The sequence below is a fragment of the Coptis chinensis genome, chromosome 9 (genome assembly GCF_015680905.1).
Source record: "Coptis chinensis isolate HL-2020 chromosome 9, ASM1568090v1, whole genome shotgun sequence".
NCBI classification, from domain to species: domain Eukaryota; kingdom Viridiplantae; phylum Streptophyta; class Magnoliopsida; order Ranunculales; family Ranunculaceae; genus Coptis; species Coptis chinensis.
This window is the reverse complement of record NC_141464.1, coordinates 82384037-82446272: the sequence shown is the minus strand read 5'-3', so window position 1 is coordinate 82446272 and position 62236 is coordinate 82384037. Positions and strand designations below refer to the sequence as shown.

The 62236-nt window shown below is 38.4% G+C and overlaps 2 protein-coding genes, 1 long non-coding RNA gene and 1 pseudogene across 4 annotated transcripts; 2 read left to right on the top strand and 2 right to left on the bottom strand.

The window, feature by feature from the left end:
- Positions 1-2011: 2011 nt before the first annotated feature.
- Positions 2012-3490, bottom strand: LOC147478743 (uncharacterized; annotated as a pseudogene). The gene has a single exon (XR_015207677.1). The product of XR_015207677.1 is annotated as an uncharacterized LOC147478743 (transcript).
- A 3477-nt stretch (positions 3491-6967) lies between these two features.
- On the top strand, positions 6968-23885 carry LOC147478742 (uncharacterized). Its single transcript, XR_015207890.1, has 2 exons — positions 6968-7089; positions 20316-23885. It is a non-coding gene; the product is annotated as an uncharacterized LOC147478742 (long non-coding RNA).
- Positions 23886-24616: 731 nt separating this feature from the next.
- LOC147478741 (Reticulon family protein) lies at positions 24617-26775 on the bottom strand. The gene is made up of 6 exons (XM_086584888.1): positions 26633-26775; positions 26338-26543; positions 26072-26252; positions 25852-25993; positions 25582-25651; positions 24617-24934 (listed from the first exon to the last, which is right to left on the bottom strand). Exons 2-6 carry the CDS (start codon positions 26525-26527, stop codon positions 24765-24767), a joined length of 753 nt encoding a protein of 250 aa, XP_086441014.1. The 5' UTR covers positions 26528-26543; positions 26633-26775; the 3' UTR covers positions 24617-24764.
- A 19032-nt stretch (positions 26776-45807) lies between these two features.
- Positions 45808-57625, top strand: LOC147478740 (SIT4 phosphatase-associated family protein). Its single transcript, XM_086581918.1, has 19 exons — positions 45808-46080; positions 46640-46743; positions 47726-47812; positions 47909-47984; positions 48081-48155; positions 48306-48359; positions 49441-49500; positions 50014-50130; positions 50676-50770; positions 50866-51068; positions 51972-52069; positions 52586-52689; positions 52773-52938; positions 53113-53235; positions 53832-53914; positions 54523-54664; positions 54864-54893; positions 55908-55978; positions 56491-57625. Exons 1-19 carry the CDS (start codon positions 46042-46044, stop codon positions 57140-57142), a joined length of 2379 nt encoding a protein of 792 aa, XP_086438044.1. The 5' UTR covers positions 45808-46041; the 3' UTR covers positions 57143-57625.
- The last annotated feature ends 4611 nt before the right edge of the window (positions 57626-62236 follow it).

The window sequence follows — 62236 nt, the reverse complement described above, 5'->3', positions numbered from 1 at the left end:
GATATTGCCTATCATTTTCGGTAAGCATGATTAAGCAAGCTCTGAATAATACAACAAAAGCCCAGTCGTAAATCCAACAGGAAAAACACAATTCGAAAACACACTAACGGAACCAGATTAAAGTTTGGACATTGCATTCAAGTGGACAGAAGAAAAGAAGACAAACCAAAACACTATATGAAGAAGACAAGGTAGTAATGTGTAATTTAATGGTACGTGGAATCTCTTCAGAACTAAAAGGCCCCCACCAACACGTTATTTCCCTGGTATTTCACCAGTGCCACCAGTACTTTACTGTGCACCAACACATTACACTCCACAGACACCGACAAAGATTATTTGATAACAATTCTTACAATCTTACTGCATCTCGATTTCCAGATGTTTATATTGTTTGGTGAACCATACCATGTCTTTATCTGGCTTAGGTGGATTGGGATGGAGAAGAATCACAAGAGATTCAGTCAAGAAAACAACAGGATGTCATTTATCTGATTGAACGACAAAGAAACAAAGAAACAAAAAAAGAAGCCTTAAAGATTCTGTACGTATAATTTCATTTCAGTAATTCAATCATAGTCATCAATTTCGAAATTTCCAAAATATTGACAAGTTCAAATTGCTAAAATTTTGATATTTTCATGGGTGCATTGTGCGTGTGCGTGTGTGTGCATATATAATATGTATCACCAACTTTCCATTTCCACAATCTATAGACCACAATGTATATAGATTGTGGCTTCATTGTGTACGGAAGGTGATTGCATCTTTTGTGTCGAATACTTGGAAAACATATATTTTTGTGAAGATTCAATATTAGTATATTACTGAGGTGTTGTAGCTAGAATTTTTTTTTTTTTTTTGGCCAGTCTTGTAGCTGTTGTTCAGAAAATGATTATTTTGTTAAATATACGAGTCTTCCAAGTACTCGCATTTCTTGGCTTGTACGTCCTTAGATTGTACTCACTTGGATTACCCAGGCCTCAGGCACACTCTATACTCCAAGAGTCCAGAGTGGCCTGGAGACCAGATTAAAAGAAGGTAAATAAGTAAATTGGCAAAGATTATCCACCAGCCACTCAGTATTTAGGGAATCCATGAGTTAACTTAGCTATAGCACATGGTGCAGCATCTTATGGCAGGTATTCTCAAGCAGGTGGGTGGAAACTGACAAACAAAGTAAAGTTGTTGTAAATTTACTCCAAGTACATAATCTTGCTTATCTCTGATGAAGCCACTCCTTTCATCCCCTTGGCATCACTTTCCAAATATGCTTGACCTATCGTCCTATCTATCCAATTTCCCAATACTCAATGCCTGGACAGTCTGGTATGGAAAGTACTTGGAAATGTGGTTACAAAATTCTCTGCCTCGGGAAGAAAAAAAATCCAGTCCTCCAAGTATCCAGTACATCACATGTCACAACTCTTTTTCTCCACAGCTTATAGATATGCTACAATCCATTACCATTTTTGGTAACTGCACGTTTTGAATTCTTCAAAATAACCAAAACTAAAACACAATTTTCATTTCTCGTAACAACCTCGCGTGTAATTTCTGTTTTACAGACTACTCACTAGTGGGTGCATAAGCCAACTGAACTTCAATATGTACAACAGTACAAGCTCGGTTAATCAATAAGTTTTAGTTAGTGTGCCTGATCCCCCGTCAAGCCAATGGCACAAGAAGAGCCCATACAACATTTGTCTACTCGGGCCAATCTAGCTTAGTATGTCCATGAATCATGATCCTTCTCTTTTTTTTCACGTTCAGATTTCTATATTCACCTAAAAAAAATCTGAATTCTGCTCATAGTTTGGTTAGTTAATTACTGTGAGATAGTACCCCCAGCAATTAAGAGCAATTTTTGGTGTAGTACTTGAATCATTGAATGAGAATCGGGACCAATATGGAGTCAAGTGAAATTGAAATTGAGTTGCTAGGGAAATGCCAAGTATCAAACCATAAGCAGAGAAGTAAATGCAAATAGCAGTAGCAGAGTAGCAGCAACTAAACAAAACTCTGGGGTATGCATTTCTTGTCATTTCCAAAATCCTTACTAGTCAAAATAGAAGAAAAATTACATGACAAAATAAAAGTTAATCCAATAAAAGAGAAAAACCTATTGCCCCAACAACATTAGCAGAATTAAGCCCAACCCCGCAAAAATATATACACAGTACATCTTATCTCTTCATTTTTTGATCTCTAAAAGTTAACACCACTAATACTTAACAAACACAACACCAGTAAACTAGAATTCTTAAATTGTTACCAAGATCAAGAACTAGGCTTTTGTTTGCTAACTTGACCACTGCGCATTTTATCTGATAAATCTGCACTAGTTCCTCCACCACCACCTTTTTTATGGGAAGGGAAAAGTTGCCCCAACCCAAACTTGGACGAACCACGAAGTGAACCAACAGGAACATTCAAGTTCAAAACAGGAGTAACACTAACATTAGCAGAATAAGATCTCCTCTCCATTCCTTTATACTTAATTCTTGGTCCACCATTAAAAGTACTTGGACTACTTGAACTTCTTTCCAAACTTTGAAACACTACTTTCCCAGATGAATTCATTCTTGGACTATCCATTGATACTCCCATTGCACTTGCTGATGCAGAAATTGTAGACGTAGTAGTAGTAGTAGTAGCAGTAGTACTGTTATTACAGTTGTTTGAATCTTGAGCTCTACGCGCTAGTCTGACCTTTGGTGGATGATTATGCTGTCGTTTAACACTGGGGCGTGATTTCTGTGAATCTAAAGAAACTCTAGGCAATTCAACGCGATCAGAATCTGTTTCTTCTAACAAAGGAAGGCCTAATGATGGGTCAGATTTTGGGTTTCTATATCTAAAATGTTTCAAAGATTGATTCTTTGATGATGTTTTCGATACGGATTCAAGTTTTGAGCTTTGTTGTTGTAACTTCTTTAATCCTAATAACTCTCTCCATCCACTAGCACACCTAGGTGCTTTTGGAGAGAACAGGTATGGATCCCCCATACCGGTTAAAATCTTCGATTTCTCATATGAAATCGAAGATTTTAACCATGTTCTTCATCATAAGATGAAGAACTAACTACATTCAAACGATTTGAAATCGTTTGAATGTTTAACAACGGCATGAGTTTCCCATCGGAAAATAACTCATCTGCTGGTAACATTTTCACAGAATCTTCGAGTTGGAACTCGAAATCTTCAGAAGATTTGTTTTCTGCTCCATCAATCTTTGAAGAGGATCTCGGATTGAACCAATCATGTGATGGGGAATCAAAGAAATTTCCAAGACTAGTGTTGTTAACGCAAGCTGAAGCCATTTTTTTGTTTTGAGATCATTCACTGGTGAGAGAGAGAGAGAAAAAAATCACTATTTAGGACAGAGAAGAAAAGAGGCTTATGCTAGGCTGGGGGGTAGGGTTTGGTAATGTAGGACTGCGTGGGGAGTGAGGAAATGGAGGCGTTTTGTTCGGTGAGAGAGTAGATCATGTGAGCTGTGGGACTATATAGTTTATATAATTTTTTAACAGCCTTTTTTTGTATATTTGGAAATTATATTAAATATATGAAAAGATTTCATAATCTGATTTTGTTGGTGGAAAAGGAAGAAATATCTTAGATTCTATATTGTTACAAATTTGAAAATTATACCAAAATTATATTTCGGTTTTCATAAATGCATCACTTATTTTACCAAAGGCTATCTATACCCAAAACAAAACCAAACGGATCTTAAGACTTAATGAGCACCACTTAAGATTTTTATGTTTTTATCTTACGTTTTATTGAATCAATATATTTTTAATGTTGACAAAATCAATATTTTAATCATTTTCTATAAAATTGAACAAGTGGGTATATTCAAATGCGCGATTGAATAATTTTAGTAAAAGTTTTACTTTGATTTCAACTATAATAATGTGGAGAAAATATTATAGATTTGATTCACTTATATGTTTTCATGTTTTTCTCCAAACTTTGATAAATTTTATAATTCAATCAACATATATATATATATATATATATATATATATATATATATATATATATATAGTCAATGAGTATCCTCAATTAAAAATAAATTTTATAAATATTTTTTGTTTAATTTTGAATATTAAAAAATTTTGTAAAAAAATAATTGTGTTTTTATTAATAAATAAATTGTCTTTAAAAAATTATTCTTTTTTAGTCCTAATTCTATAAACCGTTTTGTTTTGTTGTTAGTGGATGGTGTCTTTGGTAAAATCAATAGTGTCTATATGAAAACCCTTATATTTAGTCTCAAACTCTTCAATAAAGTGTGTTGAAGTGTAACTTGTGTTAGTTTATAAAGACTTGTTGTCATTTAAAATAACTACTACATAAAATCAAAGTCATAGGGAAACACAATTCAGTGATGTCATTATTTACATAATTTTTATCACGTAATTTTTATCAGTGATGTCAAAATGCACCACGCCATTACGCTTTCAAAGTTCGAATCTCTCCGCGATATCTAGTGCTTGAGGTTCATGTCCTGCCTTGTACTGCCGAAAAATAGTGTCATTTTGGCAGAAGAGCATGAACAATTGAAAAAAAAAACACTTATGGTATTTAATATTACCAAGATAAAAAATAAAAATAAAAAATAAAGTAAAATAGAAACAAACAAATATTGAAAGACAAATATTAATAACAAATAAACAGTACGGCATTTGTACATTTGGGTCTTGGGAGGATTGGAAAATAGGAACATGATGGGGTTGTTAACACTGTAATCTAACGTGTAAGGGATAGGAGCACAGGGAGAGTGCCTAAATTCAGGGGGGGCCCAACATATGATGATCCGTATGTACTTAACAGAATGGAGCCTACCACTTGATTTGACTTGATACGACATTTTTATAGAAAAAAAGTAAGCAGATACGACACTCATATAGTTGGTCCCACTATGTTATCTCCACGTGGCATCTCTAAATGAAGCCCAGTTTACTTCCTCCAAACTTTACTGCCATAATACAGCTGCACTTTTGGACCCAGCCGAATAACTATCTGAAAAAATAAATTTGTTTGTTGACTCATCTTTTCACCCTCTTGTTATTACTTTCAACAATACAACCTGGACTAGTTAGGTAAAAATTGCAGTGGGCCTATAAAGCCCAATCCATTGGGTTTTCTCCTCAGATACAAGTTGTTAGTGCATCTCTAATGAGGGGTGTAAAATTACACCTCCACATAGATGCTATTTAGATGCTATTAGGATTTTACTATTCCAATTGTAAATTATTGTAGAGTCTATAAATATTCACTCTTTATTGTTTCCAATGGAAAAGTGTAAAAAAGTTCAATTTTAAACTCGAACGTCTCTCTTTAAATTAAAGTGGGACGTCACTTCCGAGTTTACAAATTTTAAATTGTGACTTTAGAAATAGATAGGGACGACACTCCAAGTGACGTCCGAATTTGTTTTTACTCAGACGTCTGATTAAGTGTCGCCGGGACTTTTTATTAACTGATAGCGAGAGGAGAAATTCCCTACACAAAGGTGAAAATGGTTAGTAGGTCATGAAGAAAAGTTCAGAGTACACTCTCCGTTCCAAAGTTACATTTAAGACATGTGTGTATACCACAGTGTTGTATTGTTCCATTTGTGTCAAGAAAAATGTAGGATTCATCAAGTTCTGAAGCTATACATTTAATAAAATTTGCCTTAAACTCTATGATTTCTCAAAAAAGAGGAAAAATTAAACTAGATAATAAAACTCTCTACATAAAATTTATAAACCTCAACCATCTATTTTTGTCTATTTTTCTCCAATTAAATGTAGTCCTACAGGCTACAGTCCTATCATTCGTGCATTCCACTCGATTTGAACTTTCGAACTAATCAGAACAATAAGCCCAAGCCCAAGCCCATTACAAAACCCAGTTCAAATCCACGCAAAACATCAGCTAAACTTGGCGCGAAACATTCCTTGGCGCCTTAATTGCCCACCACATTTTCAAATTCTTCTCAATCACCATGGTCATTTCACTAAAACCAGCAAAGTTCTATGGAAGTAGTTTACCAAGGCCACAAATCTACATAGACATTAAATTTATTCTAGACCCATTGGTAGATTGGGCTAAAGAGTTTTATTGGTCAATGGGTGTGTGTGCAAGTAGTTGTAGGCTAAATTTTTTGAATAAGTTCCAGCAGAACCTGAATCAATGATAACCGATAAGCGATAACTAACTAAGCTAATGATCTTGACATCAAGAAATGAATTTGATTCATTCTCTCTTATGTGCATGCACTATTAACTACACTTCAAAACAAGTAAAGTAATTTTTTTAGTACTTAACTGTGCATGTCTGTATATATGATTGTTTTGTGCTACAAAGCTTCACCCATGGAGTAATAAGAGAATGAACTTACTCACTGAAGGGGAAGATATGATTGCTGACACCAATTATAAGAGAAACAAGAGTTGTCCTAGTATTACAGATTCAGAAACCTCAACTGTCTTTGAAAGTCCCATTGCCATCAAATCAAATGTCCACCAAAACTTCACAGTTTCTGTTCCTAATCTCATGAAAAAACTAGATTGTGAGATTTACGGGAGTGTTACCAAAGATATTGAAGAACTTTGCGCACGGAGGAATGAAATGCTTCAGACACTTTCTGAACGCTGTAAAAAGGTTTCGGAATCTGTGGATGAGGAAACCAGTCGCTTGGCATCTAAAGATAGTTATGATTTGCACTTTTGGGGATATTCAGTTGGACTACATGTTTTGTTGTGTCAATTCTTGGTAGTGACAAGAAGAATGAATTAAGTATTGCATTAAGCATTAAGCATTAAGCATTACTACAATTTCTAACACTCCTTCAACCCTTCACTAGAAAGTTGCATTAAGCATTACTACAATTCTCAACAGCCCATTGTTGTTTCCACTTCAAAGGTAAGTCTGAAAGTATAAATATTCTCTCACAACATTATTTTTACTGGGTTTTTGACAAGTTTCTTACATTTTTCTGTAGGAAGGGAATGAGGGATCAATGGTGAAAGAAGGAGCTTTCAGTCTAACTCCAGAGTAGAAGGAAGTTTGATCAAGTCAGCCCTACTGGTATGTTTCATAAGGCTGATATGATCGAATTATAGAGGTTAATATGCTGAATCATTTATTTTTTGGAACAAATGTGAACCCCCATGTTGAAAAACTTAATAACGTTACATAATAAGTTGACTTAAGTTGAGTTTTTAAGATGATGATATATGATGGGATGGGTTTTTGAGTATAGAGTAAGAGATTGTTGTGCAAGACCCATTTTTGTTTCTCTAGCAAAAGAGAAGGCTCTGTTACATGTTTGTTGAGATAACAAGCAGGTTATCTAGAGTCTAGACTATATCGTCTCACCAACTCGATTTCGTGTGTGGGTGTGTTCGTATGCGTGTGTGTGCAAGTAGCTGTGGGCTAAAAATTTTTGAATAATTTGTAGCAGAACCTGAATCAATGATAACTGAGCAAATGATCATGACTTCAAGAAATGAATTTGATTCATACTGTCTTATGTGCATGTACGGCTAATTGCTAACCACACTTAAAAATAAGAAAGTAATTTTCTTAGTACTTATATGTGCATGTCTGTAATTCTGTATATGATTGTTTTGTGTCACAGAGCTTCATCCATGGAGTAATAAGAGATTGAAATTACTAAGTGAGATATGTGTAAAGGTGCGATGTGATATTCCCTTACACACAGTCTTTAGGGGACTGATATGGATGGATGGGTGAGACCGAGTTGGCTTTTTGGTTTTAAGCGCCCACGTGATCTTACTCGGTTTCGGGTCGAGTAGAATCAGTCCGCGTAGTTCATAGGAGTGGTATTTATAGAGATTGAAAGTGTATCCTCACCCTCCACGCGTGTAAAGGATGTCACCAACGTGGGGTGTGGATCATGGGAGCACGGAGAAATATCTACATAGGTCTGCTTTGTGATGATGAGGAGTGGTGATGCGGTGAGTAGCTTGGCTGGCCGTGACCGATGATCGACAGATTAGGATGAGTGCAAAGTACACCTTTGGTCATGATTGCTTATGGATAGGGGTCGTGGTCATCCTTTGGGCGAAGTTCGCATGATGTTCGCGACCGTCCGTGGCGCGATGTTGGCTAATGGATGCGACACGGGACCATAGGTCGGTGCATTAGTTCCACCATGTTAAGCGTCTTTGGATAGAGAATATCACTCCCCTACACAGCCCCCTCTCAGTAGGTTGTGGTAACGACCTGCTGAGAGAGAACGGTGGCACGCGCAGCGTACTGTGTGATATTTGGGAAGCGGCCACGATCGATGTAGAAGAAACGGTGGTGTTAACCGCGGCGCTAGTTAGTATGATCGCAGGACGACGCGGTGCAAAGACGTGGAGGATCCGAAAGCAAATTCTGCAGAGAAGAAAACGGCCCGTTTTTGGGAAAAAAGACAAAGACGATTACTTTGGAAGTCGCGGGATGGCTAGGGCTAGGGTGTAATCATAATGCCTTTGAAACCGGAGGCGGTTGTTCAAAAATCCTACTTGGCGTGGACCGAGACTTCATTTTGTCGCCGGTTGGTAGAGAGAACTTCATTAGCGATCAATCTTCGGGTTAGTGCTCGCCATTTTGAACCCGTTTCCCTTTGTTTGGTGCTGCTTCCGCGGCTAGAGTTGTTAGGGTACTGTTAGATACTAGTAGCTAGATTTGATAAGTTTAGAGGAGAAAGATGTCGGATTCGATGACACTTTCGTTGAACGAGATCCGTGGAAGTTTCCCTTGGTTGGGAGGATGAGGAGGAGACGGATGAAGATCGGTTGGTATGCGGGGTGAGGGTGATGAGGTGCGGAGTGAGGAAGGCGATGCTCGATGCATTCGTGGTTGCCGACGTTAGCACTTCGTGACGCGTGAGAGGTCGCCTTCGAGCGAAGCCGCCAATTGGGTGGATAAGCACGCTTTGAGGGCGTTTCCACATCCGAGGAAAAGATATGGTATAACCAGACGGTCCGGAGATCCACGAGCCCGATCAAGCGCATTGGTGTTTAGCGATAGGTACGCCCCCAGCGCCCGCGGGGTGATCGTCATGAGGGCAGGTGAGGGCGATATATGACGATACCATTTTCGAAGTTGGTTTGTCAATTTTGAACCATTCGCGGCAAAGCGCGTCGCGATTCGTTGGTAACACGCGGGCGGTTGTTGAAGGTGTTCGACTGTTGAATGCCAGCCGTGAATATCGGATCGAAGTCGCCGATATTATTGAGCACTTCACCTTGAAGCGATCTAGGGCATTTAACTTTAGCTTGCAAACCCGAAAGCTACTCTGTCACCGCTCGGATGGAGTGAGTAACGAAGTCTTGGGATAAAAGACCGTTCCGTTAGTGGGTAACTATTTTGGGCGAGTGGGTTCGGTGTTGACAAGAAAACGCGTGTGATTTCGACCGGTGGGTACCAAGACGTTTTCTTAGGTTTTATCGTCGATAACGATTGATCCTGTATTGATCTAATATTCGTTATGTTGTCTTTTGTATCTGATAACCGCCCCGCATTGTGAGACTAACCGAAAGCGTGATCGAGAGCTTCGCTAGGTTGATTTCGGGGACGAAAATTGCGGGTTGCCGAGGTCGCCGAATTCTTTAAGGAGCGTGGAGGGCCCGCTGCGTCGGAAGAGAGGGAAGCTCGAGAAAAGTAGGGCTCGGGTAAGGGGCGTCCAAAAGCACGTGTTATGGAGAAGCGTGATCTGATCCGTGACGAGAGAGGATAGAAACCGGGGTCGATCGGGGTGAAGCGACCCTTCTGGGTCTTTGGGGCCTCCGGTCCGGGTCGGGATGGGTCGGGAGGATGCTCGATTCGGCGTGGAGGACGCACCCTCCGACGCTCGAGTACCGACCGCTAAGATCGAGGGAGGGTGGCCCGTACGCATTGGGTGGTGAGGTGCGCGAATGGGTGGGAACTCGAACCCGAGGTCGAGGCCGATGCCCGACTTCAGCGTTCGGGTTGAGGACGGCCCGGAGGTTGTCCCGGAGGTCATCCGACCGAGGTGGTTAGGGATGGCGCAGCAAGATGAAGCGGGAAGGTTGGCTCTCGAGATACCGGTGGGGGCCGTCCGTGATCGGGCAAAGGACGAAATGGAGCGCTTGACGATGTATGTGGAAGAAGTAACTGGGAAGAAGCGCTATGTGAAGAGGTCGGACTGCAGCTACAAGTCCGCACCCATAGCCGCTTGCTTGTTGGAAGGGATGACGCTTGATGGTGATAGGAAGGACCTTGACTCCAAGGAACTAGAGTCGAATCTGAGAGCGGTGGATAAGGCGATTTGCCTGGTAAGTGGTAGTGTTATTACTGATTGTGTTATCCCTTATTGTACACTATTGCTTATCGTTTGTTTGTGGTACTATGTGCGAGCTGCTGCAGATGGTTGCCGGGTATCAGAAACTGAAGACAACTGCCTTGTTTGTTGAGATGGAGAAGTCGGAGGTTGAGTCCTTGAGGCTCGAGATCTCCGATCTCCGAGCGATATCTCAATCGGAGAAGGTGGAGCTGGATCTGTTGAAAGGCTTATTTGGATTCTGTTACGCTCTCTCGGAGAGGACGTCGGTGTGAACGAGGCGGGCGGGCCGGTACATGAGGTCGATGAGTCGAAGAAGAAGATCGTTGTTGCTAATACGCCACGACGTTGTAAAGCTACCGCAATGGAGGCGGGGCGCGCCTATCTTGCCATCCGTCTTTGAAATAGAAGAACCGAGGCGCAGGTATGGCGACTGCAGAGGAGCCAGCTCGAGGACCTGTCATAGATCCTGCTGGTTCGCGGTCGTTCTTGCTCCTGTTGGTGAGGTGGTTGCGGATCAACCTCCCGTCGTTGGCGGTCTGGGTGGGACGTTAACTGAAGCAGTAGTCGCGTCTCTGGTGATCCGAGCTGTTCCCAAGTGTTGGACGTCCCTCTTGTGGAAGGCTTCGATGGTGTTATTTGAGAGGTCGTTGTCTGGTTTTTGTGTTTGTAAGCGGCCTCTCGCCTAAAACAATAGAGCTGTTTTCAGGGGTTACACGGGTTCGTCTTTCCTTTGTCTGTCTTTATGATAATCGATGTTTTAGTTCATGGATTTCGGTAGACAGGTAGACCCAATGACTTTTATCCGGGCGACCGGTATCGGATCGGTGGTCTTCGGTTGCTAAACCGTTTTATATTAACGCTTATGTTGTTATCCGTTGTTTTTTCTTCCTCGCATCTTGTATATACTGTTTGATTTGTATGCCCTTGGGTTGGCCGACTTGTGTCGATCTTTGAACTGTTTTTTGCGTGTAGGCGGTGTTAGCGTCCTCTACTTACTCGATATTGGTACGATCGAGCGTCCCCGCGGAGCAATGGTCACTTCCATGATCGTGCTTGGCACGCGTGTCCGGATATGAACGGTTTGGCGAAATATGAAATGATGGTTGCCGGATTGGATTGGCGTTTGGCGTCTCGATGCCTTAATGAGTCGCCCGGGGAAGAGACGTTTCTTTTGCATAAATAGAACCCGTTCGGAGGAAGCGATGGCATTTGGACTTCATTCTTTGCTTTGCCTTTTGGGCGTGCTTGCTTTTGTTGGTCATCTTCTCAAGGTATGGTTGTTCTTCGTTCTTCCGATTGTAAAGGTGTTATCTCTCCCTCATTGCCTCGTTTTTGTTCTTTTTTTGCTTTAGCTTTTCTTATGGCTCGTTACTCTACTTTTGGTGTGGGAGAAGGCAGCCTTCACGAGAAAGCTCTACCGATGGAGGAAATGAAGTTCCATCCGATTGCACGATGACCGTGGCAAGAGGAAGGTGGTGGCATCGGGTCGAAAAAGCTAAACGGCCCCGGAGGTCGCGGGCCCTCTTGGAGGTGTGGTGATCGTCGCCCCATCGGGAGGATACGCGTGACTGGCTGCCGAACGGATGGACGACACTGGGGTCGGGGCGACGTCGCTAGTGGGAGTTAGCTTACTGGCGTTGGGGGACAAGTTCTTCTACGTCGGGAGGTCGGGAAGAAGCGTCTTTGTAAAAGCGTTGATTTGCAGCTTTCCACTCTGCGCTATAGCGACGAAGTCTTCGAGGAGGGGTATTCTTTGGGGGCCGGGGACAAAGGCGAGGTCGAGGACGAACGACATGGATACTCTTGGGGACCATGGACATGGCGAAATGTTCGCGAAAGTACTGGTTGTTTGCTAATTTCTCGGTTGTCCTCGTGATTGACTTTCATCGTGCTTCCGTGACTTGTAGTTTTTGGTCGGCTATGACAAAAGTGAAGAGGGTTGTCAACGTTCGAGCATCGATATCGATGCCCGAAGTGGGAAATGGATGTCCGCGAGCCGCCGGGTAGCCGATAAGAGAATTTTTTGGAGACTATGTCGGCTAGATGTCGTGGCCGTTGCCGATGAGAATGCGAAACTTGTCGCTGCCTATGGCGATCTCGCAAGTGGAGATCGCGGAAGTCACCGAAAGTACGCCGGGCAATGCCGGAAGGGTTGCCCATAAAGGCTCGGGACGCTTACTCAGAGTGAGTACGCCAAGCCGGACGAAATATTGTCGGTGAAGAAGCGGATGGTGCTCAAGAGGCCGATATCGTGTTGTTCATGAGTCGCCGGACATGTTCCTCAACCAAAGATCATTCTCGAGGATAAACATGTGGTCGCTTCTCGATCCGATTCGCTCTCTTGGTGAGGGTATGTTTTTGTTTTGTTTGATCTAACCGTGGCGTTTTTGCCCCTATGAGGGTTAAACATTAGAGCTGCATTTTCGGGCTTGCCCGAACAGTTCGCTTCTATTGATTTGGAGAACTGGTTTCCACGAAAGTGGCAGTTCGTTCCCTTTGGTATTTGTAACTTGGTAACCGACTGGATTTTACGGGTAGACCAGTCGGTTCTCGAGATGATTTCACCGGGTCCGATATGTGCTTCTTTTTTGGTGAACGCTTTGATTACCGCCGATATGTTTTTGGTCTGATTTGTTCATGGCTTTGATCCTGTGTATGAACTTTGCTTCTGAAATGTAATCTTGTTACATGTTACGCTGTTATGATAATGCATATGAACACGCTATGTAAGTGTTTGATCTTTTAGGACGAGAAGGGGCTTTGCCCCTGCGGGCTCGTAGGTTATGGTGCTCAATGAGAGTGCTCTTCGTTAGTTAACCCCAAGAGTATCGGTCCTTGTCTAGTGAGGATGAAAGAGGCTATGAGCCTGTAAGCTCTCAAGATCGTCCTGTTCGGATGAGGGTTTGCTTTAATCGCTGAGGGTGTAATGCTCCTCAGAGCGTTCTCGCTTAGTTGATTCGAAAAGTGTATGCCCCCAACTTAGCGAGACTTGGAGAGGCGTTGAGCCTGTAAGCTCCTCGGGGCGCCTTTGCGCCAGATGAGCGTGTTTAGCCCCCGGGGCGTTACGCTCTCGAGAGCGTTCTCGCTTAGTTGATCCTAGAAGTATAGGTCCTCAACTTAGCGAGACTTCGGAGAGGCGTTGAGCCCGTAAGCTCCCCGGGAGCGCCCCGCTATGGATGAGCGTGTTTAGCCCCCGAGGGCGTTCGCTCTGAAGCGTTCCGCTCGCTTAGTTGATCCTAGAAGTATAGGTCCTCAACTTAGCGAAACTCGGAGAGGCGTTTAGCCTGTAAGCTCCTGAGAGCGTCCTGCGCGTATGAGCGTGTTTAGCCCCCTCGTTTTTCCTCGCGTTCACCTTTAGTTGATCCTAGAAGTATAGGTCCTCAACTTAGCGAGACTCGGAAAGGCGTTTAGCCTGTAAGCTCCTGAGAGCGTCCTGCGCGTATGAGCGCGTGTTTAGGTATGGAGCTTGCTCTGTGGGAGGTGTGGTTTGGAGATGTGAGTAGGTCCGCCATTTATGATACCATCTTGAGTTTCTTTCATTTGAACTTTGTTGTGCCGGGGAACAGGAATTACAATGCGTACTACACCTATTGGTAAAATTGCTTTAGCAAGTATGTGTTCCATGGTCGTGGCAGCATCCTTCCTTCTTGGGTTTTAATCCAATACGCGCCGTTGCCAACGACGCGTTCCACGATGTAAGGGCCTTCCCATGTTGGTGCTAGCTTAGCCTCGTCTTGAGTTTTCTTCAATACGAGATCCCCCGGTTGGAAAGATCGTGGAAGTACTCGTTTGTTGTAAGATCTTTTGAGGACCTGTTGGTAGGCTGCCACTCGGACGGCTGCTAGGTCGCGCCGTTCCTCGAGGAGGTCGATCTCTCGAAGCTAGAACCGAAGTCATTAAAGGCCCTGTTTCGACAAGTTCAGATCGGGTTGTCGTGATTGTCATTTCGGTGGGTATGGCGAACTTCGTGCCATAGCATAGGAGAATGGTGACTCGGCCGGTGCTTGAGCGAATTGTCAGTGCGATGAGCCCCAGTATGTTCTCGGTGATTGATGGGGCCACCGGCTTTTGTTCTTTTCAATTTTCTTTTCAAATTCTCCGAATGGCCTTATTGCTGGCCTCTGCTTGTCCATTGCTTTGAGCGTACTGTGGTGTAGAGAATGCATGAACGATCTTCCATTTGGCCAGAAACTCTTTGATTGTTTTGCCCTTGAACTGGGAGCCATTATCCATCACCAGTGTATGTGGTAGGCCGAACCGGGTGATGATTTGAGTCCAAATGAAATTTCTGACATGTGATTCTTTGACGTGTGCTAACGGAATTGCTTCAACCCACTTTGTGAAGTAGTTCCGCGGCGCGAAGGGACGAAGCGAAGCCGGTGCTTTTTCGAGGGATGAATGGTCCCATAATGTCCATGCCCCACATGTGGAACGGCCAAGGACTCGCGATGTTAATCGGTTGAAGCCGGTTGTATGATGTTTGGACCAAATGTTTGGCATTTGACACATTTGAGGACGACGCTTTAGCATCGATCGCATAATCTGAGGCCCGGTAAATACAGGAGATCGCTTTGTGAAAGCGAGCGACCTCCGCATGGTTGCCGATTCTCCTCGCGGAATTTCAGCAAAAAAATTAGCCGGCCTTTGCTCGACCGATACACCTCGGATGAGGTCCCCTCGCTGGGTTGGCGAAATAATCTGTCATTCACCATACAATAGCTACGCGTTTGGTGTAGAACCTTCTTGGCTTTGGCGCGCTCCTCCGGGAGTGTGCCGCATCGATGATATCTTGTATAATAGGTTGCATCCATGATTGATTTCGTCGATCTTGAGAGTGGGAGCGGGTCGCTAATTGCGGGCGTGGTTCGCTTGGTAGGTCGGGTCGATCGACCACGCCGATAAGTAGTTGTCGAGGGACCGCGGTTCGATTGTCCGAGTGGCTAAATGGCACGCAAGCTATCTGCGTGGCGGTTCGCCACGCAAAAAAATGGTGTATCGTCGCCCGCTAAATGCGGAAGCAAATTGTTAACAACTTGAAGGTATTTGGAGAGGTTACCCATTTGGTAGTGTACTCTTTTTGCAACTGGCGAACGACCGTTGAAGTCACTAAAGATTTGGATCTCCTTTACTCCGAATTTGGATCGCCGCGCATTCCCATTATTAGTGCCTTAAGACTTCTGCTTCATTGTTGGGCGTTCATAAGTCTATCTGAACCTTTTTCTACCATAGCTCCCTCGGGGAGACTAAAACGATTCCCATACCATCGCCTCCGGGGTTCTTTGGAACCATCGACGATAGAGAGACCGTGTATGCATGTTATGCTTTCTTGGGTGCGACCGACGATTTCGCCTCCCAATTAGGGTCGTCGAACGGGAAAATCGACTAGGAAATCTGCCACGACACGGCCCTTTTGTGATATCTTGGCGGGACGAAGTCGATGTGGTGTTCGCCCAGCTCTTCGGCCCATAATGCCATCCTTGTAGTCTTGTTTTCTTTGTGCAGAATCCTCTTCAAAGGAAGATCGCTAAGCACCTTGATTGGATGAGCCTGGAAATACGGTCGGAATTTCCTTGCCGAGTATAACAAAGCAAGGGCGGCTCTTTCTATGTAAAGAGTAGTTCTTCCTCTACCGGAGTGAGTGTCTTGCTTGTGAAGTAGATCGGCTTTTCGAATTGTGTTCGTCCTTGAATAGGACCGAACTGATGGCGAAATCGGATACCGCCAGGTAGAGCCCCAGAGTTTCTCCGTCGGTTGGTTTGGCGAGGACGGGAGGAGTTGTGAGGTACTCCTTAAGGGTGGCGAATGCTTGGTGGCATTGATCGTTCCATGAGAATTGCTCGCCTTTCTTTAGTATCTGTAGGAACGGTCGGCATTTGTCTGATGCTCTAGATATGAATCGGTTGAGTCAAAATGACCATTCCCCGACAACTTTTGTATCTGTTTCTTTGTTTGGGGGTCGGGCATGTCGATGAACGCCCGAATTTGGTCTGGATTTGCTTCGATGCCTCGTTGCGAGACCTGATATCCGAGAAATTTTCCGGAGGACGCACCAAAAAGACACTTCTCTGGGTTCAACTTCATTCCGGTTCGTCGTAGTCTGGAGAACGCTTGCTCGAGGTGAGTGAGGTGGTCGGCTGCTTTTTTGCTTTTGACCACCATATCGTCAATGTAGACCTCCATGGTATCGCCTAACATGTCCTGGAACATGTTAGTTACTAGCCGCTGATAGGTCGCTCCTGCGTTCTTTAGTCCGAACGGGAGAACGTTGTAGCAATAAATTCCTTGTTCGGTGATGAACGATGTCTTCTCTTGATCTTCTTCAGCTAATGGTATCTGATTGTACCCGCTATATGCGTCCATGAATGATAGCAGCTCGTGCCCACAAGTCTGGTCGACTAGTTGGTCGATTCTTGGTAGGGGGAAGCTGTCTTTCGGAGTTTCCTGATTGACGTTGGTGAAGTCGACGCATAAACGGACTGTGCCATTCTTTTTCGGGACTGCCACTATGTTGGCGACCCACTCTGGGTAGTCGACCTTCCGGATGAAACCTACTTGTTTGAGCTTGTCCACCTCGTCGTTGATCGCTTTTTGAAAGCGTAAGGACAATCTTCGAGGACGCTGTCGAACTGGTTTGGCACCATGGTTGATGTTTAAACGATGGCATGCAACACTAGGGTCTATACCGGGCACATCGATATCGACCACCAGCCGAACACATCTTTATTCATGGATAGAAAATTTACAAGTTGAGCCTTAAGTGTGGGGTCGAGGTTGGCTCCCACATAGACGAGTTTAGGGTCGTCTTCGGTTCCGAGGTTCACTTGCTGTTTGTCTTGAGTCGGTTTCGCTCGTATGCGTTCGGCTCTCACGGAGGGTTGTTCTTTGCCGCCTGTCTTTGGTGTCTTTGGTCGTGGAGTGGCCGGTGGAGTAGCTGGGGAACTGGGACGTCCTCTGTGGTTATTGGTCGAAATGACCCATTTGTTAGGCGTGACAACAAATCGATAGTTCCCTGCCATCCTTCTGGTTGGAGGGTAGGCGGTGGTGGTATCACGAGACTCTGCTTGTTCGTGATGCTCTTCAATGGGGCGACCTCTATTATTTGAACTGTTGGTTCGCCCTTGCTCCGGTAGTTAATGAGATCGGGCGGTGAGTGGAGACTCTTCTTTGGAGCCCCCTATTCGCTTTTGTTGCGCTAGCTCTCACCTCAGCCACTAAATCTTTGGCCATTGTATAGTTGGTAGGTTCGTTGCTGACGGAGATGGGAGGTTGCATGGTCTTGGTGGGGCGTGAATGATCGGTTACAATGATGGGCCGAGCTGGGTTGCTTCGAAGTTCCATCATTCCCCTTGGGCCGGGAAAACGGATGACCTGATGCAGTGTGGATGGTACGGCCTGCATCTGATGTATCCAACGTCGTCCTAGAATGGCGTTGTAGGACGACTTGGTATCTAGGACGCTGAAGCGCGTGTTGAAGCTGACTTTGTCTTCCCGGGATCCCACTGAGACTGGGAGGATGATATCTCCGATTGGATCGGCTCTGGAACCGTTGAATCCGAAGAGGGGTGCGATGGGGTCTATGAAGACCGACTTTGGTAAGTTCATCTCTTGGATCGTGTGGTAGAACAAAATATCGCAAGAGCTGCCCGGGTCGATCAAAACTCGCTTGACGGTCCAGTCACTGATTTTGACGTGGACCACGAGTGCATCGTTATGCGGGAGGCAGACCTTGTTGAGGTCGACCTCGGAGAAGGTGATATCTCCTGTTCTTCGCCCTGAACTGCGTGGCGCGGCTGCAGCTTGTGAAGAGAAATTGTATACTTCATGGAGGGCGCCTACGCGTCTTCTTTTTTCCCGTGAGCTTGAGACGGAATCATCTTGGAGAGTGATCATGTGTATGGTTCTGTCGTGCTCGCGACCTCTTGACGGCTGACGGCGATCTTGATGGATTCGTTCTCTGGAGCGTCCTCTGCTGTGAGGGCGACTTTGAGACCTCGAGCGCCCGGGTGGGGACGCCAGATCCCGCGAGCCATGAGTTTGTGGCGGTCGCCGTCGTATATTAGTGTATCTTGCTTGATATGCCCGAAACCGATCAGTCTTGCAAGTAATGCTTAAGCCCCGCCAGACGTCGGTCTCGCGCGGCAATTGGCGCCGTGAAAAGCGCAGTAGGGGCTGGTCCGGGCGACGTTGGCTGCCTTATCTCTGGTCGGTAGAATGCAGCACGCTTGATCTTTTCTAGTATGTAACTAGGAGATCTAGTGAGCACGGCGAATTCCCGATCATTTCTTGGTTTGGGTCTGGACGGTTGCCCTTGTTGTCGGGGTCGCTTCTAGAGGATGATGCTACCGTGAAAACGCTGCTTCTTCTTCTTCTCGTTTCTGTTTTAGCAAAGCTTCTTGCAGCTTGATGTATTTGTCCACTCGAGCGTACAGCTCGGCCAACGTTTCGGGTTGGTCTTTCAAGAGCGACCTGGTTAGGTCGGTGTTCGGGTGCGGCGGTTGTGAAAGCCACCGCGCAAATGATTCCTTGAGGCCGCTTTCCATGTCCAAGAGTTCGCTTTTGAACCGCTTAAGAAGGAGTTGTAGGTTTCCTCCCCGCCTGAGTGAGTTGGAAGAGTGAATTGAGATCACCCTTCTTTAAGGTTATTGTAGGTATGCGTCGGGCTTTAAGCAAGTCGGTAAAGTCGCTGAAGCTTCTTATGGAGTCCGGCTCAAGGGAGAAAACCAATCGAGTGGGCCGCCCTTTAGGCTTCTTTGGAAAGAGCACGATCGGAGATGGTCGAACTCTGGCGCTATTTGTAAAGTCGCGAGGCTTTGAGCATATCGTGCTATATGTTCAGTTTGGGCATGTCGCGTAATCGTCATATAGTGGGAACCGTGGTTGGACAAAGTCCGGAGGGAGACCTTGTGGAGTACTTCGCAAAGAAATGGAGATGCGCGATAGGTTTTCAACATTTTCTCGCACTATCATGGTGGAATCCTTCTTGACCCGCATTCTTGTCGAGCTTTTGGTTTAGCTCGGTGATCGCTTGACCGACGCGTTGATGGCCGTCGTCTGCCTCGTGCCGACTAGTGGGCTTTGTGTATCTACTTGTGTGCACGTAATGTGACGTTTTCTTGCCTGAGTTGGGCAATTTGTTCGTTCATTGTTCCTAGCTGGCCGGCCAGAGTGTTGAATTGAGTTTCGAGGCTTACCATGCTTCGTGGGCTTGAGAATCTGTTTGGTTTGGTTTTTTGTTACTGATTAGTGTGAAAGTGGTTTGGTTTCTCAAGTAATCGAGACCACAGACGGCGCCAATGTAAAGGTGCGATGTGATATTCCCTTACACACAGTCTTTAGGGGACTGATATGGATGGATGGGTGAGACCGAGTTCGGCTTTTGGAGCGAACTGCCTACGTATCTTACTCTGGTTCTCGGGGTCAGAGTAGAATCAGGTCTGGCGTAGTTCATAGGAGTGGTATTTATAGAGATTGAAAGTGTATCCTCACCCTCCACGTGTAAAGGATGTCACCAACGTGGGGTGTGGATCATGGGAGCACGTGAGAAATATCTACATAGGTCTGCTGTGATGATGAGGAGTGGCAGTCTGTGTGAGTAGCTTGCGGCCGTGACCAGTGACTGACAGTTAGGATGAGTGCAAGTACACCTTTGGTCATGATTGCTTATGGATAGGGGGTCTGTGTCACTGCCTGGCGTAGTTCGCATGATGTTGCGATCTGTCCTGTGGCGCGATGTTGGCTAATGGATGCGACCTGGGACCATAGGTCGGTGCATTAGTTCCACCATGTTAAGCGCGTGCTGGATAGAGAATATCACTCCCCTACAATATGCATGCTGACACAAATTATAAGAGAGACAAGAGTCGTCCTAGTTTTACAGATTCAGAAGCCTTAACTGTCTTTGAAAGCCCTATTGCCATAAAATCAAATGTCCACCAAAATTTCAAAGCGGCCAAGTCTGACTCATTTTCTGTTCCTAATCTGATGAAAAAACTAGATTGTGAGATTTATACTGAAGAACTCTGCGCACGGAGGAATGAAATGCTTCAGACACTTTCCAAATGCCGTAGTAAGGTTTTGGAGTCTGTGGATGGGGAAACCAGTCACTTGGCATCTAAAGATAGTTATGATTTGGACGGTGACTGTTTTAGTAGTAATCTTCAGGCAGTAGAATATTGCGAGGCTTCTTTGCATTACCAGGTGGATGTCTTAAGCGTGCCTTTCAATATTGTGGATTCAAATTTACTGCCTAAAGGTACTGTTGGAAGTCGAGTTATATATTTATGTCCTCAATATAGTAAGGTAAATGGTGATAGCAATCACGTTACTGAATCTGCTGGGCTTTTGGGAGCTGACAATTTGTTTTCCGAGGTATGACTTGCTGGAGGTCACTGCTTGGAAGATGAAGAGCGGAAAATTGAAGCTGAAGGTGTGCATGTTGCATTTGTTCGAGTGAACAATATAGAAAACAAGCACTGTGTGAGGATGCTTTGAAGCCTGAAACTTCCAGTACAAGGGAACAAACAGCTGCCGGTTACACCATGGCACCAGAGAAAGGAGATAAATTTTCTGTTACTGATTTAGTCTGTGCTAAGGTGAAGAGTCATCCTTGGTGGCCTGAACAGATCATTGATTCTTCAGATGCATCAGAACAGGCATTGAAGTGTAAAAAGAGAGACCGTTTTTTGGTTGCTTACTTTGGGGATCCAACTTTTTCATGGCTTGAAGCATCATCATTGAGTCACTTTCTTACACATTTCTCCCATATGGAGAAGCAAAGAAATTCTGAAGCCTTTTGTGCTGCTGTTAATTGTGCTTTGGATGAGCTGCGTAGAAGAGCAGAACTAGGGATGGTCTGCTCCTGCACGCCAAAAGAAGCTTATGCAAAGTTCAAATCTCAGGTTATTAACAATGATTGAATCCGTGACGAGGCAAGGATAAGAGATCGTCTAGACAACACGCAAAGTGTGATATCTTTTTGCCTGATAAACTTCTCGAGAATATCAAAGAGTTAGCCTCAAACCCTCCCTTGTGGTGGAGCTAATAGAGTGGAATTTCAGATTGCTGGCTTTCAATCGTTGTAAGTGTTATCGACAGCCTGAGTTCAATCTCCACGGAGGGTTGTTTAAGGAAGATGTCAACAATTTTCTATCAGGAGACCGAAATCATTCACATAAAATGATTTGTTATGAAGCTCCACTTTATCTGTTGGGATTTGTTCTCAGATGTTCAGCCTACTGATTATCATTACTCGGAAGATGACAAGCGAAAAATTGGAGTTGAAGTTGTTCAAGTGAATAATTTACAAAAACAAGTTGTATATGCAGATGCCTTGAACCCTGAAACTAACTGTGGAAGAGCGCATGCAGCCACTTATGCCATTGCACCGGGGCAAAGAGCTGAGTTTTCTGTTTCTGATTTAGTCTGGGCTAAATTGAAGTGGTATCCTTGGTGGCCAGGACAGATAATTGATTGTTCGGATGCATCAGAACAGGCATTGAAGTGTAAAAAGCAGGAGAGCTTTTTGGTAGCTTACTTTGGGGAACCAACCTTTTCATGGATTGAACCATCATCATTGTATCACTTTCGAGCACATTTCTCCCATATGGAGAAGCAAAGAAACTCAGACGCCTTCCATACTGCTGTTAATTATGCTTGGGACGAGGTTTGTAGAAGAACAGAACTGGGGATGGTCTGCTCCTGTTTGCCGAACTAAGCCTATGCGCAGTTAAGTATCCGGTTCTTGAGATGAGGGTCGGTCTGGACAACTCTCGAAATGCAAGCTTTTGTCTGTCCGTCTCAGGAGCATTGGAATGATTCGCATCTTTGGACTCTGATAAACTTCTAGAGAATGTCAAAGCATTAGCTTTAAATCAGGGGTAGTGGAACTGATAGAGTGGAACTTAAAAATGCACAGGCTCAACTCTTGGCTTTCTACCTCCGCATTGATCTAAACATGTTTATATGCATGTCTATCAAACTTACTGGTTATATAACTACCATTGTTCTGTTAATCTGTTATCATGTCTGATCTAAGCATTGCACCTACATACGTATACACGATAAGAATTTAGCAATTTAATTTCTAATAGTATAAAAAAATCCTCAAATTGTAATATCTGTTTGCTTCTATTTATGTTTTTCGAATCACTATTTGTAGTTTCATCTTAGAAAGGGTAGTGTGCTGCATCGCCCCCAATGGAACTAGAAAGAAGAGCTGATGGTGAAAGGACATGCTTCAGACATCAAATAAGCACCAATAGTCGATAGTGTAGTACAAAACCGAATACCGACTATAGGAACTATAGTTGGAAGCAGGACGCATTTGAGTCGTAAAAGGCAAATAGCTCTCTCTCTGGTGGAATTCAAGAGCTTCAATTCCAAAGGCCAATAGACATTGTCAAAACATCAATGAAGATCCCAAGATCGTCCTCAAAAACCTTCATCCTCCTAACATTAACCCTAATACTCCCCTTATCTCTTGCCATCCTTGTCCACTCCCTTTACTTTGAATCTCTCCTGAACCTCGAAATGATCCAAACCGAACCTTATCTGTGGGCAAAGTTCTTCTCGACTCATTTCTTCTAGAGTGTCATCCTCTTTATCTTCTCCCTCTTGTCCACTGGCGCGGTAGCCTTCACTTTTGCCTCCATCTACACTTCCAAACCCATCTCTTTCAACTCCGATCCTCTCCGCCATTCCTCGTGTCTTCAAACGCCTCTTCATCACCTTCCTCTTCGCCTCCTTCTTGATGCTTACATATAACGTGTTCTTCCTTATTTGCTCGGTGGGTTTCATCATGCTCGTCGAGACGTCGACGCAGATGACACAATGGGCTTAATGTTCACCTTTATTAACCTCTATGTTGTCTTTGATATACATGTCTATGTCACAACGATGTGGCACCTTGCCAGTGTTGTTTCGGTGTTTGAACCAGTTTATGGGTTGGCTGCAATGAAGAGAAGTAATAAGCTGTTGAAGGGAAACACGAAAGTGGCTATGACACTTGTGATTTCATACCTTTTAATATGTATGGCAATTGGGATTGTTTTCAGGTCAGCTGTTATTCAAGGTGGGAAAGATCATGGAGTTCTCTTTAGGCTTTTGGTGGGTGCATTATTGATTGTTGTTGTGGTGATTGTCAATTTCATTGGCTTGTTGGTGCAGTGTGTCATGTACTGCGTCTGTAGAGGGTATCATCGTAAAAATATCAATAAGGTTACTCTGCATGACCACCTTGGCAGTTATCTTGGAGAGTATGTCCCTCTTGCAAGCAGCGTCGAATGGGAAATGTGAATGGATATGTAAATTCATTTCCCTGGCTAATACTTTATTATAGACATTATAAGTAGTTCGTTGTAGGTTTGTATTAGAATGTAGCATTGTGTAACTTCTTAAGAGTTGAGATGTTAAAAAAGAAAAAAATATTTTAGAAGGGAGTTTGTAATTGCATAGTTGCGGTGGTACGCTCTATGTTTCACATGATTTACAGTCTCGGGGTTATGTTTTGGGTGATTCTTGGCACAATGATGATGCAGTTTCTCTCGTTTTGAAAGTGAAGTTGCAGTAACAATTAAACCAGTATGCACTACATCCCAAGGATACTGTATAAACTTCTTATGATTTCTTTTCTCTGTTTAGTTTTGTCTAAGTAGGTACTGGTGTGGTACTGTGGGAACTCATGAGTTAGTAGTAATAGTAGTAGAAATGTTCAGGTAAGCCTTGGTCGTACACTAAATTATGAATGAAAGAGTCTTTGCTGAGTTTGGATCAGAGGATCAGTTTCCAAGGTATAACCAAATAACCAATTAGGAGGCTAGGAATTTCCTAGTAATAATTCCAGTTCTTTGATACAATCACATCAAGATTGTATCAGGTTGCAATTCCTGTATCTTACTGAAGGATAATTTAGCACCGGCACCCAGACACGGTACTAGACAGTAGTTGGGACTAAGAATTCCTAAAACATTTGCGTCGACACATCTTCGAAATTACTATCACATTGCATAGCCAAGACGCCGTATCTTCCAGAAACAATACCTTAATTAAAGAAAGCAAAAAATTTAAAGTGGGGCCTCGATTCATAGTAATTTTTCCTACCCATTCAAAGACCAGGAAACCTCGCACTTAGAGGACTTAGATGCCTTTATTTGAAGTTGGACCCGTCTGTATACAACTATTTTATGACGATCATATGAAAAACCAAACAAAATGCTTGGGATCCGAATATTTGAGATTTCATCTTACAGATAAACATGCACGGTGCACAAATTAATGAATTGCTAAGAAGAGAATTCATAGTCTTGTAATCTATCCATTAAACGAAACAACCAAAACATGAGTTGGTGATATCTGCAGCATGAGACTCCTGATATCAAATATACAAGAATGCCTTCATGTCCTATTGACTTTACTGAACAAATAGCACTGCAATATGTAACTGAATCTATTCAAACTTTTTTCCCTTAAAGCTCCCCTTGGGAATTCTGCTTAGTACTTTTGAATCAATCTTCCCGTACTGGTGCTGAAGCTGATCCAGAATTTTATAAACAAAGCTGTCAATTTGGTCTTCATACCTCTCATACAACACTGGCAGAGTATGGGCACCAATGAATCCTAGAACAAACAAAACAGGATATTCAACATTAACGTATGATTCTAACGAGACAATCCTAAGATAATCGTGGTCTAAAAGTAGTAAAACACATTGACTAAGCATGTGATCATAACCCATCGAAGTTTTTTGAGTGATTTCTTTGACTGACTAGCTTATACTAAGGATATCGGTTATCATTCCAAGGGCTCAATTTAGGAATAGGACATAGGTCACCTACATTATGTAACTCAACCTCACTTATATTGTTCATAGTTCGTAACTAAGACCGTGCTTTCTAGAAAGCAAATAATACCACATACATGCAATATGTCGACCAAGTATGGTAGATAACTAGATATACGTATTTAGTAGATTCTATTCCTTTATTGCTAAGATCCCCACCTACATCATCACAAAAATGACAAGGAAAATACACAGTTTGCAGCCACTAACACGGTTCACAAACTTTGATAGGATTCCACCTCCATCATTCCATAATTTTGGAGTAGAGCCTTATTAAGTGGCAAAAAGAGCAACGGAAACACTAGTCTCCAACACAAGCCACCCATGACTACTCTACCAACCAGAGCTTAGGGTAACCAACACAGACATAATTTCTCCAATTAAAACAGGAAAAAAATTGTGAGGGGGGAAGTAGTTCTCTCACCAATATACAGGACAGTCAGGAAATTGCACCAGCTTCCAATCACAGCAGCAATCCACAAGCTCAATACGACCTGAATGGATTTCACGGTAAAAGTTTATATGCAACACACAGGGGGATTACGAAGTGAAACTAGAAACTATGGCCTCCATAGCACCAAAAACAAAATCAGTTTTTACGCTTCAGGATTTTTCTACAAAATTAAAGTGGTTTCCTATCACACAAATTGAACTCAATTATACATGCCACCATAAACTCAATATCAAAACATACCATGAGAAATTGCTTTAAGTTTCCACCACATGCCACGTTCTGCAGATAACCCAAGAAGCGATTAACCTCAGCACCAATTGAGACACCTATATTGGCAAATAACTCCTCTGGCAAACGAACGCGAGGTACTTTTGATGGGGTCCTGTTTCAACAAAAATGTATATCTGTATAAGCACTGGACTTTTCATAATGGAAATGTAAAAATCATACATTTACTTGCCTGTTTACTAATCCTGATGCATTTGACCAAGCGAATTGAGCAAGCATACCAATAAGCAATGCAAAGAACACCATAGTCAAGAGATGGTAATTAAGCCATTCAAATATCACCCAGATAGCAGTAGCACCAGTCAAAACACTTGCAGATATCTTTTTATTCCTCCATAACAAAACATCAGCAGCTACAAACAAGTTCAAAGAAACCAAATTTAAACACATAACAAAAAGAAATTATTATTATAAACTATAAGTAGTCAATAATCTTACACTTTCCACCACCCAACACATTGTGAACTGGCTTCTGACGACCAAAGAGCCTATTTATCTGATCAGAAACTGAAGCTGACTTATCTTCTTCAAAAAAAGACATGTTCTTTGGCTTCGGGGCATTATGTTGTTCAGTAAAAGTGTCCATTATGTTGTTCAGTAGATTCTCGGCTGTAATCTTCTCAGGCATTTTTTATATCTTCAATCTAGTCCATTTTTACAAATTAAAAAAAATTATCAAAACTACTAATAAAATGAATCAAACTAAAGAACAAATAAAAGATTAGAAACTAACCAAGTGTAGAAAAACGTTTGGAATGGAAATTATAGAATAAGAAGAAGAAGAAGAGATTGTTATGGTGTTTGGGGAAGAGTAGAGGAGAGAAACAATAATAATAATGGGCTGCATATAGAACCATGACTTATGGGGTCCACTCCACCATCTTATCTGACTCTATTAATTAATACCTCATTAATTAAAGAGATAATATATATCAGGTGGATACTGGACTATTATTATTTTCCTTAGTGTCATGTAAGAGCAAGTCCAATCGAAAACTATATGGACTACTAAAGACGACTACAAAAATGTTATTCCAATGGGACTGCTAATAGCAAGTTCAATGGGGGATCATTTTAATGAGACTGTTAAAAGGGTCTTAAATTTGGAATGAGTAAAAAATCCAGCCAAAATTAAAATATTCGCTAGCAGCTGCTATAATAAGTTCGGGAGACGGATGATATAGTTTTTGCCGTCCGTGTGTTAAATTTTGACAGATGGCAGAAAATATACTGTCCGTCCAAAAAAAATTCAAAAAATAATAAACGTACGGTAAACACTATGTCGTCCGTATCATTTCACACTTCAAAATAACAAACGTGATTGGATTAGTTTTTTTTTATTTTGGGGAGTCAAATTTGGCTGGACAAGCTAAAAAGCCTATGTGACACTTTTAACAATCCAATTTAGCAACTCTCTATTGGACTTGCTCTAAAAGGGTCTTAAATTTGAAAGAAGTTAAAAACTCAGTTAAAGTTAAGACCTTCGCTAGCAGCTGCCATAATAATTTTGGGAGACGGACTGCATAGTTTTTGTCGTCCGTGTGTTAAATTTCAACAGACGACAGAAATTGTGGCGTCTGTTCAAAAAAAAAATCAACTTAAGTTACAAAATAATGGACGAACGACATAAACTAAACTATGTCGTCCGTAACTATGTCGTCCGTATCATTTAACACTTCAAAACAGAAAGCGCAATTGGATTGGTTTTGTTATTTTGGGGTGCTAAATTTGGCTGAGCAAGCTAAAATACCCTATGTGGCACCTTTTAACAGCCCTTTATTGGACTTGCTCTAACCGGTCACGGATTTGCAACAAATAATTTAGGTTTTATAATGGGTCCTATTACTGCCGGACCCCAATTTGTGTTGGGCAGACTCCCACAAAAAAAAACAATTATAACAAATATGTTATTGGTTTCAAAAAATCTAAAAAAAAACAATTATTATAAATATGTCATTGGTCCCCAAAAAATTGAATTCGAAACCCCAAACTTAAACGACCCGGCCAGGTCGTTTCGATTAAGTCCCAAACGACTTGGCCACACCGTTTGGGACTTAGTCCAAACGACCCGGCCACACCGGTCAAGAGCCCAAAAAATAGAATTTTGAATTTTTTTTCAAAGTTCAAATCTCAAATGACATGGCCACATCGTTGGAGACTTAGTCCAAACGGTGTGACCATATCGTTAGGGATTTTTCTAAGTCCAAACGGTGTGACTATTTTTGTATAAGTCCAAATCATGAAACGGCATACGGCGCCACATCGTTTTGGAATTTCGAACATAATATGGCCACGTCGTTTGGGATTTAACTTTGAAAAAAAATTCAAAATTATGTTTTGGGGTCTTGACCGGTGTAATGTCGGGTCGTTTGGACTAAGTCAAACGGTGTGGCTAAGTCGTTTTGGGACTTAAATTCAAACAATCTGGCGGATCGTTTGGACTAAGCCTCAAAGCGGTGTAAGTCATTTGATTTTTAGTCAAATTCAAACGATTCCAAATTTCGTTTAAGTTTGGGGTTTCGAATTCAATTTTTTGAAAATCAATGACATACGTGTAATAATTGTTTTTTTTTTTTTTTTTTTGAAACTAATGACACACTTATAATAATCATTTTTTTTTTTTTGGAGTCCGCCAAACACAAATTGGGTCGGCCGTAACAAATACTTTTATAATTTAAAATATTTCTCTCAATATTTGGGATTACGTACAAATAATTTAGTCCGAGAACAGCGGATCAGAATGTTGCGGGCCTGTGAACAGTGTAGGCGTGTAGCTATATCTTTATTATATAGGGAACACAAGATTCCCTTCCTGGCTGCCTACGTACCTACCAAACAAAATCAATTTGAATTTTCAACCTCTAAAGTCGTGTGATTTCTTGGAAAGTTTAGGCTAAAAAGTTTGCTTTCTTCGTTGGTAAAAACAACACTTGTTTGATGGATTTGCGTCAGGGTTCAAGTGGAGCTCGACCTGTCACCTGCCTTCTTCTATCATCCATATTCCAAACTTTTCACATGCAACATTAATTAATGAAATGAAATTGATTAGTGGGATGCATGTTGCACGTGTTGCAGGTTTACGTGATGCTAGTTTCATTATCATATATATATTAATCACTTAATCTAGGGGCGACATAATTAAACGATTAAAGGAAACTACAACCAAATGAATAAACTAATAGTAAATTCTTTGAATCGGACGTTGACTTAAAATAGTAAAAAAAAATAGCCCGTTGAATGAGTTATAGAAGATTTATTCTATTTCCGGATGTAGCTCTCACTTGATAATAGTATGGAATATCCTTAATATTCTTCCATAATATTTATATATAAAAATATTGTATCTCATATGTACGACATTATGTAGTGTTATAACATTCGTATTTGAATAACCGGAAAATACACGTTTAACTTAACTAAATATGATCATAGTAAGACATTATAGCTCACTTGTACGACATGATATGTGTGGTGCTATTAAATTCGTATTTGAATAACCTGAAAATACACGTTTAATATGGTTTTCATCCCTATTGTCACTACTGCTTCAAGCCTCTTTCCAATAATTAGTACTTATCAAATGTTCTCATATTTCATGACTTTTCCACCAAAAGTTGGTTTTCATTATTGAATAATTCGTATTTGGATAATCTGAAAATACACGTTTAATTTAACTAAATATGATCATAATAAGACATTATATCTCACATTTACGACATTATGTCGTACTGTTAAATATACGTTTAACTTAACTAAATACAATTATAGTAAGACATTGTATCTCACTTGTACGACATTATGTGCGTGGTGCTGTTAAATTCGTCTCATTTTAGCTATTTGAGGGCTCATTTTTTTTAGCTTTTTAATATTCATTACAGTTGTAGAAATTTATTCTGAAAATGAACATAGAAACAACATAACAAGGAATTAAGACATTATATTAAATAATAGTGTATAGGTGGAGGAATAGCTCACCGAAGCACACAAGTACATACTTGTCATCACGCCAAACACAAATATTAAATGACAAATAATCTACAAATCAAGTTCATAGTAACCAATCTCATCAACTTCACATAATTGTAAGCGAGTTACGATTTTTTAATTGGCATAATACATCCTGAATGAGATAGCTAAGAAAAGGGAAAATAGATATCTTGAAATATACCTTACAGGCTACAATCTCTTATTAATTCAAACTATTGTATAGTGGTCACCACTATCATGCACCTTAGCGATGGAAATAAATAGTCTGTTTTTTGAAGAGGATACCAACATTTTTTTATGACAACATATGTTTTTTTTAATGGTATGACAACATATGTAGAACCTTTTTATTGGGTTAGAAGAAAACACATTTTTGAAAAGTGTTAAATTAGAATAGATAGAGAAAGCGGTGAGAAAGAGGGTTCGTGAGAGAAAATAATTAGAGAAAGGACGAAGGATATAAACGTAGATGTGTTTTTGTCAAAACAACTTTTTGTGTGGGGACCACGTCCAAAATGGGATTAAAACATCTATGCCACTTTCAACGGGCTATAATGGAATAATATTTTATTCAACGTCTGATCCATCAATTCACCGATAAACTAATGAGGGTCTAATTTGCAGCACCTATAATAAGCATTTACTGATGTACCCCTTCGTAAACTACCCAATCACGGGATTGTAAATGTTATTGTATCTTGTTCCCTTTGATGCTAAAAATGGTGTTTATTAAAACAGAGAATGACATATTGAAAGAAAAAGTTACTTTAGATGATACATTTTTTTTAATCACTCACAATGACTGGGTAGATAAAAGGTCAAGTATACTTTTGACGTGAAATTAAAACGGCTCAAGTAGATGAAAGATCAAATATACTCCTAGTACAAAATAATAAACGGCCCGCCCCAATTGAAATGACCCGGTGTATATAGTACGAACAATGATTGTTCATACTTATTTGACGAATAAACAATCATTGTTCATACACAGTCATTGTTGATTGTTCATATTTATTTAGGTTATCAACAATTATTGTTCATACATCAACATAATGTATGATCAATAAGAACACTTATTAGAGTATGAACCTATTTAGAGTACGAACAATTAATTATTGTTTATATATATTTGTAATTAGTATAAACAATCAATATTCATGCCTATTTGGGATATAAACAATCAATATTCATACATCAACATAATATATGATAAGTAAGAACACATATTGGAGTATAAACAATCATTATTTATACCTCAGCATAAAATATAAACAATAATTATTCATACATCAATATATTGTATGAGATACGTTCATCTATTTGGATATGAACAATCATTGTTCATATATCAGCATAAGGTATGAACACTCATTATATTGTTCATAGCAAAACGACAAAAAAGGTAAAATCGAAAAATATTTATTTTAAATCCGGGTTATTTGTCTTTAAGGGTTATTTTAACTTGAAAATTGGTTTTCCGGATTATTTTCACTTGAAATTTGTCCTTGAGAGTGATTAAAAAAAAAATCGTTGGTTTTGAGAGTGATTTTCACTAAAAATGGGCCCTGGGACCAATTTATTGTTATTTTAATTTACACGTTAATGTTAGCTAAAACAAGATTTTATCTGCATTTTGTGGTCTGAAGTCCATACTCAAAAACTGAATTAGCTTAAAATGAAATAGTATTGAAAATGAAAGGTGGAGCTAAAGACATAAAACCCCTCCTGTATCAAGACTCGAGAGAGATTGGAACAATAATTTTATGTTGGGCTAGATGTGTCAAGACCAAATACATGTCCATGAGTTCGTGAGTACATTTTAATCTAGATGTGTGTGTCTGTGACTGATGCGGGCTTTAGCATGGACTGCGCTGGCTATGTATCTATTTCGATTATAGTCAAGCTTGCCCAAGTGTCCATTTCAGTTTTGGTTGGTGAAGCTGTACATGGGTCATGTGGATAGTCTGCATATTTCACAAGGCACTCAGGCGGAGAAGGATATCAGATCTCAGGAATAGCCGAATAGGGCAGGGGACGGGTCGGATATGCCCAACATCCGAATCCGAACTGAATCCGATTTTTTTGTAAATATTTCTACCGAATCCAAATCTCAAACTTGATCGGGTACACTAAAAATGTGAAAAATTACCCAAAACATATATCCAAATCCGAATTATCCGTATTTGTATCCGATATGAATTTAAATACCATTATATAGAAATATAGAAATGTATCCGAACCCTACATATTCGGTTCGGTTCAATTCCGTGCCCTACTAAGGAATTTTATTTTTGGTTGCATGTATTGAATTATGTAGCTAAATTACTAAAGGCTTTGTATAATTATTGTGCATATTTATTTTAATTTTGTTCACCTGTTCAATTATATTTTTGAGTTACGAAATTCTCTAGTCCCTGCTGGAGATGAGTGCTATATATATATATTTTTTTTTTTTTTTTTTCGACGACCGATAATTGCCTAATTGTATTCATTCAAAGATAAAAACATTACATTCATAACAACAAGTTGCAAGCAAGAAAAACAAGGATGTAATCAGTACAACTGGAACAAACAAAAGCACCAAAAATCCTGTATTCTCAACATAAACTCCACCAAATCCAAGCACCCAACAGCAGCAACAAAACCACATTAGAAACCCCATCTTCTTCCCCGGACTAGCTTCAAACTTGCTCGTACATCCATTGTGTTGGATCTCCTAGAATAAAGACTCGAAAGTCTTCAAATCACATAATATAAAACTCCATGACAAAGGCTGCAGATTGGCAATTCCAAAAAAGAACGCCCCCACCATAAGCCTAATAAATGAGCGGTGGCCTGACCAAGGTATCCAAACCAGCAATCCGGAGAGGGTTGGTCCCAAACCAGCAATCCGGAGAGGGTTGATTTAGGGAGAGAGCCATGGCTTTTGACAAACAAAAATTAAAGCCAAACCAGAATTTCGGACTCAAGGGGCTAAACCCATGACATTGACGCCGATTGAGAGATGCTAGACCTAGAAAACCAGCTTGAACCAAACACCACCAGCAGAACACCAACAAAAATCTAGATCTGACTTATTCATGGTCTTCATACAAGAAAGAATCTGCAAAATTCGGAAAGGGGGTAACAAAGCCAACCCCATAACCCACACCCAGATCTCATGAAACTGAAGAGCAAGACCAGTGCCCATCTTCCAAAGGGTTAGTGAAACCCTACATACAAACAAAAAGACAAGTCCTTCTCCTACTGTCAGACTAGATTGTTGTTGTTTTCAAGAGAATCTCCAAGGCAAAAGCTATTTTCACTGTTTTCGGCCTGTGAAATCATCTCCTGGGAGATCAAATGCACATGGGCACATGGCCCAACATGGAATTGAAGCAGACGACAATATAAGTTTTCTGCAGTTTTTAAGAGGTTCTCCTTTATGTATCGCATGAACAGTAATTCAATGGCCGTGCAGAAGTTAGCTTTATCTGCTGTATGTTGTACATATTTACCCTACTAAAAAACTTTGCTTCCAATAGTTTTTTCAGTCTAGACTTGAGCCTGCTTCAACAGAAGCTAATGTGTCTAGGCTTGGGGCCATTAATTGGAGGATTTGGAGATGCCATAAGTTGATCAGTCTAGGAATTTCGACTCGATCTCCATCCATTATGACTTCCATGATTCCATCTGTAAGTTTGAGGGAAAAAGCTAACGCAAGCTCCTAGTAACAATCAACCTACAGTTTAGGTTTATCAACAACATGCCTAACGACTGCAAGTAAGTGAGATGTTATGTACTAACTACGTACTAACTAGGCATTTGGAATTTAATTTTTTAGTGGGAAGGTGTTAGCACTGTCAAATTACATATATTGTATTGCATGCTTATGGAAGAAATAGTAACTGCTTCGGAGTAAAAAGGAACTGAAGTTGTTATAGATGGACTAGCTAGCTAGATAAATAGACTAGATCTACGCTGTGAGATGCTCACTCCTAGACCAGAGACGGCGGACGCATAGACCAGACTCCATACAAGCACTATAGAACCCCAATACAACCTACTACAGGTTTACACTTTACATAGAAGAAATCTGGCATGGAACACCATCCATGGGAACATATAAATGTAATGTTAATTTTATTTTCCTGCAATTTTTAACCTTTAATACAAAATTATCCTTTAGCAAAAAAAAAAAAAAAAAAAAAAAAAAAAAAAATCACTCCTATAAATTATAATAATCAAGGCTAACCGTGATTGCGTGAGTAAATGTTGCTATATAGGATCTTAACATTCAGTGTGTATAATCATCTAACATTTACCAAAGCAAAATGAGCTCTACAGCGTCTATATATAGATTAGATACTAGCTAATAGCTAGCTCAAATTCACAACAATAGTTCTCAAATTTATGTTGCATAGTGTAACATTTTTTTTTTTATAAGTGTGGCATAGTGTAACACCACTATACCTTGATCGACCTCTAGAAAAACAAAGCTAAGAACAGCTTAAATATAGATCTACACAGTGCCCAATTAACGCAGCACATAGTTTCACTCATCCCATGGCAGATTTCCTTGAAACTAAATGGAAATTAAAGAAGCAAAAGCCTATAATTATAGATTTATATATAGTTGCTAATTGAGACAATTAAGTTAATAAGAAAATGTACAAGCAACAAGTAACATACTTCCATTTTACGGAACCCTCAATATATTTTATTCAAACCATATGGGAACATAAAATGATAATTTTCTACTACATATATATCTTTAGTCCTGCGGTCTAGCCTGCAGGAAACTTCTTTGTGTTTCTACGCATGAAACCCTATTATTGTACCCTAGAGAATGGGATTAGTTCTGCTTAATAAACCAGACATCTCCCCTTCTACCCATACCATAGAATAACTATGCTGCCGGCGCAACATCGACTCCATCATCGTCGTCGTCATCATCATCGTCATTTTCTTGAACAGTTTTAGCATAAAATATGATGATGTCCTCGCTCATGACCAAACGGCGAGCTATGGTCTTACTATTTTCAACCACCATATTGCAAAAACTAGCTAAATTGTATGGTAAGGCGATCGATAAGCTTATTTGAACTCAAACTACACAATCCCTTGTATATATATAAATATAAAGGTAAAAAGAAAAAGTGGAAGTAGCAATTTGAGCTTTACGTTTACAAACATATCTAATTAGGAGTGTGTACGGAGAAAAAAAGATAAGATACTGTAGAGTCCTCTCCATTCATTTTGCATTTGTGGCAAGTGCTCATGGTCACTGCTTGCATTACACATTCTGCACGAGGAAGGAACAGTATTGCACACTCTCATGCTCCCTTTTCATGTGGTTCACATGCCACATAAGGCTGTGAAACAATTCTAGCCCTAACTAAAAAGTATTATTTACGATATCAGTAATTCAGTATTGTCAAAAGAAATTTTCAACCTCTAAAGTCGTGTGATTTCTTGGAAAGTTTAGGCTAAAAAGTTTGCTTTCTTCGTTGGTAAAAACAACACTTGATGGATTTTCATCATGGTTCGAGTGGAGCTCGACCTATCACCTGTCTTATTTCTATCATCCATATTCCAAACTTTTCACATGCAACATTAATAAATGAAATTGATTAGTGGGATGCATGATGCACGTGTTGCAGGTTTACGTGATGCTAGTTTTATTATCTTTTATATATATATGTATATATATATATATATATATATATACACACACACGGTTTGTCTAGAGTGCTACTCTAATCTTGCCACTCTAATCTCACACTTCTCCTCAGCCGTCCGATCCACCTCAAGATCTGATGATCTAACACTCCAAATTTCACCCAAAATTTCTGATATTTCAAAATTTCGTGTTATTTCAAAATCCAAAAAACACGAAAATTTTCAAAATCGCGAAATTGGAGAACTGTCTCTCTCTCGGCTTCTTCTTCTCCAAACCGTATTTGGCTTCTGGATTAAGGTATTTTTCCACTTTTAATTCGTTTGATTTGTTGTTTAATTAGCTTGGATTGGTTTGAAATGAGGATAGAGATGTTTGAAACCGTATTTGGCTTTTGATTGTTTAAGAAGATGATTAAGAATGTTGATAGAGATTGGGATGGGTGTGTTAATTTTGACGAGTTTAAGACCATGATGGGCAGTGGGAAGTTCTAATAAGCTTTACATACTTATTTTTAGTTTAGGTTATGGTACCACTGATTCCTAATTGTAGTTTCAATGGGTTTACCTAAAGAAAGTAATAAAATTTAGTTACTTTCAAAGTACTACTTGTTTTTGTTAGTTATCTATGTTGTTGTTTTTTTATTTGTTTCTTTATGGATTTCAATGAAGATGTTGCTACAACAAGGTTTCACTCTGTTAGAGTTCGGTGAACTCTGTCAGAGTTTTGAACTAGCATATTCGGTGAACTCTGTCAGAGTTCAGTGAATTAGCATATTCGGTGAACTTTGTCAAAGTTCGGTGAATTAGCATATTCGGTGAACTCTGTCAGAGTTCGGTGAACTCTTTCAGAGTTTTGAACTCTGTCAGAGTTCGGTGAACTTTGTCATAGTTTTGAACTCTGTCAGAGTTCGGTGAATTAGCATATTCGGTGAACTCTGTCAAAGTTCGGTGAATTAGCATATTCGATGAACTCTGTCAGAGTTCGGTGAATTAGCATATTCGGTGAACTCTGTCAAAGTTCGGTAAATTAGCATATTCGGTGAACTCTATTAGAGTTTTGAACTCTTTTAGAGTTCGGTGAACTCTATCATAGTTTTGAACTCTGTCAGAGTTCGGTGAACTCTATCAGAGTTTTGAACTCTGTCAGAGTTCGGTGAATTAGCATATTTGGTGAACTCTGTCAAAATTCGGTGAATTAGCATATCGGTGAACTCTGTCAAAGTTTTGAACTCTGTCAGAGTTCGGTGAACTCTATCAGAGTTTTGAATTCTGTCAGAGTTCGGTGAATTAGCATATTCGGTGAACTCTTTCAGAGTTTTGAACTCTGTCAGAGTTCGGTGAACTCTATCAGAGTTTTGAACTCTGTCAGAGTTCGGTGAAGTAACATATTCGGTGAACTCTGTCAGAATTTTGAACTCTGTCAGAGTTTTGAACTAGCATATTCGGTGAATTCTGTCAGAGTTTTGAATTCTATCAGAGTTCGTTGAACTAGCATATTCGGTGAACTCTGTTAAAGTTTTGAACTAGCATATTCTATTTAACTTTTGTTTGTTCATTTGTTTTTTAATGTTATTGTTTTAGGGTTCCATAGTTATTACATATTCATGTGATTTTACATTTGCATATTTTGATATTTTTAATTTTTTCCTTATCTGATGAAATTCGATATATAAATGAGGTGCCCTTATTGTGGAAGCTCAGTTCTTAATAGAGTCTCGAATACCCAAATGAATCCTGGACGATCTTTCTGTGTTTGCGAAAAAAATGACAAACGTTTGCCTAAGGATAAGAAATGTAGGTATTTTAAGTGGGTGGATGAAGAAAATAATTGTGGAAGCTCGTCGTCGTTGAATATAAATGAGAGTCGAGCTCCCACATTTTCCCCAACTGAGAGTCGAGCTTCTATTTGCACAAGGAGGATAACGACTGATTCAAAAATTCACTCAATCGGAATGTTAATATTTAAGTTGTTGTTGGTCTGTCTTCTCTTAGCGGTTTTGTGTATTATCAAGTGGCTGGTTAAGGTGTTATTGGCTTAAGTTGCTTTGGATGTCGTGTGGCGTTGTCCATGATGAGTTATCCTAAGTTGCTTTGGATGTAGCTTATGCTTTAAATGATGTTGCTATGGAGGTAACCATCAGTTAGACTCGGGGTTTTGGAACTGTATCTTCGGGAAATTGGTGTATTTGGTTAGTAGTTTGAATTTAGTATGTATAAATCTTGGAAGGATTTTGTATGTGTATTTGAACTCTCACGAGAATTTGGCATGTGTATGTGAATTTAGTATGTGTCGAGAATTTGAACTCTATCAAAGAATTTGACATGTGTATGTGAATTTATTGTGGAAGTTCAATCTTGGAAGGACTTGCTCAAAGTACAATTCTTTCGAAACTTAACGTCCAAAATTTGTTTGCTTTTTTTTAAAAAAATATGCACTTTGTATTCTAGTTCTTTTGTCTATTGCTTTCTTTGAATCTCAATTCGCTTTTCTTTGAAGTTGGTTGCGTTGGGATACCCACCGCAGAGTGGTGTTTATACTTGGATGGAAAAAATGGCATCGATCAAGAAGATTAAGCCACAAGTTTACTCAAATTCTTTATGCTTCATTTTCCTTGCTTGGTGGCAGCCACTTGAATGTCAAGAAAATTTGAACTAATAATTGAGAATTTATCATTGCACAAGCACTTGACCATTGCAATCTTGAAAATCGAAGAATTTATCATGATTTGAATGCTTACGGGATCCTCTTTGACGAGGTATGTCCGTATGGTATTTGGCACTTTTTGTGAGAGATATTGACACTATCTAAATCACTTCAGATCAAACTCTTTAAAGTTCAAGCCACGACTTTGTAACCTTCGTAATCTTATTATTTTTCTTCACTCTATCCCGCGATACTTGTGCCTCTCGACAAAATTAGTCCCAAACGGCATGGCCACACCGTTTGGACTTAGTCCCAAACGAAATGGCCACACCGTTTGGGACCTAGTCCAAATGGTGTGGCCATGCCGTTTGGGACTAAGTCCAAACGGTGTGGCCATATCGTTTGGATTTGAACTTGGATAAAAAATGACTTGGCTGTTTTTTTGCCCCTTGACCGGTGTGGCCACACCGTTTCTTTCTCGGAAGAAAAGAGATGACTTTGAATATTTGGTGGACAAGGTTAACAATAAGATTAAAGACTAGAGGTCAAAAGTTCTTTCTCAAGTTGGAAGAACAGTGATGATACAAGCTGTGGCACAAGCTACCCCTTTGTATGTTATGTCTACTTACATGTTATCCATCTCAACATGTGACAAGATAGATAAAGTATGCAGAGATTTCTGGTGGAATGATACCACAGACTCTTCTAGTGTTCACACCATTGGGTGGGATCACATATGTACCCCAAAAATTTGTGGTGGTTTAGGGTCTAGGAAAACACATGACATGAATCTGGCTGTGCTCTCAAAACTAGTTTGGAAAGCTATAAGGGAACCTCAATCCATTTGGACCTGAGTGTTCTCTAGCATATATGAGACAAACTGGATTGATCAAAAAGAGGAGCCCCCTCCATATGCTTCTTGGCTCTAGAAGGGGGTACACAGAACTTACTCCCAAATAAAAAAAAATGGGATTCTTAAGTCTATTGGAAATGGCATGGGTACTAAGGTTACTGATGATCCGTGGTTGGTCTGTAATGGACTACCAAAATGTATAAAAGACTTGGGTTACTATAGTGCATATTTGGAAGGCATGGAGGTTAAGGATTTGTTTACTAATTGATAAATGATAAAAATGATAGTTTACCTATGAAATGAACGATGAAACTCAAAACGTAAGTAAACTAAAACTTTTTATGAGTCTATATTTATCAAGTTTTCTACTCTCAATTCTATCGAAATAGAGTGGAGTAACAAATTCATTCCACTCCTAGTTCTCTAGCATGGAATGATTTCATAGTTAACTAATCGGTCCTACGTCTAATGAGAGGTTTACGAGGGGAATTATATACTACGAGGTGAATTAAATTAACAAGTTACGAATAACGAAAAGAGAGAATGCTAAGGGGTTGAATCTAGATAAAGAATTAAAGGGAATTGAATCCACCTTGACTCGACTTAATCCTACTAACAAAGACTCGTCGTGATCCAAATTGAATGCTTAGCATATCAAAATAGTAATTCTAATCCCTAATTATACATGGCATTTCTACCAATTCATAACTAGCATGTGAGCGATTAAACCCATTCTCATGGTGAATTAATCGTTTCTAGAGTGGAATAATTATCACGACGATTTCTAAGTTTAACAAAGATCAAGCGTCATCAAGGCTTCTTCAACCCCTCTAATAGAGGTTTAGCCTTGATTCATACCACTATCATTTCCCATTGATTTAAAACTAAACATCATACCAAAATTCTACTTGGCTAATTTAACTAACAATACTTCAATCTAATTTAACAACTCATAAATGATACTCAACAAGAATTAAAATTAGATCTATAAATTGAAATGACAAAAATCAAAATTAACAAACTAGCTATTTTATTTATCAATACTAATGAAGAACAATGATTCTAAGAGTTTAATCTAAAACAAGAATTGAATTTAAACTAAACTTAATTTTATTTAATGAAAACTAGATCTAGAATTATCTATTGTTTTAGGTCTAACTAGCTACCATTAACAAAGAGCTAAGTTTTTGTTTTTATATGTTCAGATCCAAAAATCGTGCATGGGCTTGGAGCTATGTTTTGGGCCAGAGAATCAGGCCCAAAACCCAATTCTTTCAGTCCAAAAATGCCTCTTCAGCTGCAGTTGGCTTCAACAGACTTTTCGTCCACTTCTGCTCCTCTGATTGGGTCAAGGCTTAAACCATTGGAAAGCTCTTTCCGAGCCGGTCATTTTAACATAAGGTAGGCCCAATTCCGAGGTCTGAGTCCAAAGATACGCCCTTCGGAAGTTCTGCTGTCTTTGAGTGTTGTTTCTGCCCGCGTCGATTTTAATTTTCAGCTTTTGGCCGGGCTTTAGAAAGGCTTTGTCTTCTTGAATCTTGGCCTTTAATCACAGAACTCCTTAGCAACCGACCTTTGCTTCTTTATCTCGCTAAAAGTGGCACATTTACGCATAATGGACTTTGAAGCCTGAAATGCATAAAAACATGTAATCAGTATTAACTCTTAATTATTACTCACATAATTGGTCTAAAAGTATGACTGTTACAGGGTTAAAACTACAGTTTTGGGCTCTTATCACTAATGATGGGGAGGGATGGAATACTAATATGATCTTTAACCACCTTCCCCCTTACATTGGTAATCAAATTGTGAATATGGTAATCAGACCAAAATATGCAAAGGCAGATAAACTTATCTGGATGCACAGCAAAAGTGGGGAGATTACTGTAAAATTAGCTTACAATTTTTTGTGCCAAAAATCATGGAATGAACATGCCTCGAGTTTTGATATCAACACCATCAGAAAACTATGGAGACTAAAACTCCCAGCAAACATTCAAATGTTTATATGGAAGACCTATAATTTTGGGCTAGCCACTAGAGATAATATTGAGAGGAAACACATGGTAGGGGACTTCTCTTGTCCCTACTGTGAAAAAGAAATGGAAGAGCCAATGCACCTCTTCTTTGAATGTAATTGGGCAAGAAGCCTATGGTTTGCTGGTTTGGGAATCAGGGTGGACAAGATGCCATGTAATGACATCAGATCTTGGTTGAAGGAGTTCATTACATGGGCAAGCAGTAAGAAAGAAGAAGAAGTTGAAAGGGGGAATCTAGCCTTAACTTCATTGCATGCTTTGTGGGAAGATAGGAATGACATCAAATTTGAAGAGTCTACTATGAACAAGACAAGGGTTATAAGGAGAAGCCATACCCTCGCTCTTAAATATAACAATGTGTTTAAGGAGCCAGGAGATATAGCTTATTCCTCATCCTCAGTCCATAATCATACGGACAACTCAAATTTTGATGGGATGTTTCCTGTCAGTAATCCATTATCTGTCCATGTTAAATTCGATGCTTCTTATGACAGGGAGAGGGAAAAGTCAAGGAGCAATTACTTGGGATCATGACGGCAAAACATTAGGAGTAGCAGAGAGGAGTTTCAAAGCTAGGAGCCCAGAAGAAGCAGAGATACTCGCTGCAAAGGTGGCGGTACAACTAGCACTAAAATTGGGAGGAGCAACTTATACTTTCGAAGGAGATTGTCAGGAAGTAATAAAAGCTCTTTCTGACATCAATGTTGAATGTCATTGGAACCTCCAGCAAGTTAGGAATTCAATCTGTAAGACTACTTTTATGGAATTATCATTTTGTAAGTTTAGATGGATTTGTAAGATCTTTAATGGGGAGGCCCACGACCTGCCAGATGGGCTAACCACAAGCAAGGGATGAGTCCTCTTCCAAAGTGTATGCAGAATCTCAGCATTGTTCCTTTTAAGTTCTAAGAAAGGTAAGTATGGGTTTAGCAAAAAAAAAAAAAAAAAAGATTGGAACAATAATTTTATTTTGGGTTGGGCTGGGCTGGAGTACAAGACCAAATACATGTCCATGAGTTCGTGAGTACATTTTAATCTAGAATTCTAGATGTGTGTTTGTGATTGATGTGGGCTTTAGCATGGACTGCCCTAGTTATGTATCTATTTCGATTATAGTCAAGCTTGCCCAGGTGCCCATTTCAGTTTTGGTTGGTGAAGCTATACACCGTGTTCATTAGGGCAGGGAATCGGGTCGGGTAGATCCGAATTTGACCCGACCCAATTACCGAATACATCGGGTTCGAGTGCATTTTCGTATCCGTTTATTTATTCAGGTCGGGTCCGGATAAAAATTTTGGGTTTTTTTTGAATTTTTAGTGTTATCCAATCGGGTCGGTCGGGTTCGGATATTAAATTTCGGTTTTATTCGGGTTTGGATTTGGATATAGCCATATCTGACCCGATCCCTGCCCTATGTACACGGGTCATATGGATAGTTTGCATATTTCACAAGGCACTTAGGCGGAGAAGGATATCAAGTCTCAAGAATAGGGCAGGGAATGGGTCGGATATGCCAACATCCGAATCCGAATCCGAATCCGAATCCAATTTTTTGGTAAATATTTCTACCGAATCCAAAAATCCGATCAGATAACACTAAAAATGTGAAAAATTACTTAAAATATACAAAATATACGTATCCAAATCCAAATTATCCGTATTTGTATCCGATACGAATTTAAATATAATTATATAGAAATATATTCGGTTCGGTTTAATTCCCTGCCCTACTCAGGAATTTTATTTTTGGTTACATGTATTGAATTATGTAGCTAAATTACTCAAGCCTTTGTATAATTACTGATTTTAATTTTGTTCACCGGCCTGTTCAATTGTATTTTTCAGTTATGAAATTCTCTAGTCCCTGCTAGAGATGAGTGCTAGTCCTTCTCCTCCCTCTTTGTCGACTAGATTGTTGTTGTTTTCAAGAGAAGATCTCCAAGGCAAAAGCTATTTTCAGTTTTTCACTGTTTTCGGCCTGTGAAATGCATGTCTGGTTGATGTGTATAGTGAAATCAGCGCATATCATGCACGCAGATCAGAAATACAATGTTATTGTGGACATAGTACAAAATATCAGGATATGGGTATTTATCGATATTCAATTTCTAGATATGTATCGTGGATATATCCCCTTCTTTGGGGATATTTGACATTGTTTCACATGCAAATATCGTGGATATATCCAAAATATCGATAAATACCGTGGATATTGTGAATATTTCTTGATATATAATGATTCATTATTTATATTTATTTGAAATATAATGGTAAATATTAAATAAAATTGTTATATACATAAAATATCGCCAAATATCTCCAAATATCACAAAATATCTCCAAATATCACAAATATTACAAATATCGTTAAAATATCATTGATATTTACAGTTGTATATATCTCTGAACATATCGTGATATTTATATATCTTTTTCTGAAATCCGGATAGATATCCCCAAATATCGCGATATATCGGGATATTTTGTACTATGATTGTGGACTCTCAAGACAAAAGCAGTTCGATGTTTTACCTGATCGATCGAGACTTAAATATTGCTCTTCGAAGAAATAGCTTTGTGCTTTTTTCTTCTTTAGCATTTCCAGTCCCTAGTAATTAAGTTCTTACAATTCTTTGTGCTTGTACGTACATCAATAATAATAAAATCTAGCTTTTATGGCATTGGGTTTGCCTTGCTACGCAGTCAAGTTAGTTCAATCAACTTGGTTATTCTAATGACCATGTAGAAAGAGAGACACACAGAATTTCGTTAATAAAATCTGAAGAGTGAAAGAAGCAACACCTCTGACACAACTGTGTTAGAAATCCAGTTTACAAAATGCGAACTATACTAACACAATAATGGTTGCAATTTGCGAATTGGGTGTGACTATCACTCTATCATATCCAATGGGTTAGGCCTGGCCTGATTTTGCTCAGGCTTAAGCCCATCATACTAATAAACCCATGAGCCTAGAAAGAAAATGTTGAAATCCAATAGTCCTATTCATTTATTCAACCAAGATAATTATTCTCTACAACTTTTTTTCATTTTTCTTTTTCTCTTTTCATAATTTGTAAACTAGTGGCCTGATATGCTTTTGCAATGATTAATCTAGAAATTGGGCTCTAGACACTTTTTTTAGTGTGCTTTTTGTCAAGAGAAAGACCAATATTATCTTTTGATTCTACTCCAATTTTAACAACACGTTACTTTTTAAGTGTATTAACTGTTTTTAAAACTTCTTATTTCTCCTTTTTACCCTTTTATTTGTAACTGTTAATTTCTTCTACAAATAAATAATACAAAAATCTAATGTGCGCAGGCTGTATGTGTGTGCGTATCAATCGAGGCCACTCATCAGACAAGGGTGTGTATGTATTGCTCCAAGATGTACTGTAATCAAATAATACAATTGTCTTATAAAAAAAAACCATTTGTCCTTTCACAATTTCACAATTTGAATTACATCAAGCTTAAACATGTTATTCAAAATTATCAGAGATGTATTTTAAATTGTTAAAGTTGTATTAAAATTAGTTGTAATCAACATACATTTTTTCCGTTTTTGAAGTTGATGTTTTTCACATTGTTTTGGTCTCTTCATAAATTCATCTCACTTTTAATTGGAATTTTGTAGATTTAAGATGAATTTTAGTTATTTTGATTAACCCACTACTCTTTTGGTAACTAATTTAGTAGTTTTTTTTTTGTTGGTAGTTGATTTTTTTAGTTGGGCCTAATAAAAGAGGTCAAAATTGTAAAAGTCAGTCTGAAATTTGAGATAGATGTCAAATTTCAGTTTTTATGGAGGAAAAACAAAAAAAAAAATTTCTATTTCTTCTAAACCTCCTGAATGATTAATATCGAAAGATCAGTACATTATAGTTTTTTTGAACAAATTATTTCCTTGATCATATTGAGGTTTGACTACTTGAGCAGAGCAACAACACCCTTTTCCAATACTTAGAACTTGTGTGACCAAGTTTCCCTTGTGGGAACCAACTACACTCGAACCACTTATATATTTTTTAACGTTACCAATCAATTAACCTCAGCTTCACATCGCCCAATCGGGTAAACTTGAGTATGGACTTGTTAGAGCCACCACGGGTTCATTGAACTAGCTAAAATGTGACCACTCAAATATATATATCTTCGTTTACATTTTTACCATACCATACTTAATCACAAACAACACCTTTCTATTTTCTCTATCACTCTTCATATGCAACTGTCATTTTCACTAAATTTCAATTTTTCCTCCATTTATTTTTAAAAAAGTTACTATATTATCTAACTCCTATAAAGAAAACGAGGGCTTCAATAGTAAATTCATCACGCCATTAATTTTTTTTCCGATTTTACCCCTTGCCAAATTTTAATATTATAACTCATGCCATTTTTGTTTTATTTTTTTTTTATTTTGCCTTTTATCTAACTCCTATAAAAAACGAAAAGCTTCATTGATCCATAAATTAATGAAAAATAAAATAAAATCGGAGATTGTTAACGTGGCGGAAACACGTACAAAGAGGCTAGTATGCATAAGCAAGTAGCAACACATAAATGCACCAAAAGTTTGGAAGTTTTTGCCCCATCATTTTTAATCACTAACTAAATTCACAAATCTAGTGAAACATAATTTTCTATTTATTATTATTTATTTATTTCTATAACTTTAAAATATATATAAATTAAAAATTACCATTAGTATAAATAGTTTTGATAAAAAAAGTTTCTATTTTTTAATTTTTTTTCATTTTCATTTTCATTTTCTCTCTCCTCTCTCTCCCGCAACTGCTGGAGATTGGTCGTTGCTTTTTCCCAATCCTCAAATCTCAAAAAAACTTTCCTTTCAATCTTTTAATCTTTAATTCAATCCTCAAAACCCTTAAAGAACCAATCTTTACAATCAATTATTGAATTGGTTTCCTTTAATTAGATCTGACAAGATGTTTTGGCGTATGGCTGGTTTGTCTACTGCTTCTCCTGTAAGTTTGAATTTCAATTTTCTTGTTCAATTCATTGTAATATGTGGACTTGTCTTGATTTGATTGATATTGCTTATTATATTGTGATTGGAATTGAGGAATTGAGCTGAGTTTGCTAATTTGAATGGAATTGTAAATATTGGTGTGTGAGGAAGAGTGCATAATTTGATTTGGGGATTGAATTATAATGAAATGAGAAAGAAAATGTTGTGGTTATATATATATATAATGATGTCCAATGAGGTGCAAGAAACATAGTAAGCAAATCCTTTATTGGTGGTAGTGTTCGTATCAATGATTTAATGTGGAACTCGATTGGTGGTTTTTGGTAATCGGAGACGGTGAAATATGTAGAAGGAAAGTAGGTGCAATGGTCGTACTATAGAAATCCTAACCCGCTTTAGGTACTTAGATTATAATTACTTGCACTTAGATATTGTTTCAACTAAAGAAAAGTGTGTAATGGAACACAAACAGTAGCATCTTATTTGAAATGCTTGGGATTGGTGAAGGAGATTCCCCCCACCACCATTTTTCTAATGTCTGTCTTTCCATTCAGGTCGAGACGATTCTGGATAAGGAAAACTACACACTGGAGGAACTTCTCGATGAGGATGAAATAATACAGGAATGCAAAGCTCTCAACGGTCGTCTAATCAATTTGTAATATTTACATGCCTTTTTTTTTTGCGTATCTCGTTTGATGTTTACATCATTTATAGTGTTTCTTTGGAGTTGGGATGATAAGCTCATATTGGTTTTGCATTCAGTATCGATATTTGGATCCGTTTATGTATAGTATAATTACAAGAATAAACTCTTTCACAGCAAGTGTATAAGATGATTTAAAGTTCACTTCGGCCAAGTTGAGCTTAATTTAAACAATAGTTATACTTTTTTGTGTGTCTGTTCCTACTCTCTTACTGTTAGTTTTTCCTGGTCCTCTCGATTACAGTGTTGCTTGCAATTATTTGTTTCACTGATCTAGTGTGATCACTGTGAATATTTGGTTAAATAGAATTGATTCATGAATCTTGTGTACATATATCTTGTGCAGTTCCTATTTTTAAAATTTTGAATCATGTAGATGGAATAGATTCGAAATTTCAAGTACATTCATATTTATGAAGAATTGTCATGGTTTATTGGGTTATGTTACGTTTACAATATATTACGTGTTTCTAGACTATTTGTACTTTCTAATGTTTGTTATGGTTCCTCCCTCGCAAGAGGTGGGATGCCTAAGGATGAGTACATAAGTGGTGCCAACCTTGTTGGGACGTCTTCTCTTCTTGCTTGTTGTTTTGTACTACTTATAAGTGGTAACTAGTTATAAGTGCTTGCTACTTATAAGTGTGTGTAAGTCAGGTTATCCAGCTTAGACTTTTGGTACTTATGGGTAGCCGAAAAAGGAAAATAATGGGTCTGCCACTTATAGCTGATCAAACACCTAAAAAAGTGGTCCATTACTCTCAAGTCAGAATAAGTGGCAATTTACTAATAAGTACTAAAAATAAAAATGACTTAGTTTCCTATTTAAATTCCTGTGAACCTCCTCTCTTGGATACAATGATTTATTTTATTGATAAAGAAATGTTTGTTCTCGTATGCCTCTGTTAATGTGCCTCCACCCTCTCTTTAACAGTCTGCGAGAAAGGGCACAGGTAGAGCAACTCCTTCGATATATCGTTGAAGAAGCTCCCGAGGATGCTGAAAAGAATCGTACTTTCAAGTATGGTTTCCCCACCTCACACTCACACTCCCATTTCTTTATTCTCTATTATTTTAATCTTCAAGAACTAACATATGTCAGAGTATTTCTATGTAGGTTCCCATTTATTGCTTGCGAGATATTTACTTGTGAGGTTGATATTATACTGAAAACACTGGTAGAGGATGAGGAGGTTAGATTCTATATTCTCTTTATTTAGTTTTATTTGTGTATGTCTTTGACTATCGAAGCTTTGATGATTAATCTGTGTTTTTTGTTGAATTTGCAGTTGATGCATTTGTTGTTCTCATTCTTAGAGCCTAACCGTTCACATAGCACCTTATTGGCGGGATACTTCAGCAAGGTATGTATTCTTTTCTTTGCATTGGGAAATTTTTGTATTATGATCACCTGTCTTTATGAAAATGATGGAAGAGTTTAGGTTTACATAAGTTTGTGATTTCATATGGAAATGGGAGATACTGATGGTACATGTATTTTTTGGTTTTGGTAGGTTGTCATATCCCTGATGTTGCGGAAAACTGTTCCTTTTATGAATTTTGTTCAAGTAAGTTGAGTTGCCCGGTGTACTTATTGATGACAGTTCTGTTTCATTTTTTCAACCATGAGTAGCATGGAAATGGCTCTTAGATGTGGATTGTGGTTTATTGAATTGGAAGCTGTGTTCATTGTGATCTTCTGTAGTATTTACTTAGAAAGAATGATATTAAAGATAAATAGGAAAAAGAAGTCATAAGGATGCCTTTATGTCTCGAATTCTCGATAACTTGATGAAACTGTTAACCTCCAAGAAATTTCATGAGCATATATAGATATTCTGGGAGAAGCTGTTTATCTGTCTTTTTTCATTTACCTGTATAGTTAATGACATATTGCATAAAATCAAATGGGGGTTGTAGGATGAATTACAAGAGAACATGAAAATAATGAGAAGGAATACAATAAAACTGCAGAGATAAACACCTCAATCGCTTTCACTGCCACCGCCCAATAAAGACTCCCATCTCAACACAAAATTCCCAATGGGATTCCACTCCTCCCAGATTTTTGACCAAAGGAAAACCAATACTTTGATTGTGATGATGACATCCTTCATAGTTAGCGAACAGCTTAAAACGTGTTTTCTAATCCAAATACCCGTCATGGGAGAAGGTGATTAGCTGAGAGTTAGATAAATCGAGCTACTGACGACATAATTATCTTATGTATGTGTCTTCCTCTTCTTTGAAAGACAGTCTCGAAGAAAAATCTTAGGTTGTGCGGCTTGGGGTTCTTAATCGCCTTGTCCGAAAAAAAATGTTTAATTAAATGTGTTAAATGGTCGAGTCAGTGTGGACTCGAATCACCAACTTAGCTGATTACTTGCTTTTTTATGGTTCCGGTTACTCGCTGATTTGTGGGTCCGATATTTTGGGGCGACTAATTGGCTAGGCAACTTAATGGGTTGCGAGCTGGTAGTACTCAGGGACTAATCACCGATTTAACTGTAGTGATCAAAAGTTTGATTGATTCAATTGCGATTGTAGTAAGTTTTTCTTCCATTATATGAAATGGATAATTCTCTTCCATAGTTGTAAAACTTTTGTTTACAATAGTTAATCTTCATTTTCATTTTTTCTCTTATATAGGCACATCAGGAATTTTTTCGTCAGATGGTTGATCTTATTGGAATTACATCCATCATGGAGGTTGGTAATTGACCCCTTTTAAGCGTATTGCTTATTTGTGCTATTTCACTATTTCAAAATTAGAGCTATGCATACTTATTTCTTTTTTAATCTGAAAATATCTTAAAATGCTGTGGTACTGTTCCTGCTTCATGTTATATCTGCTCCTATCCATCCATGTATCCTTCATCTTTTTTTGCAACTTATTGGTATGTAAAAAAGATAATCACATCCTTTTGAATTTTTTGGTTGTTCTTCTCGAAAAGAATGAAAAGTTAAAGGTTGTGCAAATCAATATTTCAACACAATTATTAGATGTTAATTTGCATATTGAGTTGATCATCTAGCTTGACGCATAAAAAAAATGAATGTAGAAATTTGCGCAGAGCGCAGATCCTGCGATCGTCTAGCTCGTCTCCCTTCCGTCTCTCTTCTATTTCATATTGTTTGCTGTATTTATTCTGTAGATTTTGCAATCTAGTAGTTAGATTCTACAATTTGGAGTGATTAATGTCCTCCTCCCTGTTAAAATAGGTTTTAATACGCCTAATCGGTGCCGATGAACATATATACACCAACTACATGGACGCTATGCAGTGGCTAGAAGATACAGATGTGCTTGAGATGATTGTAGATAAATTCAGCTCATCGGTAAGCATCAAACAATGTTCTTTGGTTTTATTGATATTTATCTTGATCCGGTACTTCAGTGCGTAGTTGGGTACTCTTATCGAAATATTGTTTCTGGATTTATCCAACTTTATAGTTTTGGTTGCAGTATATTTAGGGATTGAAAGAAGAGATGCATCTTTGCAAAATTGCCTCTACATTTTTAGACCTTTAGGGTTCGGAATTTTACGAAATTTTACGAACATGGTCATTTAGTCATTAGGATAAAGCTAACGGTGATATAGATGTGATTCATGTATAAGCACAGTGTGACTTTAATACTTCTCTGTTTAATCACATGGTCATTTAGTCATTAGGATAGAGCGAACAGTGATATCTGCTACCGTGATTCCACAGATAACGATGTATCAAACAGTGTTACAATATTGTGTGACATTTTGGACAGCCTATTTGAGTGTGATATAGATGCATTCATGTATAAGCACAGTGTGACTTTAATTCTTCTCCATTTAATCACTATCATGGTTCTACTTTGAACTCTATAATTAAATATTGGTGCAAAACAGGATTGTCCTGAAGTGCATGCAAATGCAGCAGAAACACTTTGTGCTATTACTAGATATGCTCCTCCAGGAATTTCTGCCAAAATTTCCAGTCCAAGGTACTATTATGTTTTCTTCTCATTACTTGGTTTCATGTCTCTTTTGTTAAACTATGTTGTATCCATGTCTGATTAAACCTACTTTTGTCTTGCAGCTTTATTGGAAGATTATTTCGTCATGCGCTGGAAGATTCAAGGCCCACTTCTGTTTTAGTTCATTCATTGTCTGTATGCATATCTTTGTTAGACCCTAAGAGGTCATCATCAAGTCCGTATCATATGTATAGAGGCCAGCTAACTCAAGGACCAACAATTACTGCAAATCCGGAAATGGTGGAGGGCATGTTGGAGAGCCTTGGTATGGTCTTCTTATCTGTTTATAGTTACATGAAGCTCCCTTGCTCATATTCTTATGAACTTCCCAAGTACCATTGATGTCAATCTTGCACCGAAGCAAAACAAGATTAAACACCAATGGAGCTTGATGTTAGAGGTTCAAGTGTCAAGTATTAACCTTAATTGAACATAATTAAATCATGATTTTATCACAAAGAGAAACACACACATAATGATAAAACCAAAAGTCATATGTTACTATTAAGTTACAATGATGCCAAAATTGCTCTTTTATAACTACAGTTTCCTTGGGAACCAAGAATCCAAGTCTAACAAGGAAACTAAACTCGTACCTAAAAATGAATTACATGGATCAAGGGAAAATCGTGGTCGTGTTGACTACATAGTTTTACTTCCTTGTCTGCGTGGTGATGTTGCCTCAACAGTCAAATCCTATATTTGAGCTCCAATAAATTGCTAGTAATGTTGATAAACTTGATAGACAAGCCTGTACAAATTATTGTTGGAGCATGGAAATAAGTCGGGTAAGAAGAAAAAACTCAAGATGAAGAGATGACTGCAGAAGTTTTTAATTAAGTTGAGAGAGTTGATGCCTATATCACTAGTTTCTGGTATGGTTGAAGGTCTGGGCCTTGCATGTGTGTATCAACTGCAATCTGTTTAATTTATTAGTTGTCAAGTTGCTAAAGATAATTCGGAATTTGAGCAACAGTCTTGTCCTGCATATATTAGATCAAGTGTGGTTAGAGCTTTGCAAGGTTTGCCTATATTATTCTGATCCAGTGAGCTAGAACCTTGAGAATATGACACCACCCTTGATTATACTGACGATAAGGGCGATTCTAGGATGATAATTCCTTCATAAAAATCTCTTATATAATTGGTACCATTTGTTCTGTTGCAGGTGACTTGCTCAAGCTGTTGGATATATCATCTGCTGTGAATATTTTGGAAACCACATATGGGAAGTTGCACCCACCTCTTGGAAAGCATCGTCTGAAGGTATTCTTCAATTGTATTAATCCTATATTTGGGTGACATTTAGAGTGCTTAAAGTGGTGATAAATGGCGATTGAAGAAAGTTATGGTACTTGTCAAGTAAATGGTTCAATTAATGGTTGTACTACCCCCTAAAACTCAGATTCAAATACCCTCTCTTGATAATATGATGGGATGGCGGATGCAGGGGAGGGGGGACTTAACTTTATTTCTCTTGAGAATGAGATAATTTAAGCCAGTCTGACTTGATCAAATGTTCTACAAAAATGGATTTATTTTAATATTTCACCCTATTTTTTGGAGCATTCATTGCAGTATTTTTATCACACCTAGTTCAAATCTTTCAGTTGAATGACTTGAGAAGTAGATAATTAGGGTGAACTGCTGGCTGACTTAGTCCGTCCTCCTGTATGTGAAATAATGAAGGATACATTGTTTATTTTTTCTTATGATTAAGTACGTATTGAGGGATTTTGTGCTACCAATATAGCTGGTGCTAATTTAAACAAAAACTTTCAGATAGTGGAATTCATCTCCATCTTACTTTCAATCGGTAGCGAAGCGGCTGAGAAGGAGCTGATTCGACTCGGAGCAATCCAACGTATTCTAGATTTGTTCTTTGAGTAAGTTTCACAACCTAGAAATTTTGTTCATGAAATGACTGGTTTCTAGGAAACTAACTCTCTTCTTGTCATTATGACTTTAGGTACCCGTTCAATAACTTTCTACACCACCATGTTGAGAATATTGTAGTATTGTGTTTGGAGAGCAAGAAGACTGTACTTGTTGAACATGTTCTCTATGAATGTAATCTTGTTGATAAAATAATGGCAGCAGAAAGCCAATTCTTATTAGCAACTGACTCGGGCAAGGTAGCCATTTCTGCATCCAGTTTTGCGGACATTGCAATTGTTATCATTTTTCGTTTTCACTGCATGGTTTCTATATCTTGGTCTTTGTCTGTGCGTGTTTTATGTGATTACTCGCAGTTGCAGATTATTGAGCTGAGGTGAATGAGTAAGCTTATTCGATCTTTTATTTTGCAGCCAACAATTCCCACCGAGGGAAGGTCACCACCCAGGATAGGAAATATTGGGCACATAACACGGATATCCAACAAGCTACTCAATTTGGGAAATAACAACACCGAAGTTCAGGCTTATCTACAGGTTTCTTTTCATCAGATTGTGCATCATTTGTCGGTTCATATGTGCATAGATCCTGGATAGCAAATTATCTAAAATGAAGTGCTTTGTAGAGTAACGTAATTTTAGTGGGCAGGCCTTGCTTTGATGAGGCCAGATTCTGCTATGTTCAATACCGTGATTGCTTCATGAACCTTTATTGTAAACATAGGGATGAAATGTTAGCAGTTATCTACATAATTTATCTAATACTCCACATGGGGCATGCATTTCTTTTGTTATGCCTTTGATTGCTATGGTCTCCCAACTGGCAAGTATATAGAAATGTTTTTCTTTATACATGATTTATGATATCCATTTGCAAGAGTAGTTGGTTCCATATACGAAAGAAAGTAAAGTTGAAACGTACAGCTTCTATAATTTTTTTTTCCTTTCTGTTTATTTATATCGTTGTTTGTTTTGTGAGACATATAAAAATATTATTTTGTAAGTGGAAGCATTGTTAATTAATAATTACCAATTACTTTTCGCTTCTTTATTAATTATTTTCAAATTTCTTAAGTTTCATAAATTGATTTCTTTTAGTGAGAGTAGAACCGCTTCGTTTTTCTTTTTCACAGGAAAATACTGAATGGGCAGATTGGCATACAGATGTCCTACTTAAACGCAACTCTCTGGAGAATGTTTATCAGTGGGCCTGTGGGTATGTGGGTTCTCAACTGTTTTAGAATTGCACGATGGCATGTACCAATGTTGCACTTCTATTGCATGATGGCATGTGTCAATGTTGCATTTCTAGAAGTCTTCTTGGTGCTTTGAGACAATTAAGTCATTATATATGTGGTATCTAAAACAAAAGAACCGTTAATGGGGGTAAAACCCCGCAAACAAACATTTGATCTTAGGAACATATTTTACTCCAGGAGGAACTATATTGATGCCATTTATTTATTATTATTATTTTCCCATTACTTTGAACTTTTATTCCCTGGCATATCTAGTAATAGCAAAGATGTGCTCGGTAACACTCAAGTTCATAATTCACAAACCTTTTAGATTCAGGAAACATTTAAACATCTTTGTATATTTCTTCAATACAAGCATCACGTGCATATGCCTGAGTAATACTCAGTACATAATATGCATTTTTATTTTCCATTTCACATTTTCTTCCTCTCTATTTCAGATTTTTAGGGTTGCTTTACCTTAATGCGTTTTCCCCAAAAATACAAATATCGGACATACTAGATCAAAAGAACTCAATCAATTGCTCCTGTACAACTAATTGTGCATCATTGTCTATTTTTACAGGAGGCCAACCGCATTACAGGATCGAAATAGGGATAGCGACGATGATGATTTTCGAGATAGAGATTATGATGTAGCAGCCCTAGCAAATAATTTGAGCCAAGCCTTTCGATATGGGATTTACAATAACGACGACGCCGAAGAGGTATGCTTTTGTCAAGGAGATTGAACCTGTTGCTTCTTATATAGAAATAGTTACCACATGAAAATCAATATAAAATTTCAGGATTCTTCAGACTCAAATTGTTGAGGGATATACCAACCATCATAACCGTAATTTTGTTTCTCAATCCTCATATTGATGTTAGTTTAACATATTTTTTATATACTGTTGATGCTTTCAGGGCCATGGTTCACTTGAACGGGATGACGAGGTATTTTCAAGAGCAAGTTGTCTTTTATGTGTTTCTGTTGCGGGCACCATGAAAAAGTGATTTCACAAGCTATGGCAATTAGTTTTGTTGCATCTCTGTGTGTATGTGTGTAGGGTATGGTTATTATTACACGGTCATAAATGAAGAAGAGGTGTGGGACTCTTCCCACCATTAAGAGCATCTTCATAACATATCAGCGCTCTTACTGGAGTTTCTAACCTTGTCAAAAGTTGTTTTTAGCTTTTGGATTTATCATTTAGCTGACGACTAGCAGTCCAGAATATTCAGCTTTGCTACCTTCTTTGGATAAAGTTAGAAATACCCGAACGAGCTGATTATTGGTGGTGATGATCTTCATGGTGGGGATATCTTATCCACCCGCGTTGGGCACACGAATTTGTGTGATCTAGTGCGTTGTTAACCTTACACACACATATACATACATACATTAATGGTTACTCAATTTCATGAATAGAAAAGATAAATTCTTGAACTAGGAAAAACAGGAAAGCTGTCCCCTATAAGTGGGTCATATAAGGGATACTGAACATTTAACTCCAAATTAGCCGTAAAAACTTAAAATCTGGATTTAACGTAAAGAGTAGCTCTGGAGTAGATTATTTGTGTCAACTTGAGCTGTATATAAGGGTTAGTATATTCTGTAAACTTATGGCGCCAATTCGCTCACATGTGTAGATGAGTCAAGGACTGATATGATTGTGAAGATAAATTTGTTTTGTCGAGGGTTTTGCCCATGCAAAATGTTAGTTATCTTACCTTTTCATCAGAGAGTTGAAGTTGAGGATGTTGCGTAGCTATTCATTTCCCTATGCTGACTTAATATGCTACTCTGTTAATGTCAGCAGATAGTAATTCGTGTATTGTATGATAGTATTATTCTGATCATATCAGTCCTGGGAAATCATAAAATTTCCTAGAATAAAGAAAATTGTTTTCTTGTGTCTCTGTGACGCATTGGATAAGTGTTTTCTTATAGAGGATTTTTTTATGCAGGATGTGTACTTCGACGATGAATCTGCAGAAGTTGTCATATCTTCCCTCCGTTTGGGAGATGAGCAGGACAGGTTGTAGGGCATTTTGATCGCCACTTATTAATTAATTCATTCATTCATTCATTTTTATTTTTTGCCCCTGCTCTTGGGTGTTTGAGTTGTAACAACAGATCTTTTCATCAAGATACAACAAGAAGGCAGTGTCTTTCCTGTGGCTAACATTGATGTTAAGAGTCATTCATTCATGACTCAAGCCTGGAGTTTCTCCTCCCCTATAATATAAGCCTGATCAGATGGTCCTGGCCATTCTAATATTCATATGAGAAAAAAAATAAAAAATGTAACTCCTGGTATAGAATGATAATTTTCGGTTCTCCTAGTTACTGTATTTAACATTTGAAAAATGAGGTTGTCTGATCGTTAGAATCATTTGATCAGTTTGACAGCTTGCTTAGGATGTCCCTATACTCTCTTGGTCAGTGGTCTTATTATTCTGCATAAGATTTATTTCTGTTTTTGCATGGAAAGCATACCACACCTGGTGCAATTTGCTTTATCTAATTCTGCAGTATTTGGCCTTTCAGTGGTTCTCTTTTTACGAACTCCAATTGGTTCGCTTTTGACGAAGAAAAGCATTCAAGTGGCTCACCCCCCTCACCATCACCAGATGCTGAGGAAACAGGTATCGTTAGCTCTAGCAGTGATGATGAGGTTGTTCTTGGTGAAGATGATGATCTAGATGATACGGCAACGTCTTCACCAGAACCTGACTCAAGCCCAAAAACCAATGATCCTGGAATTTTAGGTCCTGAAAATGGCGTGCCTGAAGATCTTGATAAAGACACAAGACCGTCGTCTCCTGTTGAAGGAGACAAACCGCCAGAATGGGTTCAATGGAGAGAAACGTCAGATTTGAGTGATCCATCCGATGCAGAACAACCTCCAGCTCTACCAAATGGTGAGTTAGCCTTGGATTCTGAGAATGTGATTGATAGTTCAGTTGCTGATTCATCTAAACCGTCAGTATCTGCTGGTGCGGTAGTAGATAGTGGTGATCCTGATGCTGGAGGATCACCAAAATCTCCCAATGAGAGCTCAGTCTCTGACCCATCAAAACCAGGTGACGAGGACTCAAGTTCTAAACCTACTGCAGTTGAAGACATGACAACCGTAGAACGTGATGACACTGACAAGGCTGTAGAACATATAGTTGTTGAAAATGTAGCAGGAAAGTGAAAGGTTGGGAAAGATATTGGTTGGTTACTTGAGTTTGGGGAGCTCTCTGATGCTGAAAGATGTAGCCGCTGGAGCAAGAAAGGGTCAGTCTGTCAACTACTGTAAAATTGTATCTCTGCATCTTTTGTACATCTCTGAAGAAGTGTGATATTCCCAAGGGTTGATGTTATTCGTTACCCATGGTTATCCTGTACAAAATGAGTTTTCTTCTCTCTCTAACCTTGAGTAAAGGAAGAGAAGGTTCTCACTTCAAAATTTTCTTTCCCCACATTTTCTCAGCAGTTCGATTCTCGCTGACCACTGCAAATAGATTGGACGATGATGTTCTCCTGTTTACTGTAACTGTTGATCTGTTGGATACTAATGTCATAAAGAGGGCACTGCCTCCTGCTTGTGTTACCAAACAAAATTGTAGATGCCTTCGCGCCTTTTTCAATCAGGACAAGATTCTTTCTATATATTTCGTTAAAAATGTTTTTCCAATTCCAGTATTTTTGTTTTTCCGCAAGTGTTTCGAACTGGGGTACTGGCATGTTAACTTGAACACCATCCTGGATCCTGTTGATTAAGCAGAACAGGTGATTGTTGATTAAGCAGAACAGGTGATTACAATGTAGTACAATAATGATCAATTTGCTGAAGGAACTTACGTATTGGCATAAGGGGAAATTTTGATATGAACGCATAAAAGGTCTTATATTTTAGTCCATAACACGTTCACAAGTTACAAAACAGAATTTTTTAGTGTAACCCGGTCGCACATTTTTGAGATTAAAAAGCTCTACTACCACATAACTTTTAATTTAGAAAGAAAAATCTTCAAACTATAAAAATCTTCAAACTATAAAAACTCGCACCCCCAATTTTTTTTAGCAAACTTCCACTACCTCACCTCTAAAATTTTCACAACGATAATAAGAATATTATAAATATATATATATTATCAACAAAATTATCATTTATCATTTATTTTAAGTTCAAAACCATTAAAGAGGGACAAATGTGTCTTTAAATATTTGATGGGTTGATGAAACTAAAACAAATAGCCGAAGACCCAAAGCCCAACCGGTCAATTTGTATAATTCTAATCACCCATAACAAACTCGTATGCTCTCCGTCCTTTCTTTCACTCTCAATTCTTAAACAAACGTCAGACCTCAACAACAAAAAAAACAAATTCAGAAAAGACTTGCGGTGAAGCTTGTTGCACACTTGTCCTAATTATTTGTAAAACTCGTATCATCATCAATAAAATTTCCACTTAAAAAAAACAAAACCAAGGTAATTTTTTTTTACTTTCAATATTAAACTTTATAGTTTTATCTACATAATAGTAGGTACCACATAACTAATTGTTTAGAAAAATCTTCAAACTATAAAAATGTTAACTATTGTATTCAATATTATGAAAACCCTAACTATTACATGCTTTATATACCACATACACTTGCAAAGACCTAACTACCTACTACCATGTCATTACCTTCTATAACCCGGCTGCAGTGGCTATCACAGCCGGAAACCCAATTCAATTTCGTAACTACCAGGACCGAGACATACGCTTTGATACCATGTTAACTATTATATTCAATATTATGAAAACTCTACTATTACATGTTTTATATACCACATACATTTGCAAAGACCTAACTACCCTTACATAATATCTTAATATTAACAAAATATCTAACAAAGCAAACTTCCATCCCTTTAAAATTTTTCATTTATAGAATTTTAAAAATATATATATAACAACAAAATTATCATTTATCATTTATTTGGAGTTCAAAAATGGACAAATGTGTCTTTAAATATTTGATAAGTTGATGAGACTAAAATAAATAGCCAAATGCCCTAAGCCCAACCGGTTAGTTTGTATAATTTTAATCACCCATAACAAACTCGTATGCTCTCCTTCATTTCTTTCACTTTCAATTCTTAAACAAGCGTCAGACCTCAACAAAAAAAATAAAATAAAAATCATAAAGGACTTGCGGTGCAGCTTGTTGCACGCTTGTCTTAATTATTTGTAAAACTCGTTATCATTATCAATAAAATTTTCACTTAAACAAAATAATTTTTTTTTACTTTCAATGTTAAACTTTATAGTTTTATCCTACATAATAGTAGGGTTATATAGACTTATAGCATTATAGGAAGTTAACAATTTATTGAATTGTTGTAGATTTGTGAACTAGATTATGTAGATATATATAGACATAGTAGTATCAATTAATGGCTAAAGTGTTTAAGTAGTTAACTTCGTCAGTCCATATTCAATTATTAGTAGTCAACGCATGTGAATTGAAATAAATACATAATTTTGTTGATTTTTATTATTTAGAACTTCTGACAAAAATAATAAAGAAAATTGCATATTTTTTTTGGAGGGTTGGGGGTGGGGTGGACGGGGTGGGGTGTCCACATAATCTTGCACCGGGCTTCGTCCCTAAGTAAGGGTTCATAGTATGGTGGTGGTGGTAGTACTGATGGAGAAGGTTCATAATATGGTGATGGTGGTGGTGAAGGTTCATAGTATGGTGGTGGTGAAGGTTCATAGTATGGTGGAGAAGGTTCATAGTGTATTGGTGTTGGTGGTGGTGGAGAGAGTGGCAGGTTGGGAATGCATAGTGATGGTGGTGCTGACCCTAAAATGGTTAGAATAAAAAGTGTGAGGAAAATAATTGTGAGTTGTTTTTTTTTCTTCGAGAATATGAGTGTTGATCAGTTTCTCACACACTGTTTATATAGGAGAAAGAATTACCTAAAATGGGGGGTTTGGGAAAAGGCGGGGTGGTCCATTAAGGCAACAAAAGATGCTAAAACATTGTATTTTACATTCATGGGTGCTACACCCATGCTATCTACACCTTCTGACGTTTTGCTTGTTGTGGTCTCTGGGTTTGATCATTCTGTAGACGTAGTGATGGTTGTATTGAAAGATAAAATGAGGTGACAAAAAAAACACAAATTCATAAAAGACTTGCAGCGCAACGCAGCTTGTTGTACGATTGTCCTAATTAATTGTAAAACTCATTATCATTATCAATAAAATTTTCATTTAAAAAAAAAAACAAAACAAAACAAGATAATTTTTTATTTTCAATGTTAATTTTTTATAAATCTATATAACATATTATATATAACATTAGAAGTCTATAGTATATATCCTTATAACATTATAGGAAGTTAACAATTTGTTGAATTATTGTAGACTTGTGGACTAGATTATGTAGATATATATATAGACAATGGGAGCTGGGGGCCTGAGGTACTGCTCTCACCCCTCAATTTCTTCCAAAAAATGACTACTATATATATGAAAATGATTTTTTTGTTACTAAACCATCACTGTGAATGTGACCAAAAATAAAACTCCCTTCCCCTAACTAACATAAGAAAGCTCCCATTTCTAATTTTATGTATTTTGAGAAACAACACTTTTTTGGCAAGTGTTTTTCCTTGTTGGAAAAACAAAAAGATGAAAAAGAAAAAAAAGAGTAATAACATTCTCAAATCTCAAGGTCCAATAATTCATATGTATGTTTATTGGTATGTTTTCTAAACCTTAATTCCCCAAACTCTTATTTTTTAGTTTTTTATAATAAATTTTATTAGTTATAATTCAATTTTGTGCGTAATGAATTCAATCCATCGATTATTTGAGTCCATTACAATTTTAATTTGTTGCATAAAATTGTAGTAAATTTACTTTTGAATCTACTTAAAGCATTGATTGGAATTTAGGGATTAAATGAAAACGAAAACAATTAAAATAAATGTTAAAGTGACCACAAAAAATGTCTTGGTGTCTAAACATGTATAGTTTAAAACAATGGTGGGATCATAAACCATGTTAAATAACAAGCTAGTTTGAAAATCCAAATTTTGCTTTTACCCACTATAGATTTTGAGAAAGCGTAAACATGAGAATTATGTTCCCAATCTAGAATTTGTAAACGCTTTGTAAGTCCAGAACACCATTTTTTGTTATTAATATTAATTACCCTTTTAGCCAAAAAAAAAAAATGTCTAAACATTGTATAATATTTTTTTATTGTGCCTATGTGTTTATTTTTTTTTTCCCAATGCCTTTTGGACTATTTTCTTTTCTGGTTCTAAAGAATTCATTGTTTTTTCATTTGTGGAATTTTAAAGTGGTTTCCATAAGCATATATATTTGTAAGAAGCATATATTTGTAGGCACTTTCTTCTTAAGTTCCTAATTTTCTAAAGCTAAATATCCGTGTTTTTTTTTTTTCTCCTAAATCGATCTATTAAGCAATCTAGTCTTTTGTAATTCCAAAATTTACATATCTTTTGTGATGGGATTGAATTGTGTTTTTTTTCTTTTTTACTTTTAAAAATATGCAAGGGAAAACAAAAATTCGACAAATTGGGTGTTATCTTATTTTAGTTTTTATATAGTGACTAGTTGTGGCTCACCCTCACCCAATTTCCTGGCTCCGCCACTGTATAGACATAGTAGTATCAATTAATGGCTTAAGTGCTTAAGTACTTAACTTTATCAGTCCATATTAAATTCTTAGTAAACGCACTGTAGTTTTGTGAATTGAAATAAATGTATAATTTTGTTGATCTTTATTGGTAAGACTTTTTGGCCAAAAAAAAATAAAATAAAATAAAATTGCATATGTTTTTTTGGGTGGGATGGGGTGTGCACATAATCTCGCACCTGGCTCCGTTGGTGGGTACACAACAATTTTGACATAATAATTTTGCTTATTGGTAGACATGCTTTATTGGTTGACGTAATAAAACAACTAACAAATCAAACGATGTGTCTAGAACTATACAGTATAAATATGTATACACATAACAAAGAGAGGTGATTTAAGTTTTTGAAAAGGCAATTATCTAATTTCAACTTCTGCAGAACTTAATCATCACAATGACTTTGTACTTCCCCGAAGCTATAATCTTAGAGATATTACTAAGAGTTCCTGCAAAGGATGTTCTAAGATTTGAAGTTGTATGCAAGCTATGGCACTCACTTATCTCTAATTCTAGGCATGAGAAGTTCCTGCACGCAATGGATCCAGTTTTATTGAGAAATAAATGACGTTGTTGACT

Excerpts from the sequence above, each read along its gene's own strand:
- LOC147478741 (XM_086584888.1), bottom strand. The coding sequence starts at position 26,527 with ATGCCTGAGAAGATTACAGCCGAGAATCTACTGAACAACATAATGGAC. Across the intron at positions 26,253-26,337 it reads TGTGTTGGGTGGTGGAAAGT|CTGCTGATGTTTTGTTATGG; the intron begins GTAAGATTATTG and ends ACTTGTTTGTAG. Across the intron at positions 25,652-25,851 it reads ACTTAAAGCAATTTCTCATG|GTCGTATTGAGCTTGTGGAT; the intron begins GTATGTTTTGAT and ends AAATCCATTCAG.
- LOC147478740 (XM_086581918.1), top strand. The coding sequence starts at position 46,042 with ATGTTTTGGCGTATGGCTGGTTTGTCTACTGCTTCTCCT. Across the intron at positions 47,813-47,908 it reads GAAAAGAATCGTACTTTCAA|GTTCCCATTTATTGCTTGCG; the intron begins GTATGGTTTCCC and ends ATTTCTATGTAG. Across the intron at positions 49,501-50,013 it reads GAATTACATCCATCATGGAG|GTTTTAATACGCCTAATCGG; the intron begins GTTGGTAATTGA and ends CTGTTAAAATAG.